This window comes from Nicotiana tabacum, chromosome 1, assembly GCF_000715075.1.
Source record: "Nicotiana tabacum cultivar K326 chromosome 1, ASM71507v2, whole genome shotgun sequence".
NCBI lineage: Eukaryota > Viridiplantae > Streptophyta > Magnoliopsida > Solanales > Solanaceae > Nicotiana > Nicotiana tabacum.
Genome location: NC_134080.1, coordinates 217,856,149 through 217,928,237, shown reverse-complemented (window position 1 = coordinate 217,928,237; position 72,089 = coordinate 217,856,149). Strand labels below are relative to the sequence as shown.

The 72,089-nt window shown below is 38.9% G+C and overlaps 1 protein-coding gene and 1 long non-coding RNA gene across 2 annotated transcripts; both read right to left on the bottom strand.

The window, feature by feature from the left end:
* Window positions 1-10,661: 10,661 nt before the first annotated feature.
* LOC107828961 (uncharacterized) lies at window positions 10,662-12,172 on the bottom strand. Its single transcript, XR_001657819.2, has 2 exons — window positions 12,037-12,172; window positions 10,662-11,315 (listed from the first exon to the last, which is right to left on the bottom strand). It is a non-coding gene; the product is annotated as an uncharacterized LOC107828961 (long non-coding RNA).
* Window positions 12,173-27,509: 15,337 nt separating this feature from the next.
* Window positions 27,510-42,093, bottom strand: LOC107828940 (uncharacterized). The gene is made up of 16 exons (XM_016656337.2): window positions 41,532-42,093; window positions 39,866-40,626; window positions 39,611-39,757; window positions 39,149-39,306; window positions 38,549-38,759; window positions 37,411-37,648; window positions 37,168-37,318; window positions 36,542-36,844; window positions 35,652-35,735; window positions 30,673-31,981; window positions 30,234-30,356; window positions 30,024-30,148; window positions 29,738-29,948; window positions 28,921-29,158; window positions 28,688-28,838; window positions 27,510-28,014 (listed from the first exon to the last, which is right to left on the bottom strand). Exons 1-16 carry the CDS (start codon window positions 42,035-42,037, stop codon window positions 27,718-27,720), a joined length of 5,013 nt encoding a protein of 1,670 aa, XP_016511823.2. The 5' UTR covers window positions 42,038-42,093; the 3' UTR covers window positions 27,510-27,717.
* Window positions 42,094-72,089: the final 29,996 nt, after the last annotated feature.

Below are 72,089 nucleotides of genomic sequence, written 5' to 3'. Positions count from 1 at the left end.
TAGGGGACGGTTGGGCTATTTTTGCAAAGTGGCCTGAGGGGCCAAAAGTGACTAAAGATGCAAACTCAAGAAAGGTGACCTCAAAGACATGGGAATACCTCACTAAAGCTTATATGGATTCAAACTCCTAATAATCATGGCCCAAAATTAATTTGCAAATATGACCTGTTTTGCAAAATGGCCGATATGGCCAGAAGTGGCTAAAGATGCAAACTTGAAAAGGACGGACCTTAAAACAATATGACTCCTAGTTGTGGACTCATGATCCTAAGACATGGGTTATTGAACCACTTTGGCGAAAATGACCCCAATTTGCAAGAATGGCCGATGTGGCCGAAAGTGGCTAGAAATGCAAGATATGGCTAAGACCCCGCAAAACCAAGAACCTAAGACACTAGGAAGACCCGACCCTATGTGGACTAACTATGTATCACGCCCTAAAAGACGAGAATCAGGTTCGCGTAGTTCAGGAAAATTGGACATGGGAGAAAGCCTGAAAAATGACACTAATTTGGAAAAAATATTTTTTTTTGTCTTTTTGAAAAATGATGGAAAATGTAAAATCTTTTTGGATTTTCTTTTTCTCTTTTTTTTTGAATTTTTGGAAAATGATGGGAAAGCGTAAAATCTTTTTGGATTTTTCATTTTCATATTTCATTTTTTTTGAATTTTTGGAAAATCGGGAAAGTGTAAAATCTTTTTGGATTTTTCATTTTCATTTTTTTGGGTCTTTTCTTGAAAAGGTTGTGAATGAAAAACATAACTGGTCCCTACTTGCTTTATTTTTATACTTCACCCTCTTTTCTTTCTCATTTACCCTCAAACCGTCATTGGTCCGCCAAATAACCTTTTTACCTTTAAAGAATGCAGCATGTATCACATAGGGATGATTTAATGTCTTCTTGGGCCGCAGGCCTATTTTCGACGAAATTTGGATAGGCTTCCTACAAAGAGACATGGTGCCTGGGACCGAGCCCTACTAGGTCCAAATGACATGATGCAAATAAGAATGACTTAAAGGCTGACCAACGGTTAGGGTTCACTAGACAAGGCAATTCGGGGCGGCACGTGGTCGATGGCGGCTGCTCTAGCTGTCCGCCCACTCCACGTTCTCATGCCACCCCCCTAAAGACACGGGTGACTCACAAAAAGGCCGTGTACGCTGAAACGTACTCCGGAAGACTTGTTGCAGAAAAAAGACCCGGGGTTATGCAAATGATAACAATTTATAAAGCAGTAACACATAAAGAAAAATTGTAAACATATAAGCAACTAGCAAATAATAAAACGATATAAACAAAAATAAAAATCAAATAAAGCAAACAAAACACATAAAAACCTCAATCGAACATCCTAAAAAGCCAATAAGATCAAGTACTAGCTCGAACCTGTAACTCCCCAGCAGAGTCGCCAAAGATGTCACACCCCTTTTTTTTACAAACTTTCACTAAACCCTCTTAAATAAATAAAAAGGGATTTAGTAAAAAAGCTTGAAAAAGGCTTTCAATTTGAAAAGTGACAAAATTGTGTGTTCAAAAGAATTAACTCAGAGTCGCCACCTGACATTTGATTTCGGTGTGTCAGGTAACCGTTATTTTTTCTAAAAATAATAATTTTCCTTTCAAAATACTTTGAACTCTAAAACTAAGTCTACACCAGAGATTTGCACAAGGGGGTTCATTTGACTCGGGGAGAAAGTGTTAGGCACTCCCCAAGTCCCGTAACTAGTACGGTTGCGCACTTGATCTAATCGGCTTTTAGAATATTCGAATTGAGCTAAAAAACATAGAAAAAGGAAATTAAACACACAAGAGGCTCGAGGTCGTCCCTACCTAAATAAAAGAAAAATGAAAAATGAAAATAAAATAAAAATACTACAAGTTTTTACTTTTAGCCTCCATTTACAAATACTTCGAGGCATACCCCTGAAATAAAATATATACAAATCCTTCGGGGCATTCCCCGGATAAATTTAACTAAGGGGACGACCTCTCGCTTCAAAAGCTAACAAACAATTCTAAGACTTGCCTACCCGAGTGATGACGGCCTAGAATGCTCCTAGCGGTTAAGTAAGAAAGAGTACAAATATAAAAATAAACTAAAGTAAATAGGATCCTTTTCATGTTCATTCTCCTTTTAACCTTTAATTTTAATGTATTTAGACCGAGCCCATCCTAAAGCATGTAATTTAATTAAATATTAGCGGGCTCGATCTTTTTCCGAAACCACCCACGGCACAACAATTATGCAAAATAATTCATGTATTCAACATAGGAAACACATAAAAGAAAGAAAGAGATCACAATTAACAAAGCAGAAGAAAATAAAAGGGCAAAAATATTAAAGTGGATCAAAATATGATGAAAGCCATTTAGAGTTTAGCTAAACCCCCCCCCCCCCCCCCCCATTCTAACGTGTCCTTCATTTTCAGATTTTAACTACCCAGAAATCTCACTTGTATGCACCTTATGCGAGAATCACTACCACAGATATCTTTCCTTGTTCCATTTTATCCACAAAATTAATCCTATCGCACTTTGCTCACATAATTCATTCAAAGACATGTATCCTCATGTTAGACTTACAGAGGCATGCAATCACAGTTTAACAAAATGGATCAATGTATTAAAACATGTAGTCAACCCGCGACATGGTCATAAGACAAATGAATTGAACCATACTCTAGCAAACCTTTTAAACACTAATTGGGTTTTCCACTCTTACAGAACCAAAATTCTAATAGTGACAACTTAGCACATTTGAAACACATCTGTAGTAGACTCGAAACAATCAATTTTCATGTTTAGATTCCACTTAGCACGAAGAGTAAAGAAAATCAAAGAAAAATAAAATTGCATCCAATGTAACCATTTCCATGTCTGAATGACACCCTGTATGGGAGTAGATAACAGAGCATAATCAAATTCGGACAGAAAATTCAAGCAGACAATTCCTAGGATTCATTCTGAATTAACATAGACGAAATGGAACAACCAGTTTAACTTATTTCCTGTGATCATTCAAATTGCTTAAACATGAACATCAACTTAGCATTGAAACATAATCACCATTTGATTACCCTAAGAGATCTAGCAAATTGTTTGTAATTGTTTGTAACAAGTTGAAGACATGTTTTAGAACCTTAATTAACTTAACTGGGCAATCATCAAACAAGGAAAGTCATGGAGGAATTCAGTAACTTAAGGCCAACAAATATACACCTACAATAACCACAAGCAAATCAGCCACTTATTCATGTTTCGCTTAACAGACATACGATTAACCAATTCAAGTCGAACACACAAAAAACTAGGCATTCAGATCTGAAATAACTCCCTAGAACACTGAAACGATTTCATGAATAGATAAGAAACATACTCGAGTCAATTCTTAACATCTAAGTTTCAAATTGCCCCAAACCAGTTAAATTTTGGCTCTCGTCATATTAAGATCGACAACACAGAAATATAGTAGGAGGGAAAGATAAACCTGATATGTGAAAAGTTTGATTAATTCTAGAAGTTGAATACAAGCAAGTGTGGCAGCAAAATCAAACGAAACAACAACTAGAACTCGAACATAAACTGGACTGAATTAGCTCGGCGTGAACGGAACCGCAAATGAACCTCGATTTGCAAACAATGAACAACTCGAACGACCTTGACTCCACAGCAAACCTCAATCAAACTCCATAGTTGAAGACCAAGTCAAGAATCCAGTATTCGTTTTTTTCTGTTTTGGAAATCAAAAGAACAAACTAAAAAAAACTCTAACGTTCTCTATATAAACTGAAATTAGAAGACTAAGATTGCCAAATCAGAACTAAAAACCTATCTTGAAGCCTCTCCAATTTTCTCTCTATTTTCTTTCGATTTTCTTTTTCTCTCAAAATCTGAAAATGAACCCCTTATATCTCGAACTTGGAAACCTCCAGCCTTTCTCTTCGAGGAATTGAAAAATCTCTCAACCAAGTAAGCGCGTGGTTGAATGGAAGGCTTGGATCGATTTAGATCAATCCCACGCTTCCCATTCGTCCAACACATACTAGAAGAGATTCTCAGTCGCGCGTGCAAAAACGAGTGAGAAGAAAGAAATTAGTTCGAGAATATTCTTCACGTGGTTTGGATGAAGTGGAGAAGAGAGAGAGAGGATGGGGGGGACCATGGGGACCAACGAGTGAAGTTTTGGGTGGTCTTACCATGGCTGAAGCACGGCTAGGATGGGGTGAAGAGGGGGCGCCATTTGGGTGGTGTTACATTAGGGTAGGGTTTGGAAATATTAGGTTTATATATGGGTATGGGATTGAACATGAGCCTTTGGATGAAAATTGATTGATGGCCAGGATTTAATTGCGAAAATGGGGCGGGTTGGTGGGTATTTGGGGCGGGTCAGTGAGGAATGTGGGCTAGGCGGATTTGGGCCTCTTCTTGCCCGAAATTGGGCCAAAATTGTGGGACTATAACCCTTTAAATCCATCAATTTAATAAGTTTAAACCTTTTCTTTATAAAATAATTTAAAATTAATTCTAACTAATTAAAGTAAACTATATCATACTATGACACTATATATATGTATATATCATTTTTATATAAATTATTATATTCAAAAATAAAAGTAAAAATCATGGCAAAAATATATTTTTTTAAAAAAACAAAATATATTGCTATAAAAATATTAATAGCCTAAACTAAATAGAATAAGATAGAACATGATACTATTTTTGCATTTTTTTTCAATTTTTCTGCCTTAAAAATAGAATTAAAATTAGTAATAAAGTAAAATCCTATAGAAATAAACTCAAATAAATATCCTAAAAATATTAGAACTATTAGAGGTGATTCTAATGCGTGGGTCAAAAATTACATGTCTACAATTAGTCTAGAACTTGCTTTGAATGTTTGTCTAGGCGAAATCCTAAGTGTAATTTGACTTGAGATATGATTATAGGCTCTCCTTGATCCGAATGTTATCTTGAACAATTCCATAGCCTACCAATGATAATATCCCTAGTCAACCCTTTTGAGCCATAGACCTTTTTCTTTCAAGAACCACGATACAAGCCTTTGCCCGTTCTAAAAATACCCTCTCTTGGCACCCGATCTTTTCTTAACACATGGCAAAAGCATAAGTTTGGGGGGAGAAACGAGGAATGCAATAAAGTGGTAAAAGGTACAAAATGAAGAATAGGAAAGGCAATGAAAAAGAAAGAAAATCAAAAAGACAAAAAGAATGATCAATGTAGAAAAGAATGAAGGGATTCAATAAAAGTAAAGAGATGAAAGGTGTGAAAAGTTGAGAAAGGAGAAAAAGCTTTGAAATGAATAAGAAAGAGTGACAGTGTGTCTCTCTAACCCCTTAGAAAGAAGTTAAAGGACTTTACAAGTCAAGAGAATATGTGCCAAAATGAATCAAAAGAAGTGCTAAAGGGAAGATGGAACCTACTTAGACCAAACATTTCCTACCCTGAACCAAAAGCCTTCACTATATCTCCACAAAAGCCCTATATGATCTTGAGTTGAATGAAGCTTACATTAGTAGTGGCTTACATAAGGGGCAAGCATATGGTACTTAAAGCCAAACTTGTGACTTTTCTTTGATGTGTTTAGGGAGGCTACAATCCTAAAAGTGAGGTTTGCTTAGGGAGAGTTGAGGATGTGTGAGTTTGGGTTCCACAATGACCAAGGTAGTAGAAAGAGTTTCTTTGAAGTGTTGAGTCAACTCTTGATGCTCTTGTGTCGTAATAAATCCATGGTGCTTAAAAGGTCGAATGTTGTTAATGATTCATTTGAATTGAGGGCAATTATTAGTCCCAATTGATGCTCGATGAGGTCACTTTACGTCAGCTGAATTTTCTTGGATTTACTCTAAAAGGGTGGGACTTATTTTGTTTGCTTGAGGACAAGCAAAAGCTTAAGTTTGGGGGAGTTGATAACTAGGGATTATGATGCATTTTACACTCCTTCTTACTTGAGTTTTAATTAAAAATGTGTACAAAATAGTCCCAAAGGCTCACATGTTGTACTTGTTTGCAGGGTTTGGTCAACAAGGTGACAATTCGTCAAAACCAGCTCAAAAAGGGGTGAAACATGCACAAGTACCAAGAACAAATCCAAGCACAGTGCAACAGGTCCAATGCGGCCGCACTCCATTCTGTGCTGTCTGCAGTGAGGAAGTTCAGAGAGGTGCTCATTTCAGACACTCAAGCAATGCGGCCGCAAAGCATTTTGTGCAGACCACATTGGCTTCATCGCGGCCTCACTCGATATTGTGCGGTCCGCAAAGCTAAAGTTCAGAGAGTTGCCAATTTAGGGAATCATTGCCAATGCGGTCCGCGGTCCTTTTTGTGCGGACCGCAATAGAAGCCACCGCGGCTGTGGTGCCTTTTGTGCGGCCCGCGGTGGCCAAGTTCAGTGAGCAGAAGTTTTAAGCCAAGAGCCTCAGTGCGGCCCCACAGAGGTATTTTTGTCCAGAAAATTTAGCTTCGTATAAATAGTTTATTTTCTCATTTTTAGGTTACCAGTTGTAGTTTAACGTAGAGTTGTGCTCGTGAACAGTGTTCCTTATCCATTTTGAGTAATTTTACAATAGTTTTACCATTGAATCTTCAAGTTTAGCTTGTAATTAAATATTATGTATTTTTCTTCATCTATTTCTTTGTTTTCTTCTATTATCATGAGTAGCTAGACCCATTAGCTAGGGTTGTGGATCAATCCTAGTGTGGGTATTTGATGTGTCTTGTGTTTTAGGGCTTGAATATCTATGGGTGTTTGATATTTGGACTAATTTATGGTTTTAATGTTGAATTAGTGGTTGCAAACACTAATTTGTGCCTATTTGACTTGGGCTCTTCTTGAGAAAGAGAGCCTAAGTCAAGGAAAATTAGTCCAACAAGGAATTGGGGTGTATTCAAGAGATTGATAGCTCCAATTAAAGGGTTAAACCTAGAGATAGTAATACCCGACTTGAACCTCAATTGCTTGCACAAATTATCATATCCAACTAGTCTTGAGAAAGTCAATTAGGACAAAATCACTCAAACTACCGAGAGGTATAGAGTGAGTAGTATCATGCAAGGGTTATATCGTAAGCCCCAACATGACAACCTAGTCTTATACTCGAGAACCTGTCAAGTGTCCACTAGGAGAAAGTCACTTCCCTAGCGCCTTTTAACTATTTAGACAACCTTCAAGTATCTTGCTCTTAGCTTAACTTAGCTTAATTTAGCATCTTATTAGTATAAATTTAGAAGTAATCTCAAAACCAACTATGATTAGAAGTGCAATTAAGAGCAATTATGCATCTCCAATTTAGATAGAAACTCAATTCCCATTTCTAGCTCCCTGTGGAAATCAATCCCGACCTTCTCGGGTAGGAGTTGCTTCGACCACTCTCGCTACTTTGTAGTAGTGCAGGGTTGGCCTCAATCATAGATCCTGAGTTTCAGTTTCACCGCTACCTAAAAAGGAAAAAAATTCCACATATTACATAAATGGGAATGAGGTGCACACATGACGACACTAAGTATAGACTTTTTTGGCCATGAACGTTCCTTATTTTTTGGCATTTTAGGGCCATAAAACAGGATTTCAACACGATTTTCAAATTTTCGTATGCTATAGTCTATATCATTTGTATGAATTCGGGCGACCGTCTCTGAATCGCCTAAAATTTATAAGACCATCAAAAATCAGCTAATTAAATATAGGCATCACTTCTCCATGACCATTCCTTATGTTTTGGTGTTTTATGGCCATAAAACAGGAATTCAGCATGATTTCAAAATTTTCGTGTGTTATAGTCCACGCCATCTGCATGAATTCGGGATACTGATTCGGAATCACCTAAAATATTGCGGGACCATAAAAATGACCTTATGAATAATAGTCATCGCTTCACCATGACCGTTCCTCAATTTTTAGCATTTAGGGCTATAAATAGGAATTCAGCATGATTCCCAAATTTTCATGTGCTATCACGCCATCTGTATAAATTCGAGCGACCAGCTCCGAATCACCTAAATTTATACGGGACCATAAAAATATTGAACAATAGACATCACTTTGCCATGACCGTTTCTTATTTTTCGGCGTCTTAGAGCAATAAAACAGGAATTCAATATGATATCCAAATTTTCATGTGCTATAGTCCACGTCATCATCATGAATTCGGGCGACCGGTTCCAAATTGCCTAAATTTTGCGAGACCATATGAAATGACCTCATGAACAATAAGCATCACTTCACCATGATTATTCCTCATTTTTGGCGTTTTAGGGCCATAAAATAGGAATTCAACACGATTTCCAAATATGTGTTTGTTATAGTTCACGCCATCTGCATGAATTCAGGTGACCGGCTTCGAATCGCCTAAAATTTTGCGGGATCATAAAAAATGACCTAATGAGCAATAAGCATCACTTCGTCATGATCGTTCCTTGTTTCTTGCGTTTTAGGGTCATAAAATAGAAATTCAGCACGATTTCCAAATTTACGTATGCTATAGTCCATGTTGTCCGCATGAATTTGGGTGAAAGACTCCGAATTACCTAAAATTTTGTGGGACCATAAAAAATAAATTAATGAACAATAGGCATCACTTCTCCATAACCATTCTTCATTTTTAGCATTTTAGGGTCATAAAACAGGAATTCAACACGATTTCCAAATTTTCGTATGTTATATTCCACGTCATCTGCATGAACTCGGGTAACCGGCTTCGAATCGCCTAAAATTTTGCGGGACCATAAAAATGACCTAATGAACAATAGGCATCGATTCGCCATGACCGTTTCTAATTTTTGGCGTTTTAAGGCCATAAAACAGGAATTCAACACGATTTTCAAATTTTCGTGTGCTATATGGAGATCAAGGATTCGGGCGACCAGCTTTGAATCATCTAATTTCTTGAGAGAAGGGTATGGAGATCAAGGATTAGGGTAGAAGGTTAGGGGGTAATCGAGTGTTTCCCTTTGTCTTCCTCATTTCGATAGCACTAGTGTTAGTTTGTAATCCCTTTACTCTTAGACTGCTATTATTACCGTTTTAATTGCTATCTTGGCTTCGGTCCTCTTTTTATCTTATTGTTGTTTATACTTGCTGCCATTACTTCTTTTTATCTTATTGTTGTTTATACTTGCTGCCATTACTTCTTTTTATCTTTATATAGCCGAGGGTCTTTCGAAAATATTTTCTCTGTCTTCTAGGATAGTGGTGGAAATTCACTGGCTTCTGGTCGTTATTGTTGATAATATTGTTGATGCTATATAAATTTATGAATACTGACTAAAAATAATAATAATAAATTCAACCGACTATTTATATAAAGTTTTTATTTTATTTTTAGGAAATCTGAACTAGTCGTAAATTTCAGATATAGATGGTTAATTATACCAAAAAGGTATCTTTGTGGCGTTGAAAAAGGCAGAATAAAATAAAGAAAGTTCACGTGTTTACATATTTCAATAAACCTCATAATCTATAACGATATCTTGCATTATCCAATGAACTGGCTTTTACCAGTCTTTATGTCCATTGTCGGCGGTGGCAGATTCAAGATTTTAAAGTTATTGGTGTTCGTCGATAAAAACTTCAAAAGAAAAGGAAAAATGAATTTACTTATGGGTGCTCGCTCAATATTTATCTAAATATTTGTAAGGTTACCTATATAAATTTATTAATATGATCAAAGTTAGTGGGTGCTTACAACTCCCTACGTGCATCCGCCACAGATTGTCCGCAACCTCACTTTGATGTGATGTTACAGAAGAATTAATCTCACCTAACATGTTAAACGCAAAATAGTCTGACGGATGGATAATATATGTATAATTCATGTATAACTAATATCTGTTACTATGTATATAACTGTGTATAATCTTACAATCTATATATACCGACTAGAAAAAGTAACCATAAACTCTGGCCGGCTATTTGCATAACAATCCCATTCAGATATACCACTAGATGTATTATTAGATTATATATTCTTCTTCTTTTGTTCAAGTTCTATTAGTTTAAACGTCTAGTCATGAGGAATTTCCAAAAACAAAAGTGTTGTTTGTCATAAGTTCCTATCTTCTTCTGTAATGTAATGATATATTTACTGCATTCAACTTTAAGTCACTTCATGGATTCAGGTTATTGGTAAAGGACATATGAGCTTCACATCACATAGTATTGAATTCAGATGAGTCGGGATTTAAAGTTTATGGGTTTTGAATTTATTATGAAACTCATAGCTCGTTTATGGGTTCTGAATTTATCATCAAACTCATAGCTCGTTTTAGTTACCTAGCTATATTAAGAATGAGTTCAAGTTTTGTTTATACCAACAGATAGAATTAATATACAACAATTAGAACTCTTCCAAGCAAGTGATGCGACAACCAAAAACAAAAGTAATAACCAATTGTAATCGATTAAATTACACTGATAGTGTAACGTTTCTTTACAGCGCCACTGCATATAAATGTAAATCCATTATGAATACGCCAACAACTGATGAAATAGAAATCATTGGATGAACTATATATGACTATCATTTTAGAATAGGTAGAGCAATTAAAACATATTCCGCAACAAGCATCTCTTGATATTAGTACAAATTACTCCCGCTAGAAAAGATAAACAAAGAAAAATAAAGGCAGAATCAGAATTTAAAGTTTATGAGTTCAGAATTTATCATCAAATTCATAGCTTGTCTTGGTTATTGGATTCGCAATTAAATACATATTTAATGTATTTGCTAATATAAATACAGAATCTAGCAAAACTACAACCCGTACGTTACACTCTAGTGAAGAAAATTAAAGTCCATTAAAACAATAGACATAGAAAATATAGGGATTAGAAACGAAAACCAGTAAGTCCCAGAGTCATCCATCCATAAATAATCCAGGTACACGAAGCATTTCGCACGTGTTCCTGTAACCTATCCTAACGCAAGCATCAATGGATGATTTCACGTCATATATCCATCAATCCGGGACTCAATCTGAACATGAGTTCACAAAACTCAACCTGATTAAGAGCTCCATCTCCATCCAAATCTCCTTCAGCCAACATACAAACAAGCTCATCATCTCTCAATTCATGCAATCCCATTAATGTAGTGTTTCTCTTCAAACTTTCAAATGTTATTAGCCCTATGCTTACATCCATCAGCAAGCTAAAACCATTGCATAATTCCATCATAAACCTTTCTGCACCCAATGTTTCAATCATTGAGGGAAAGTAATCCTCAAAACCAAAAGGATCCTCAAGATGAGCAACAGCCGCCATGCATGAAAGAGCTGATTTCGCCTCAATAATTTTACCTGTTGAGACATAATATAATGAAATAATTAAAAGTCTTTTTCTATCAAACAACTTATACCTTTTAGATAAGTCGGTCGTGCCATTCAACATGGTACTAGAGTAGGCAAAAAAAAAAAAAGTCCATGTTCGTAACTCAACCCATAAGCTAGCTTAGGAGCTGAGCATTGTGCAAGACCAAAGGATTCCATCCTCATGAATATAGAATATCCAATACCCCCTCCAGCACTCCCAACTGGAGCGTGGACAACATAATATGGAGGCTCAACATTCAAGTAAATCAAGTATTGGGATGAGACTAGCGGAGCCAGAATTTGAAGTTTTATGGGTTCGGCATTGCAATCCTTTTAAGTTACTGGGTTCTAAATTATATATTTATATATATTCAATGAATTTTTTAAGTGAAATATAGTGTATGAACAAAAGTTACTGGGTTCGGCCGAACCCACATCCGGTGCTGTAGCTCCGTCACTGTTGCTCAAGACCATTTAAAGAGACCAAAAGGATGCTATTCCACCAATGTGAGATATTCCACACAGAGGTTCTAAGTTCTCTAAAAAGGAAAAAAAGAAGAAGAAGAAAATTTACACATATTGCATAAATGAGAATCAGGTCCACGCGTAACCACAGTGAGACATAATATAATTAAGCAGTTAAAAGTATATATTATCTAACAACTTAATTAAATAAATCGGTCACAGAAATTAACAATTCAACATTTACCTAAAGAGAGAGAGCAGATGCAAAAGTATTCTTTTTGAGAAGCCTCGGAAAAGAAAAGAAGAAAAGTGAAAGATAGTACTGTTAATAATTGATTGTTGGGAATAACCTGAGGCAACGAGTACGAGAAGAATTAATTATATATATACAAAAATAGAATTTTTTTGGAGCTCGTGAAATTATTGGCTTTACAGTTACAGGTTAATATATCAATATGGCTGTATTTGATGTGTCCACAATTGCTATTTCGTTGGTTATACTATAGTTCTCCTTCCTGGAAGTTGCATGATAATCAGAAAACCGTATAAGTGGTCTCATAAGATATGCCTATTCCAGATGATAAAGATGTTTGTGGACTCTTTGGTAAAGGTTATATGGCTTGTCACTGACGTATACAGCTAATTTTTAGGGCAACTGCGGATTTAGAATCTGAAATTTATGGATTATTACGGCAACATCAAGTTAATATACAATAATAATGAGGTTTACAATTATATATTTATAAATATTTAATAATTTTTTTTATGAAGGGGAAACTTGGCGTAACTGGTAAAGTTGTTGTCATGTGACCAGGAGGTCATAGGCTCGCGTCGTGGAAACAACCTCTTGTAGAAATGCAAGATAAGGCTGTGTACAATAGACTCTTGTAGTCTAGTCCTTCCCGAACCCTGCGCATAGCGGAAACTTAATGCATCATGCTGCCATTTTTAATGAATATTATTGAGTTTACAAATTCGCCCCTAACTACTGTCCATGCAATAGTCCCAACGCTAAATTTAGATCAACTATTTATTGTATTTTTTCTGAATGGAGAATGTCTTTGGTAGGGAAATGTACGAAGTTGGATAAGTGAAAGAGAAGGATTGGGTGAAAATGAAACCTTATAGTACAGTTGCATTAATTGCACCCACAGCTTAGCCTTAGGAGGTAAAAAGTTATTTACTTCAATTTAGGCGTAATGGTTTCCTAGTTTAAAGCTAATATATGAACTTTGAATTTTTCCATTTAAACACTCGAACTTGATAGAATGAGTACAAATAAATACATTCAGTAATACGTGTATATTAATTGCGCTGACATGTACAACACGTCATATACTAGACTATATATTACTTACATGTGTTATTTGTGGGTCATATTCTTAAATACTAAATAAGCAGAAAAAAAGTTAAAAATAAATAAAAAAGAAAAAAGAAAGAGAAAAAAAGACGTGACACTTCCCTCTGTCCACCCACCTCTCCCTTCTTCTCCGTTCACCACTTCCATTCCTTTCCTTATTTTTTTTCTTCTTGTTTTTCCTTTTCTTCAGTGGATAATTTTGAATTCTAAAGATTAACAATAATGTATGAGTATTAGTCGGCGTAAGTAATATAAAATTAAAATTTCCACTCGTAAGTAATTGAGTGCCAATTCACATGCATAATATCTCTTTTTCTTTCTCCCTTCCACCTCTCCAAATAAATAAAATAAAATAAAACTTTTCGCTTATAAATGAGTGAAATCATTTTCCTCATTTTATGAAAAAATATCGTTTTTTTCATCAAAAAAATATTTAACTAAAAAATAATTTTTGTCGTATCAAATACACCTAATTAAACATGAGGGACCATAAATTTGTGACCACTTGGGGACAAGTAACATGAAATCTGTTTTTTCCCAGAGGCAAGTAGGATAAGTATGAAAATAGTGAATATTCCTTGAATAAAACTATACAAGGGTCTTAATTTTCATCATTTTAATTTCCTTGGCCATACTTGGAAGGTTCACTGCGGCTTCCTCCCTAGTTTTAAACGTGTGTTTTGGCACCATCTCAATTAGTTATTTTTGTTGTTGTTAAATAACCGTAGTATGATGACCAATTTATATTTGCTCTGTCTTTTAACTTATTTGCTATCTCCACCAATATATGTATAAGGTTTTTCCTACTAAGGTTTACACAGATGAGAAGGAATCACTTAGTCGTATTTTTTGTGTATGCTGGAATTTGATCATATGTCTCGAAGATTTGCCTCCACTTCATTCGGACACTAAATCACACCTTTGGGTGAAAATTTAGTTAGGTTTTTGGTAATAAATTAATTAACTAATATGTGATTTACATGCTTTTTTAGGTTATTTGAGTCATGGAAAAATATAATTATGGAAAACTATAATTACTTATTACGGTTTATAGAGCCATAATAACTAATTTGTCTTTTCCTGGGTGAAAATTCTAATAAATTGTATCTAATTATTAATTTATTATGACAGCAGATATCACGTAATTTCTGCGGAAAAAGCATAAGTACTTCCCCGAAATATAATCGAATTTTCAACTACATGCTTTTATTTTGCTGAGGTCCTTCATTCAACCCAGACCGCTACATCCCAAGTGATGAAATGTGCACGCCTAGCCAAATCTGACACGTGTATTTTCCATTTAATATATTTTTTTTTCCTTTTTTTTCTTCTTCTTCTTTCCATCACCATCCACCACTTTTTCACCATTAAAACAATTCACAGCTTCTTCCGCAGGTAGTGCTTGAATAAATTGTCATCCCAATGAATTTATTTATTCCTACTCGTTTTTGTAATACTTTTTTACTGGTTACATTTTACATAGTTCTTCCATCCTTCCATTTGAATCATTAAGTTGTTTGTGCTAATTAAATCATTGTATTTTCCATATAATTAAATAAGACTTTAAATTCTCACTTACACCATGAAATTTTAACTTTAATAGATAGGAGAGAGGAGATGAAATTTAAAAAATAAAGAATTGCCGGAGTTGAAGAGGAAAAGGATGGTAGTCGATGGATTTTCAATAATCAAGTGTTGTGCCTCTACTATATTATTGTAACGACCTATAGGTCATCTAGAGTTTTAAATCCTAATTTTGTATTTTGAAACTCCAAATATCTCATTTTAACCTTCCTCAATTTGTGTGCGCAGTCCGTATCTTTTTTTCGGTAAGCTTTTATGTAATTAATAAAATGTGAAATTATGCCTTAATAATCCATTTGAGATGACTTCGATTTATGTTTTGAGCAAACGTATTCGGATTTTTTGTTTCGACGGTCCCGGTTGGTCCGTATCGTGATTTGAGACCTGGGCGTATACCCGGAATCAAATTCGAGATCCCTAGCTCGAGTTACCGCATTTTGTCGAAAATTTGAAGTCTAAAGGTTTAATGAATACAAATATTTGACCAAAGTTTGACTTTATTGCTATCGGGTCCGGATTTTAGTTTCTAAGCTTTGTATATGTTCATTTCTATATATATGACTTGTTTGCAAAATTTGGTGAAAACGGAGTTGGTTTGACGTGATTCGGACTTCCGATTGTTGAAATAGAAGTTCTTGAGTTTCATTGAAAGTTTCAATTGATTTGGTGTCTGATTCGTTGTTCTATATACTATTTTGGCGATTTGATCGCGCGAGCAAGTTTATATGATATTTTTGGACTTGTGTGCATGTTTGGTTTGGAGCCTCGGGGGATCGAGTGAGTTTCGGATAGGCTACAAAGTGGATTTGGACTTAAATTCATAGCTGATGCATTGTGTTTCTGGTGTCTGTTGCAGATCTAGCATTTGCGAGATCTAGCTCGCATTTGAGAAGAAACCTTCGCTTTTGTGAGCCTAGGCATGGTTGGGGGGTCCTCGCATTTGCGAGATAAAGTTCGCAACTGTGAACTTGCCATTTCCGCTTTTGTGAAGGCAGAGTCGCATTTGTGACTCAACACATTTTTGATGATCTTCGCAATTGCGAAGAAAGGTCCGCATTTGCGAGGGCATCAGGGTTCGCATTTGTGACGAATTTATCGCAATTGTGATCACTTGGATTCTGAGAGGAGTTCACAATTGCGACCACTTTCTCGCAATTGTGAACAAGATATCGCAATTGCGACATCTGCAGGTGGGTAAAAGCTAGTTAGCCAGGATTTCTCTCATTCTTTCAAACTTTCAAACCTAGAAATCCTAGAGGCGATTTTTCCAAGAGCACTTCTTCCCAATTTATTGGTAAGTGATTCTAACCTACTTTTTTCAATTACCCAATACATTTCATAAGATTTCAACCTAAAATCTAGGATTTTCATGGTGGAAATTGGGGATTTGGGTAGAATTAGGGATTTTTGTAAAATTAGAATTTAGACTTAAAATTGAGGTCAGATTTTGAAATAAATTACATAGCCAGGCTCGGGGATGAATGGGTAATCGGGTTTTGGTCCGAATTTTGAGTTTGGACCAAGCGGGCCCGGGAGTTGACTTTTGTTAACTTTTTTAATAATGACCTAAATTGAACCTTTTTTATTCTTGGGTAGTTCCTAAGGCTTATTAGTTTGGTTGATAATTTGCTAGATTTAGTTGTTTCGGAGCCTTATTCAAAAGGCAAAGCTGTGTTGAGCTTTGAGTCAATTTTTGGAGCGAGATAAGTGTCGTGGTTAACCTTGACTTGAGGAATTAGGACTTGTTTGCCTATTTGCTACATGTCTAAGTATTGGGTACAACGTATTTGTGACATGACGAGTACTTATGCATTATTTTTGGGTTAAAGCATGCGGGTGGGACTTATTACTTGTAATTTACTTCCTTCTTTGATAGTGATATCCATGCTTAGACTAGTTTATTATTAAATTGATCATTCTTTCCGCATTTATGCGTTATTTGTGATATTTGAGTATTGTATCGGAAGTTGAGGTTGGTATTGTGAAACCATTATTGACGTAAGGCTTGTTCTTGCTTATTCTATCTCCGTATTGTTATATATTTATTGTTACATGGTAAGGGAGAGTATTAAATCACGAAGGGTGATGTCGTACCGAGTGTTGTTGCAATTATTGATTAATACATGATGAGGAAGAAAGTTAAAGCACGAAGGGTGAAGCCGTGTCGTATTTATTGTTTCATGATGAAATTGAGAGTAAAAGCACGAAGAGTGATGTCATGCCATATTTATCATTTTATGGAGATATTGAAAGTAAAAGCACGAAGGGTGATGCCATGCCATTATTACTGTTTCATGGTGAGGTTGAGAGTAAAAGCACTAAAGGTGTTGTCGTGTAGCTTTTATTCATTACCGTTATCTGTTTCATTTGCTGAAGGTTTATTGACTGTTTCATGTGGTCATTCCCTGTTGTAGTTACCGTATCTTGTACCCCTTTCGCAGGTCCCTTCCCAATAGTACATGTTTAGCCTTTATTTGTTGTTATGTTGTACGTATATTTTCGTCTATACAAGTTTAATTACGTAGATGTCCTATCATAGCCTCGTCACTACCTCATCGAGGTTAGGCTCGACACTTACAGAGTACATTGGGTCGGTTATACTCATACTACACTTCTGCACTCCTTGTACAGATTTCGGTACTGGTCCCAACTATCCGTAAGGTACATCTGCTTGGATTAGCTTATTTGGAGACTCGAGGTAGATTTGCTGGCGTCCGCAAACCTTGAAGTCCGCTTTCCTCTTTTTATGCTTACTGTTTATTTCATTTGAGACAGTTGTACTTATTTTAGACCCTACTTGTAGAACCTCTAGAAGCTCGTGTACTTGTGACTCCAGATCCGGGTTGTACTAGATATTAGATTATTATGTTATTTCGTACTTTATTTTGGACTTCATTGCTGTTTAATTGGTTAAGTTGTTTGAAGTGTTTGAAATTGGTAAAGAATTACTCTAACATTGGCTTGCCTAGCAAGTGAAATTTTAGGCGCCATCACGATCCCAAGGGTGGAAATTTTGGATCGTGACAAGTTGGTCACTAGGTTTCTTAGGTCTCATGAGTCACGAGCAGGCTTATTAGAATCTTGAGGATCTGTAAGGAGACGTCTGGACTTATCTTCCATAGGCTATGGAGTTTTGGAACAATTTCACTTTTATTCTTCCATGTCGTGCGGTTTTATTCTATCATTGCTGATTGAAGTCTTTTATTCTCGTTCTCTTGCAGATGGCGAGAACACGTACTGCATCCTCAGCAGGACATCAGTCGGAGCCCCCAGTGGCAGCTCCTATGAGAGGCAGAGGTCGAGGCAGAGCTCAGCCTAGAGCTCGAACAACAGCAACAATAGTGGAGCCTCATGTGGATTTTGATGAGGAGGTTCCGGCTCAGACTGTACCTGTTGGACCAGATCAACTCTCGTAGGGGTTCATCTCCACCCTAATATTTTAGGACGCTCTAGTCCATTTGGTGGGCCTTATGGAGAGTGTGGCCCAGACCGGTACATTTTTTGTGGCACCAGTCGTCTCTCAGGCTGGGGGAGGAGCACAGACTCCCGCTACTCACACTCCGGAGCAGATGACTCCCAAGTATCAGACACCAACAACCCCGACAGCTGGGGTAGTTCAGCCGGTTATTGCGGCTCAGGCCGGTGATAGGCTCGCCATGTCTTCTGAGGGCTTATTGAGATTGGAAAAGCTTACAAAGCTCTTCCCAGTTCACTTCAGTAGTGCACCTTCTGAGGACCCACAAGATTATCTTGACCGCTGCCATAAGGTGTTGCCGAACATGGGTATAGTTGAGACCAATGGGATCGATTTTGATGTGTTTCAGATGACGGGTTCTGCTAAGAGGTGGTAGAAGGATTATGTATCGACCAGGACAATTGGGTCGCCTGCTCTCACGTGGGACCAGTTCTCTTAGCTATTTCTAGTGAAGTTCCTTCCAATCACACTGAGAGAGGATTACCGCAGGTAGTTTGAGTGTCTCCAGCAGGGAAGTATGATTGTTACTCAGTACGAGACCGTTTTGTGGATCTAGCCCGTCATGATATCATTCTGCTTCCTACTGAGAGAGAGGGTGGGGAGGTTTATTGATGGACTCACTCACCCTATCAGGCTATAGATGGACAAGGAGACCGGAAGTGAGATTTCCTTGCAGACGGTTGCTAATGTCGCCAGGTGGATCGAGATGGTTCTTGCACAAGAGAGAGGGTTGGGGTCTAATAAAAGGCCTCGTAATTTCGGTGGGTTCAGTGGTGCCTCGTCAGGAGGCATAAGTAATTTTGGTAGAGGCCATCCTCCCAAGCCATTTCATTCAGCGCTCCAGGCATCCCACAGTGCTTCGAGTGCCCACGACCCTCATATGTCTAATTCCAACCAGCTAGCCTATAGTGCACCACCAGTTCCTTAGTGCACCTCCGCTTCAGTGTTTTTAGGGTGGTTACTCAGGTCGACAGGGTCAGTTTCAGGGTCAGCATTCATAGTAGTCGAGGTCCTGTTATACTTATGGTGATTCGAGGCACATTGCTAGATTTTTGCCCTCGGGCACTGGGTAGCTCACAGCAGTAGGGTTCTCGTGCCATGGTCCCAAGCACCAATTGCTTCACCGCTCGCTCATCCAACTAGAGGTAGGGGTTAGGTAGCTAGAGGTGGAAGTCAGGCCACTAGAGTGGAGGAGGCCGCTAGAGGTGGAGGCCAGCCAGCTAGGGCCCGTCCCTGAGACATAGTTCAGAGTAGAAGGGCTCCGCCCCGACTTTATGCTTTCCCAGCTAGGCCTGAGGCTGAGTCATCTGACGTTGTTATCACATGTATTATTCCAGTTTGCCAAAGAGATGCTTCAGTTCTATTTTATCCGGGCTCTATTTATTCCTACATGTCATCCTATTTTGCTTCATATCTTGTTGTGCCTCGTGAATCTTTGAGTGCTCCTATGTATGTGTCCACACCTGTGGGAGATTCTATTATTGTAGATCGTGTCTATCATTCGTGTGTGGTTACCATTGGGAGTCTCAAGACTAGCGTAGATCTCCTACTTCTCTATATGGTAGATTTTGATGTCATCTTGGGTATGGATTGGTTATCACCTTATCATGCTATATTGGAATGTTACTTTAAGACGGTGACCTTAGCCTTGCCGGAGTTGCCTCAATTAGAGTGGGGGGGACTCTTGGCCATTTTATCAGTAGGGTTATCTCTTATGTGAAGGCTTGACATATGGTCGAGAAGGTATGTCTAGCTTATTTGGCATATGTCCATGATTCTAGTGTGGAGGTTCCTTCCGTGGATTTAGTACCAGTTGTTCGTGAGTTTCCAGAGGTATTTCCTACAGATCTGTCGGGGATGCCACCCGATAGACACATTGACTTCTATATTGATTTGACTCTGGGCACTCAGCCCAGTTCTATTCCCCCATACTGTATGGCCCTGCCAGAGTTGAAAGAATTGAAGGAGTAGTTACAAGATTTACTAGGGCTTCATTAGGCCTAGTGTCTCGCCATGGGGTGGGGCTGTGTTGTTCATGAATAAGAAAGATAGATCGATGAGGATGTTCATAGATTACCGGTAGTTGAACAAAGTCACCATCAAGAACAAGTATCCATTGCCGAGGATTGATGACTTATTTGATCAGCTTGAGGGTGCCAATGTGTTTTCAAAGATTGATTTAAGGTCTAGCTACCATCAGTTGAGGATTAGGGCATATGATGTCCCTAATATAGCTTTTCGGACTCGATACTTGCATTATGAGTTTCTAACGATGTCATTAGGGTTGAAAAATACCCCAGCAACATTTATGGATTTAATGAACCAGGTGTTCAAGCCCTATTTGGACTGCTTTGTAATTGTGTTTTTTGATGATATCTTGATCTACCCCCACAGTTGAGAGGAACATAAGCAGCATCTTAAGATTGTACTTCAAACTCTGAGAGAGATATATGCCAAGTTTTCATAGTGCGAGTTTTGGTTGGAATTATTGGTCTTCTTGGGGCACATCGTATCGGCAGAGGGCATACAGGTGGATCCTAAGATGATTAAGGCGGTTTAGAACTGGCCTAGACCCACTTCAGCTACAGAGATTCGGAGTTTCTTGGGCTTGGCAGGTTATTACCGTCGGTTTGTGGAGGGGTTTTCATCTATAACAGCCTCATTGACCAGGTTGACCCAGAAGGGTCCCCGTTTATATGGTCAGATGAGTGTGAAGCGATATTTCAGAAGCTCAAGACTGCTTTGACTACGGCGCCAATGTTTGTGTTGCCCACAGGTTAGGGATCGTACGCAGTTTATTGAGATGCGTCTCATATTAGGCTCAGTGTAGTATTAATGTAGGATGGTAGGGTGATTGCATATGCGTCGCGGCAGTTGAAGGTTCATGAGAAGAATTATCCTGTCATGACTAAGAGTTGGCCGCCATTGTTCATGCACTGAAGATTTGAAGGCATTATCTTTACAGCGTGTCATGCGAGGTATTCACGAATCATCAGAGTCTACAGTATTTGATCAAACAAAAGGATCTCAATTTGAGGTAGATGAGGTGGTTGGAGCTATTGAAAGACTATGATATCACCATCTTGTATCATCCCGGGAAGGCCAATGTGGTGGCAAAGCCTTGAGTAGAAAGGCAGTGAGTATAGGCAGCCTTGCGTATATTCCAGTTGGTAAGAGACCACTTGCATCAGATGTTCATGCCTTGGCCAATGTGAGGTTAGATGTCTCAGAGCCTAGTCGGATTCTAGCTTGCACAGTCGCTCGGTCTTCCTTGTATGAGTGCATCAAAGAGCGGCAGTATGATGACCCTCATTTGCTTATCCTCGGTGCGGAACGATGGTGCCAAGTAGGTTACTGTTGGAGATGATAGAGTTTTGAGGATGCAAGGTCGTATTTGTATGCCCAATGTAGATGGGCTTTGTGAGTGACTCTTGAGGAGGCCCACAGTTCCCGGTATTCTATTCATCAGGGTACTTCCAAGTTGTATCAGCACTTGCGGCAGCATTATTGGTGGAGGAGGATGAAGAAGGATATAGTTGCATATGTAGCTCGGTGTCTAAATTGTCAGCAAGTAAATTTACGAGCACTAGAGGCATGGTGGTTTGCTTCAGAAGTTAGAGATTCCTAAGTGGAAGTGAGCCTATCACCATAGATTTTGTTGTTGAACTCCCACGGACTCAGAGGAAGTTCGATGCGGTATGAGTTATTGTGGACAGGCTGACCAAGTCAGCGCATTTCATTCCTGTGTCAGTTACCTATTCTTCGGAGCAGTTGTCTGAGATCTACATCCGCGAGATTTCCCGTCTTCACGGTGTGCCTGTGTCTATCATTTCTGATCGAGGTATTCATTTCACCTCGCATTTTTGGAGGGCAATATAGCGTGAGTTGGGCATGCATATTGAGTTAAGCATAATATTTCATCCTCAGATGGGCGGACAGTTCGAGCGCACTATTAAGATATAGGAGGATATGCTTCGCACTTGTGTTATAAATTTCAAGGGTTCTTGGGATCAGTTCTTGCCACTTGCGGAGTTTGCCTACAACAACAGCTACCAGTCGAGCATTCAGATGGCTCCATATGAAGCATTTTACGGGAGGCGGTGCCGTTCGCCAGTTGGATGGTTCGAGCAGGGAGAGGCTCTGTTGTTGGGTAAAGATTTGGTACCAATGCCTTGGATAAGGTCAAGACTATTCAGGATCGACTTCGCACAACTCAATCTAGGAAGAAGAGTTATGTTGACCGTAGAGTTCATGATGTTGTATTCATGGTCGGAGAGAGGGTATTGCTTCGGATTTCACCCATGAAGGGTATGATGAGGTTCGGAAAGAAAGGTAAGTTGAGCCCTAGGTATATATGACCCTTTGAGATTCTTCACATAGTGGGTGAGGTGGCCTACAAGCTTGCATTGCCATCTAGTCAGTTCATCTAGTGTTTCATGTGTCCAAGCTCCGGAAGTATCACGGAGATCCATCCAATGTGTTAAATTTTAATTTAGTCCAGTTAAACAAGGATTTGACTTATGAGGAGGAGCCGCTGGCTATCTAGCTCGGCAAGTCCGACAATTGAGGTCTAAGAGTTATCCTTCAGTTCGAGTGCAATGGAGAGGTTAGTCGATCGAGGCATCCACTTGGGAGTCTGAGTCAGACATGCGGAGTAGATATCCCAACCTTTTCACCGGTCCAGAACTTTTCTATGTCCGTTCGAGGATGAATGATTATTTTAGAGGTGGAGAATATGATTAGAGTTTTAAACCCTAATTTTGTATTTTGAAACCTCAAATATCTCATTTAAGCCTTTCTTGATTTGCGTGCGTAGTCTGTATCTTTTTTTACGGGAGGCTTTTATGTTAAAAATTGATAAAATGTGAAATTATACCTTAAAAACTCATTTGAGTTGACTTCGGTCAACATTTTGAGCAAACGGACCCGGATCCGTGTTCTAACGGTCTTGGTGGGTCCGTATTGTGATTTGAGACGTGGGCGTGCCCGGAATCGAATTCGGTGGTCCCTAGTTCGAGTTACCGCATTTTCTCAAAAATTTGAAGTCTAAAGTTTTAATGAATATAAAGATTTAACCAAAGTTTGACTTTAATTCTATCGGGTCTTAATTTTTGTTCTAGAGCTTGGTATATGCTCATTTCTATATTTATGACTTGTCTGCAAAATTTAGTGAAAACGAAGTTAGTTTGACGTGATTTGGACGTCCAGTTGTTGAAATAGAAGTTCATGAGTATCATTGAAAGTTTCATTTAATTTGGTGTCTGATTAATTGTTCTATGTATTATTTTGGCAATTTGATCGCGCGAGCAAGTTCGTATGGTCTTTTTGGACTTGTGTGCATGTTTGGTTTGGAGCTCCGGGGGCTCGGGTGAGTTTTGGATAGACTACGGAGTGAATATAGACTTAGAATTCATAGCTAATGCATTGTGTTTCTGGTGTCTGTTGCAGATCTCACATTTGCAAGATCTGGCTCGCATTTGCAAAGAACCTTTACTTTTTCGATCCTGGGCATGGCTGGTGGGTCCTCGCATTTGCGAGGTAAAGTTCGCAATTGCGAACTTGCCACTTCCACTTTTGTGAAGGTAGAGTCGCATTTGTGACTCAGCACATTTTTTATAATCTTCGTAATTGCGAAGAAAGGTCCGCATTTGTGAGGGCATCAGTGTTCGCATTTGCGATCACTAGGATTCTTAGAGGAGTTTGCAAATGCGACCTCTTTCTTGAAATTGCGATGTTCGCAATTGCAAACAAGATATCGCAATTGCGACATCTGTAACTAGGTAAAAGCTGAGTTAGACGGGATTTCTCTCATTCTTTCAAACTTTCAAACCTAGAAACCCTAGAAGCAATTTTTCCAAGAGCTCTTCTTCCCCAATTCATTGGTAACTAATTCTAACCTACTTTCTTTCAATTACCCAATACATTTTCAACTTAAAATCTAGGATTTTCATGGTAGAAATTGGGGATTTGGGTAGAATTAGGGTTTTTTATAAAATTAAAATTTCGACCTCAAATTGAGGTCGGATTTCAAAACAAATTACATAACCGGGTTCGGGGGTGAACGAGTAATCGGGTTTTGGTCTGAATTTCGAGTTTGGGCCAAGGGAGCCCAATAATGACCTAAATTGAACCTTTTTCATTCTTGGGTAGTTCCTAAGGCTTATTATGAATCGTTCGGTTGATAATTTGTTAGATTTAGTTGGTTCAGAGGCTTGTTCGAAAGACAAAGCTGTGGTTGAGCTTTGAGTCAATTTTTGAAGCGAGGTAAGTGTCGTGGTTAACCTTGACTTCAGGGATTAGGACTTGTTTTCCTATTTGCTACATTTTTAAGTGTTGGGTACAACGTATATGTGAGGTGACGAGTACTTATGTATTGTTGTTGGGTTAAAGCATGCGGGTGGGACTTGTTACTTGTAATTTACTTTCTTCTTTGATCATGATATCCATGCTTAGACTAGTTTATTATTAAATTGATCGTTCATTCCGCATTTATGAGTTATTTGTGATAATTGAGTATTGTATCTGAAGTTGAGGTTGGTATTGTGAAACCATTATTGACGTAAGGCTTGTTCTTACTTATTCTATCTCCCTATTGTTATATGTTCATTGTTACATGGTAAGGTAAAGTGTTAAATCACGAAGGGTGACGTCGTACCGAGTGTTGTTGCAATTATTGATTAATACATGATGAGGAAGAGAGTTAAAACATGAAGGGTGATTTCGTGCAATATCTATTGTTTCATGATGAAATTGAGAGTAAAAGCACGAAGGGTGATGTCGTACCGTATTTATCATTTTATGGAGAGATTGAGAATAAAAGCACGAACGGTGATGTCGTTCCATTATTACTGTTTCATGGTGAGGTTGAGAGTAAAAGAACGAAGGGTGATGTCGTACAGTTTTTTTTCGATATGTATATCCGTTTCATTTGCTGAAGGTTTATTGATTGTTTCATGTAGTCATTCCTTGTTGTAGTTACCATATCTTGTACCCTTTTCGCATGTCCCTTCCCAATACTACATGTTTAGCCTTCATTTGTTGTTATGTTATATGTATATTTCTGTATGTACAGGTTTAATTACGTGGGTGTCCTGTCATAGCCTCGTCACTACCTCGTCGAGGTTAGGCTCGACACTTAGGGAGTACATTGGGTCGATTGTACTCATATTATACTATGCACTCCATGTGCAGATTTCGATACTGGTCCTAGCTATCCGTGAGGCGCATCAGCTTAGATTAGCGTATTTTGAGAATCGAGGTAGATCTGATGGCGTCCGCAGACCTTGAAGTCCGCTTTCCTCTTTCCCTGTTTACTGTTTATTTCATTCGAGACAGTTGTACTTATTTTAGACCCTACTTGTAGAACCTCTAGAAGCTCGTGTACTTGTGACTCCAGATTCGGGTTGTACTAGATATTGGATTATTATGTTATTTCGTACTTTATTTTGGATTTCATTATTGTTTAATTGGTTAAATTGTTCAAAGTGTTTAAATTTGATAAAGAATTACTCTAACGATGACTTGCCTATTAAGTGAAATGTGAGGATCCATCACGATCCCGAAGGTGGGATTTCCGGATCGTGACAATTATGATAGATTTTTTCTATTTTAGATAAGAAGTGAAATAGGGAGGGAGAAAGCAATAATCACCAGAGTGAGAAGAGGGAGGTGGTGGTGGTAATAATAGTGGTGGCAGTATTGGAGAAAGGTTGTGGCTATGACAAAGTGGCGGAGTAGAAGAGAAAACAAAAAAAATGAGAAGAGAAAAAGAAAAAAGAAAAGAAGAGAAGAAAAAGAAAAAGAAAAAGAAAATTAGAGGCTTCTCACTCTTTGAGAAAGTGAAACACGCTCTCTTTGCTACCTCATTACTTCGGGAGGTAATAGTTCCCTTTCAAACAAGTTGGAAAGATAATAGGACCCTGTAAAGATAACATGTATAATTAAAAATTCGGTTATAATTCAGGGGTATACTTTTGCATTTTTCTAATTTCTGCTACATAGATATTTGTATATTTTTGTGATTGTGATAAAGATTCATCTAACAAGTTTTCCTTGGTCTTTGTAGCGTGAATCGACATGGAGTTTAAAAAATTAAAATTTTTTGAAATTTGTTGCCTTAAAAGAGTAATAACATTTGTGTAACTATAAGACTTTTGAAACTTTTAGTTTGAACATGCTATAATATTCTTGTGACTATAAAAGTTTCTTTTTATGTATAAAATGAGAATTTAAAGTTAAATTATATTCAAGTATATAAATGTGTTACTTTTGTTGTATAGACTAAAAAAATAATGTCACATAAACTTGAACGAGAGAGTATTTAGTGTGCCATTTTGACTTGTAATTTAGGTGAAACAGATTAAATGCGAAACATGTACACCAATACTCCAAAACGTAGGTATATAATTTGCAATATCTATGAGAGTGTTATTATTTTACTTTTGAATGATGAGGTAATCTGATCGTTAATACCACTATGATTATTTACAGGAAAAAAGAAAGTTATACCAGGACGGTGATCTTATATATTATACCAATGATGCAAAATGCATCTTTTGCGACAAAGGGTTGTGATGGAATGAATAGAATCTCTCCACCCTTAATCATACTTCTCGCGTTCGAAATTTAGGAATTGAAATTTTTTTGATAGAGAGTACTTCCCTTTTAATGTGCCTTACACGCGAAAATCCGAGTAAGTCGATGCACCAATGCGAAAACTGAATACTAGGTGGAAAAAGAGAAAAGAAGAATGCATCTACTTTGTAAATTGCAGTTTAGGAAATAGTTGAACATTAGGCAGAGTTAATAGAATGCTAAGACTTCATAATGGCGTTTAGCCTAGAGAAGTTTATTGAAGTAAAAATTATTTATTTTCTTGTTTAGTTATTGAAATAATTCTAATTTCAAGAAACAACCCTTTTTTTTTTTTGGAGAGACCTGTACTATAGGCAGTCCAGTGCACCCACGTTCACACAGGATTCGAGAAGGAGTTGCACCCACGTTCACACAGGATTCGAGAAGAAGTTGCATCCTAAGGGGGTATAACATAGACAGCCTACCCTAATGCAAGTATCAGCGGTTGATTTCAACAACTGTTTACTTCTTTATATTATAACTTTCTTAATGAAAATTCTGGCTCCGTAACAATATTTAAAGATACTTTAGCAGGACTTATGAGCACAAGTAGAGAAGGGGACTGGAGGATCTCCTCCTTATGTCCAGTAATGACTAAACAATGATAAAAAAACAAAGAGACATAATTCTAAATATTCCAATTCATAGGGGCTTTGGTCGTACTGAATAATTTTGATCCGAACCCTATATTTATTTTTAAAACCTATTGAATATGCATAAATTATCAATTTCGAACTCAGTAATTTAAAAAGATTAAAATTCTGAACCCATAAACTTCAAATCTTGGCTCCGTCTCTGCCAATTCATATTTTTTGAACTGGGATTTTATGATACCATTTGGTTAGTAGTATTATTACATTGAGAAATCTAGTCTATCTTGCCTCAAGAATTGTTAGTGACACTGTATTTTCAGTGATACATCTTTCATCAGTTGATTCAGTTGAATATCTTTCAATAAAGAAACCAGGCTGCTTTGGTTGAGGCAATTTCACACCTTCATTGCTTAACCAGAAAACTACTGATTCCATTGTTGGCCTATCTTCTGGGAATTTTTGTACACATAGTAAACTTACTTGAATGCATCTTATCACTTGAGATTCAATATAGGATTCTTTTAAACATTCATCCAGTAGTTCTAAGGCCTTGCCTTCATTCCATAGTAACCATGCCTGAAATATTACCACAACATAATTTATACATCAGTATTAGAAGAAGAAAAAAAGGCTACAACAACAACTATAGAACTATTCGACGCCTCAGTCCCAAACGCGTTATGGTCGGCTATGTATTGAATCCTGAATAACCATGTTTCTTCATTTAAGCTTATATGTTGATTGTGTGAACAAAACTCCAGATTGGTTGCTGAAAAGATTGGGAGACTACATATAAGGTTTAGGGATCTCATAATGGTATAAGCGTGGGCGGATTTAGAGGACGTCAGGAGGTTCGCCCCAGTCCCTTCGCCAGAAAATTACACTATACATATAAGGCAAAATCTGTTTTGTGCCCCTTGACACAGTCCAAAAGCATGACTTAGTAGTCGAAGGGGTCAATACCTTTGTGAGGTCGCCAGTTTAATTCTCATTGGTCACAACTTCTTTTTTTTTTAACCGCCTACGTGGAAATTTTGTCTCCGCCAGGGGGTATGAGGTCTTTTGGGAAAAACCGTATGGGCTTGACCCAAAACGAACTATATCAGACTTACGCTGGTTGCTCGCCTACTGCAACCCTCTTCCTTTATCTGGCTTGGGACTGACAATATGACCAAGCTCACAAAGTCGGAGTTTTCAGTAAAAAAAAAAAAGGGTAAAGGATCAAAGTTTTGGTGATATATGTACTTACATGTCCCAAAAGATTATGATGATGACTCAAATGATGAAATTTCCTGTTCTTTCTGCCACTGACGGTTTCAAGTAAAAGCACACCAAGACTGAAGACATCAGATTTCACTGAAAATTTCCCATCAACTGCATACTCTGGGGCCATATATCCGCTGCACGACGCATCAAATTTAAGTTGATGAACTGTTGATAATCTCAAAAACTCAATCATATAGCTAAAATATTGAAACTTACTATGTTCCTATTACTCGCTTCGTTTTTCCTTCCATTTGATCTCCAACAAATATTTTAGCTAGGCCGAAGTCAGAAATTCTTGGATTCAAGTCAGTATCCAATAAAATGTTGCTGGTTTTTAGGTCTCTGTGAATAACTCTTAATCTTGAGTCCTGATGAAGATAGAGAAGGCCTCGAGATATTCCCATAGCAATTTTAAAGCGATTTCTCCAATCGAGTGATCCTTTTCTGCGTGAATCTGCAATATGTAGTTCATTAAGTAAAATGTCAGTGAATCCTAATTCATTCCTAGCACTTCAGAAATAAATATTTACTACTAAGCTCCTCCAAAAATGTCGTGGCGCCCGTGTTGAATCCTCCAAAAACAGTACGTACATCTTTTGAGGACCTGACACGGGTGCAGCAGCAATATTTGGAGGACACGAGCAACACGGAATATAGGTAACTAGTCAAGAGAAACATACAAACAACAACAACAACAACAACAACAATGACGACAACAAACCTAATGTAATCCCATAAGTGGGATCAAATCCTCCAAAAATGTCATGCGCCCATATTGATTCCTCCAAAAACAGTATGTACAACTTTTGAGGATCTGACACGGGTGCAGTAGTAATTTTTGGAGGATACAAGCAACATGTTATATAGGTAGCTAGTCAAGAGAAACATACAAACAACAACAACAACATCAACAAAAAAACCAGTGTAATCCCATAAGTAAAGTCTGTCGGTCTGGGAAGAGTAGTGCGTACGCAGACCCTATAAGCTAGAGAGGATGCTTCCAGCAGACCCTCGACAGTCAAGAGAAACATACCAAAAATAAAATAGTCCAAGCTATTGTTAGGCATAAATTCATAGATTAGCATCCTTTCTTCTCCTTCAAGACAACAACCCAAAAGCTTGACAAGATTTCTATGTTGTAGTTTGGATATTAGAATCACTTCATTTTTTAACTCTTGAAGACCTTGTCCTGAGTATTCCGAAAGCCTTTTCACTGCTATTTCTGGTCCATTTGGTAGTTTACCCTGCAATTTTGTCGAATCAACGAGTCAAAGATGTCATTTCTAGCTAAATTTTGAAAATGGAATTCGTAATTGTACCTTATAAACAGGTCCAAAACCACCTTCTCCGACCACATTAGCAGAAGAAAAGTTCTTAGTAGCAGTTGCAACAGTAACTAAATCAAACAATGGTAACTCCATATCGTCCGTTCCAACTTCTCTACCTGTAGAATAATCAATTGGTAATATCTACGAAACAGAACGTTAGCAGTACGATGTTTTGATAAAGGTGAACGATAGTTAATTTACCTGTTCTCTTTTTTCTTCTGTGGAATGCATACCAAGCTAGAAGGCCGAGGACACAAGTCGCGACTGCTGCTGATATGATTGCAATCAGCCTTGACCGCTTTCTCTTTCGTTTCTTGTCTTGATCTGTTGATAGTTAGACCATAAATAAGATATCAGCCCTCAGTTTCTAGTTAGAATCGAAAATAGTAAGTGCCTTCTCCGTTTCAGTTTATGTAAACTTTTTTGCTTTTCGAGGTTCAAACTATGTAAGCTTTGACCAACATTTTGAAATGCATTTTTCAACGTATTGACATGAGAAGCATTGCAACTTATAGTACTTTTCGTATAGTTTTTGAATATCTGAATTGTAACTTTAAAATATTGAGTCAAATTGACTTTTAAAGAGCGAAAGGTTCATATAAACTGGAACAAATAGAGTAGTAGAGTAAGTAGTTATTACCTACTTCTGAAGCAGCGACTCTCACAAACAGATCTTGTTGATTCGCGCTAAGCTCTCTCATATCGATGAGATCACCAAACCATAGTAAGCATCCACTTCCACCATTTCGAACATCAAGATTCGAATAGGCTGTACAGTTGCAATAAGCCAAGCACAACGTCTTGCATTCCTCGAGTCCAATGCTTCCATTATACCATGATTTCCGCGTATCAGGCACTTTAATACCCGTAAATGTCCTAAATCCATCTTGTTGACAAGCCAAAGGACTTCTCCTTACACATCCACTTGACCAATCTGCTACATCCCATTGTTGCGGATACTTTGGCTCGAAACCTCTCAAACATTCACACGGGGGCGAGTTATTAATCACACATCTTGCATAAGGACCACATAACGCGAAACGATCACAGTTATCAAACTGTGCTGTCAAGTAAAGAAACCAACTTTCTGTACGATCGATCCAAGTATAGTGATTTATCAAACCACCAGGAGTCAATACAAGCCTAGTAGGCATTGATCCATTTTTAAGATCATATTTGTAATAAACTTCCTCCTGATTCAGGACAAACCCGAACGAAAAATATGTATTTGGTTGTAATTTAGGACTTCCACTAAATGCAAGACCATTCCAGGGACCTGAACTAAATGAAATAGAAGAACCTTTCCATACAAATAACTGTGGATATCCCTGAATATCAAACCTGTCAACATATTCACCAGTAGCAGGATCATCCATACTTTTCCACGACGAAATGCACCAATCCAGGCCTGTTACAAAATTTCGCCCGAGCTTCATTCCAGGTAACAAAGTATCCCCTGGATAATCAAAACTTTGCCAGACAAAATTTTCAGGATCACTATTATTTTCATCCCTGACTATAAAATTCCCTGAATCTAATAATCTTGCTATTGGATTCTTCAATATTTTTGATGAATTCGACGACCAAACTGTCGCGTTAGTACTATTGATAAGTACTAGGATTCCTTCAGGATTGAGCATCAACACTCCTGTTGTATCATTTAATGGACTATTTCTGTTGGCAACCCAAACAACAGTTCCAGCTGATATCTTCTTGTACCATATACCGACGTAGCAATTCGTCGAATTTCCAGGCCTGAAAAATCCAAGTTCATAAACCCCACCAGGTGAAATAATTGTGTCACCATCTTTAAGTTGTTGATCAATAGTTATGGTGTCTAATGCTGTGGAGATTAGTGCAATGGAAAGAAAATTGAAACAGATGAATAAACAAGATAGAAAATTCATGGATTCAATTTTGAGCCTTTTTTCAGGTGTGGCTTTTGATTTTCAAGAACCTTAGTATAATAATTGATAGAAAAAAAAAAGTATAGTTTTAGTGTTAAGTTGAAAAGTTCATTTCCTGGAAGCCCACATGTTCATACTAGGAAAATGATATGTCAAAAAATTGTTTTTCTTATTTTTCTTGATTAATTGAATGATCTTACTTGTAATGTTCAAATGTCAAGTCTTCTTCTGACTTTATTTTATTTAGCATTGTGAATTTGTAACCACTTCAGGTTTCGACCTAGTTGAAAAGAGTAAAGGCCATAGGCGGACAGGAATTGAAAGTCGAGGTGAACTTTTGAATTCAACCAAAATCTACTTTGTATATACGATGTCCACTACTAATATATCACTATTTTCTAAATACGTATACGTATATATATAAAAGTTTCGCCAAACTTTACGGGTACCAGTGACCCTTTCAGTATAACATAGGTTCGCCTCTGGTAAAGGTGGCTGGGAAGCCATGTACTAAGGTTTTAGTTATGTGCTTCCTCCGTTCCAAAATACTTGTCACTTTTCGCTTCTCAAGATTCAAACTATATGAGTTTTGACCAATATTTTAACATGTATTTTTTTTACTATATTGATATGAGACAGTGACCCAGTATAGTCCCACAAGTGGGGTCTGGTATATTCATATGAGAAGAATTATAAATTATATTACCTTTTATATAGTTTTCAAATATTTTAATTTTAATTTTAAAATATTAAATTAATCGAATCCACTTTAACTTCAAAGATTATTCAAATTAACTCTCAAAAAGCGAAACATGACAAGTATTTTGGGATAGAGGAAATATTTGATACTGCATCGGCTCCATTTTATGTGACATTAATTCTATTTTAATCTTTTTTAACAGAATAATTTTATATCTGTATTTTACCCTCAATGACACTCTACATAGTCACACAATATATATATCTTTTCTTTCTTAAACATCATGTCTCGTCAAAAAATGCTAAATAAAATGAAATGAGTAGAGTAATTAATATTAATAAGAGAAAAAAAATCTTAATGAAATCATTTTTAGTATGTTGAGAAGTTTTCTCTAGCTAAGAAAACAACTTCCATTAAAAAGAACAACGACTTTTTCCTTGCACATTTTCAAATCTTACCCAATATCACTTGCTTTAACCAACAGTTAATATTCTTGTCAACTTTTAATACTAAGAAAAATCACATCTGAGTCTATCATTCACCTTCTACAATTACCTCAAACATTCTTATACCCAACTAAACATTAGAAAATAATATAAAATTAATCATTTTTAATTTAAATTACCTCAATTCTAAAGACCTTTTATTAGGATGTGAAAAAAGATCAAATTTTCAAAGTTGTACACCTTTGACTACTCAATCCCTACAGTTCAAAACCATCTCCCTTTATTCTTCCTAATATTTTTCTTCATATTCCTAGTTTTTTCCTCCCTCTATATACATTGACTTTTGATGGAGAATACCTTCTTTTTATCTTTATCTCCCTTTTAATTAATCTATCCAAAAAAAAAGTACATGGTGCACTAAGCTCCCGCTACGTGTGGGGTCCGGGAAAGGGTCGGACTACAAGGGTATATTGTATGCAGCCTTATTCTGCATTTCTGCAAGAGGTTGTTTCCACGGCTCGAATCCGTAACCTTCGGGTCACGTGACAGCAACATTACTAGTTATCAACATTTATTAATCTACCAACATTTATTTATTTTTGGGATTTTTTCATTCTTATGCACTATTTGAAACTTTATTACCCTTAATGTTCATGTTTAGTAAATACCCGGCATAAACAAGTTTTATTTACAAAATATATACAATCCACCTTTAAAGGCTCCCAATCCATTATTTGTGCCTTCAATCGAGGAATTTACCGAATAATTTTATTCAATTTGCACTTTGACTGTTGCAATTATGTCCTGATACTCTAATTAAGGTGCATCAACCAAGTCACTGTAAATACAAATTTTGCTACCTATTAATTACTATCTCACAATTACACTATTTCACCGTTTTTGCTGATATTTCACCTTATGGATCACGAAGAGGACGATGACTAATTTCCCAGTATGAGTTTTATTGATTTAAAGTGCGGTTCAAGTTGCGGTCCTCCAATCACCAATGACCAAACTAGCACAGTTCTCAGACCTATTGTGAATTGTAAAAATTGAAATGCTTTTAATGGGAGGAGAAATTTCACATACAACAGTTACTCAAAATGAGGAGGAGAAAATAAGTGAATTGGTAGAAAACAGAAAAACAAAGCAACAAATCAGAGATAATACAAATTGGGAAATCACAGTAAATATGGGGGAATTAACTTTCATACAATATGTATTTTGTATATTTTGTATCTGATTTATACATAGTAAAAATAAATTTCATACAACTAATTATATATTATACAATTTATCTACAATTTTCATACATTATTTCTACTCAGTTATATATAACTACAATATCATGCAACTTAAATATAATTTTAATACAATGTTGTTCAACTTTCATACAATAGTTAAATAAATAAAAGAAAAATATATAAACAACAGAATACAATTTTTCTACAATTTTACTACAATTTCGTAAATATAATGTATATCATGTTGTCTTTTTCTTCTTCGAGTTTCAATCTGAAATTCAGCCAAAACCAAGTCTAATCTTCACCAAAATCCCGCAAAATTGAGATATAAACTCCAAATCATATTCTCAATTATTTGCAACAACATCTAATTCAAACAAATAATGATTTTTGAAAACCCAAATTCGAATTCAAAGCTTTAAAACTTTTTAATGGTTGTCGGAATTGATGCTCTCTTTTCCTTTGCTTTACATTACTGAAATTAGGGATTTAGAGATAGAGAGAGACGTAGAGAGAATTCTCAATTCTTTGCAACAACATCCAAATCAAACAAATAATGTTTTTTGAAAACCCAAGTTCGAATTCAAAGCTTCAAAGTTTTTTAATGGTTGTCAATGGTGGAATCGTGGGTGGGTGCAAGATATGTGGGGAAGGGGGGGGATGTGGAGAGAGAAACGTGGGGGAGTGGAAGATAATTATTATTATTAATTCCCTTAAAATGTACATAAATGGTAATTTGGTATATAAAATGTAATTATAGTAAAATTTGAGTAGGGAGGGTAATATAGTTTCATATAGTGTATAAGAATGTAAAAATTGTTTTATTTTTTTCAGGAAAATGGGCCTAAGAAATATTATAACTAGTGTTTTAAAAGGCGTTTTTGGGGCAAGCCCTGGGGCGAGGCGCACCAAAAATGCTCTGAGACGATGGTGTGGGGCGAAAGTCTCAAGAGGCGTACGCCCAGCATGAGGCTTAATTATTGACAGTATTGATTAGTCGGACTAATTAATTAATTCTGAATAGTAAATGGTTAAAACATTCGTGCAAATGAGATGACTTCTTATAGAGAAGTCGCTGTAACAAATAGAAAATGACTTTAGCCTAAAAGTAAAATATAAAAATAATTAAAATAAAAAGAAAAAGAAAATGGTGCTCAGTCAAAAGGTTGGAGGTCTATTTGGGTTTGGTATCTCAATTTTTGGGACAAGATCGAAAGTCTTGATTAAACAAAAGCGACATCTATTAATATTTTCAACAATGTGGAAATAAAAAAAATATTGTCAAAAGAAAAACAAAAAAAATCATTGAATTAAAGAAATACCAATACAAAAACATGGATAATCTCCTCGTCTCCCTCTCTAATATGATACGTCAAAGCTATCGTCAGCATGACAACTACAAGATTCTTGCAACGAAAAAAAAAAAGAATTTAAAGAGAAAGTAAAACATATAAATTAAAAATGAGAAAATACTTTATAATATCTAGCGGATAATTTTAACATGTTATAATAAATTACTTCTCATCTATATCAGATTACTAACTAATGCTTATTATGAGATTTTAAATTATTTAATAAGTCATCTGGTTGTGTAAATATTTTTATATGGCCGGTGCATAGAATTTAAACTCATATTGAAATCCCAAGGAATAAAACACAAATATTATAGGAACTGCCAAAGAATTTACGTCCACATTTTCTTCTGGCTTATTAACACCATTACATTAAAGAAGGAAAAAGAGGCTATTCAATATACAAGGCTAAAAAATTAATAGTAAGAAAAATGGTATCTCTATATCCAGGGGCAGTGACATCCTTTAATAAGAGGTATCATAAGACCCGCTTCGTAAAAAAATAAATTCTTTATATAATGTGTATAAACAATATTTTCTTAAAAAAATATGCATATACACTATCATACAAAGTAAATCTTGATTCAGAAGGAAGTAAAAGCTGAATTGTGACAACAAACCGATACTGCTTGCACAAAATTGTGTGTACACTACTGTCTATATCGTATATATATTTGGAACGACAACCTTGGCATAACTGATAAAGTTGTTGTCATGTGACTAGGAGGTCATGGGTTCAAGCCATGGAAGCAGCCTCTTATAGAAATGCAGGGTAAAGCTGCGTATAATAGACCTTTGTGATCCGGTCCTTCCCCGGTTCCCGCACATAGCGGAAGCTTAGTGCACCAGGTTGTCCTTTATCGAGCATCCAATGAAGTGATGGTAACATCATTGACAGAACCAGGTGTATGACTACTCCAAGAATATGCAGAATCAGCTATGTTCCTTTCCATGAAAAAACCAGGAGGCTTAGGTTGCTGCAAAATGCTTTCATTTGTCAGCATCAGTACCACAGAAGACATGCTTGGCCTGTCCTCTGGACTTTGTTGAACACATAACAACCCGACATGTATCGATCGTTGCACTTCGGATGTATAACATGATTCAACCGCGTTGAAATCTACTAGTTCCGATGATCTTCCTTCTCTATGAAGCATCCATGTCTGAAAATTTTATGGGAATGTTTACACTGTGTAGCCGCCCATCCAAAAAAAAAAAAAAATAGCCACCGGATGTAACATATGTATCATTAGTGTATAACTTATGTATATTGATTAGCGGATGTAAATATTTTTGGCTGAGCGGCCATTTTATATCCTTTTTGCTATCAAGTTCTCGTCCAACAATAATAACAAACCCAGTGAAATCCCACAAGTGAGATCTGAGGATAATGTGTATGCATCTACCTTATGAAGAAGTAGAAGTTGTTTCCGACTATGAAACTTATGATGTTTTATAAGAGGGGGAGACGGGACGTAGTACTTACATGTCCGAGGAGGTTGAGATTGTGGTCAGGATGAATAAATCTTCTGTTCTTCTTTCCACTCACAATTTCTAATATTAATACGCCAAAGCTAAACACATCTGATTTTACTGAGAAAATCCCATCGACTGCATACTCTGGAGACATGTAACCACTGCATAAAATCGTTCACAGAGTTACATAATGTGAAGAACAAATAAAAGGTGTCCAAAAACAATATGTATAACCAGAAATCTAATTTCTTACTACGTTCCAACCACTCGACGTGTATTAGCTCCTGTCTCATTCCCTCCAAAACTTCTGGCCATCCCAAAATCTGATATCTTTGGATTCATTTCAATGTCAAGCAAAACATTGCTAGCTTTCAGGTCTCTGTGTATGATTCTAAGCCTAGAATCTTGATGAAGATACATAAGTCCTCGAGCAATCCCGTTGATAATGTTGAAGCGCTTAGGCCAATCAAGTAATGTGCTCCTACTTTGATCTGCCAAAAGGTATCAACTTGCTTCTTATAATTTGCTACTATAGGTAAGAAAAATGACTAGTGTAACATCAATTTAGAAGTTCCAAACTAACTAAATCAAATCTTGAATAACAGAATTTCTAGATTCTTCTTTCTCAATTTGGTTTGGAGAACATTAGCATATGTTTACACTATCAACTAAGTTGCGCGGACTCTTCTTTTGTGGTGCTGCACTTGTGTCGATACAACACTGACACTAGTATGGGTGTGGGATATGTAGTGGATCTGGTCAATCAACGTTGGGTACTTTGACCACGAGGGCAGCATGCTTTGGGATGCGGAAGAGCTATCATCGTCCAGCTCCCTAACATAAAGTGGTACCTGGTTTGGACCGTAGGGAACCATAGCATGGGGGGACGTCTAATCCTTTTGCCGCTGCAAGGCAAGCTAATCGTACGCAGCAGGCTCGAATATCCCTGGTTCTGGAAGTTACATGAGTCTGAATGCTATGTTGATTGAGATAATATGATTTGGCATATTGATTTCTCAAGGCAAAAGCTACTATAGATTTCTCGATGGCTGCCTACAACTTGAGGATAAAAGATTGAGTTACTGTACTCTATAAGCTACATGTAAGTTTTGTAAATATCTCATAATTTAGGCATATTTTATAGTTCTACTTTTAGATATAGCTGAATCCTTGCACCCGTATTCACACCTAGATCTGTACCCTCAAATCTTAAAATTTAGATCATAAAAGATCCGATCTCTAGATCAGCACCTTTATCGGATACCTGCACCCGACTCCAAGCAACTTAGACTGGCAGTGTCTATATAAGTTATATTCATTTAAGAGGTCTACTGTATTGAAACTAGTTAATGCATTGAAATAATTGGCTGCATTGTATGAACAAAACTAACCAAATATAAATAAATCCAGGCTTTTGTTAGGCATGTATTCATACACCAATATCTTCTCTTCTTCTTGAATGCAGCATCCCAAAAGCTTCACGAGATTTCGATGCTGAAGTTTCGCAATGCAGATGACTTCATTCTTGAACTCATCGTTTCCTTGTTTCGAAGTTTCTGAGAGACGCTTGACAGCTACTTCCTGTCCTCCTTCTAACACACCCTGCAAATGTGCACTTACTATTAGATACTCCAAACAACAATTGACATTCGTCCGACTTCATGTTCTTTTCTCTATTTGTCACCTATGTTTTTACAAACATTTTGTTCTGCAATCAACATCAGCAGAATAAGGCTCATGGCTTGTTCTATTGAGTGAAACATAATGCTATTTTCACTGATTTTCAAGATTTCAATGTATAATCAGTGGAGCATCAACAACAACAACAGCAAACCCGGTGTAATCCCACAAGTGGGGTTTGGGAGGGTAGAGTGTACGCAGACCTTACCGCTACTTTGTGAGGGTAGAGAGGTTGTTTCCGATAGACCCTCGACTTAAGAAATCAGTGGAGCATCATTACTTAGAAAAAGTTGCTTTGTGGCAATCTTTACCTTGTAAACTTTCCCAAAACCGCCCTGTCCGATCTTGTTCTGATTCGAAAAGTTATCAGTAGCCTTTATTAGCGTCGACAAGTCAAACAGTGGTAGCTCAAAATCTTCATGATGTCTTTCATTGCTATCGTTTTTCTTGGATGTGTGTCCTAATCTTCCTGCAATATATGCATACAAGTAGACAGCTTAGACCCGACGGGGAGCCAAAATATTAACTTTATGGGTTCTGAATTTTAGAACGACGTCTTCAAGTACTAATAACTGGCTTCTAAATTTAATATTTGTACATATTTAACATACATTGTTTGAACAAAAGCTACTGGGTTCAGTCGAACTCATAGCTGGGCTTCTAGCTCCGCTCGTGGCTTAGACCACCAAGTTAAAGAACTTAGAGAATCAATTACCATTATGATACTATCTGCTTCTGGTTTTCCAAAGATAAAATTAGTATGTTTCGCTTACCTTTTTCTATGAGCGCTATTTCCTCTCTCCTTTTCTGTCTACGAAGAATCAGGCATATTCCTACGACTAGCACAACGATTGCAACGAATAAAGGCAAAGCGACTGCAAGTATAACAGTTATCTTTCTATTTGATCCATCACTAGAACCTGCAAAAGTTCCCATCCGAAAAGATCAGATAGTTAGTACTTAGTTCGCGTCACAATAGCTTTAAACACAAACGTTGATCGATCAATTCAATGACATCAACTCCTTACTTATTATCTCAGAAGCAGCCATTCTAATATAGATATCCTGTCCAGATTCAGATAGTTGTCTGATGTCAACCAACTCCCCGATCCATAGCAAGCAGCCGCTTCCTCCGTTGCTGATATCCAGATTCGTATATCCCATACACGAGCAATTTCTCAAGCAAACTAACTTGCATTCGTCAAGTGTCATAGTCTCGTTAAACCAGGAATATCGCGTATCTGGCAGCTTAATGCCAGAATACTTAATAAATCCATCTCCTGTACAATTCAGTGGACTTTTTCGGACACAGCCACTGGACCAATCAGTCCTGTTCCAATCATCCGGATGCTTTGGCTCGAATTTATCCAAACAACGACACACAGGATCGCTAAAGATTGTGCAAGTTCCATATGCACCACATAATTTGTAAGTTTCGCAATGATCTGCATCAGCTGAATGGTAATTAATCCAACCCTCTTTCTTTTCCACCCAAATCATACGCATTGCGTTACCATTAGGCTTTAGTTCGAAAGTTGAAATGACAGATTTATTTACTAGTTCATATTTGTAGTAAATTTCCTTACTGTTCATGACTAGCCCGAAAGAGGTGATCGAGTTGTTCACCATGTTCGGTGCTCCACTCCATCGAAGACCATTCCATGGCCCTGCTCTGTAAACTACATTAGGCCCTTTTCTCATTAGGTCCTGTGGATAACCTGTAGGGTCACAATGGTATGTATAATCCCCAGGAGCAGGATCATCATCGCTTTTCCATGAACTAAGATACCTGTTGAAGACATAATTAAATTAAGCAAACAAAAGTATGGTCTCTCTAACAATTTAGAATTCTAGATGGAATAATCACATAATTCAACTTGGTATCAGAGTAGCAAGAAGAGGTCCTAAGTTCAAGTCTAATGTAACAGCGCGCGAGCCACTAGTAGTTAATGCGAAAGGGAGTTCTCCAAGAAACTTGCCTTTAGGCAAGTCTCACATCAGAATAAAGGGTAGCGCGGTGCACTAAGCTCGCAGGGTCCGGGGAAGGACCGGACCACAAGGGTCTATTGTACACAGCCTTATCCTGCATTTCTGCCAGAGGCTGTTTCCATGACTCGAACTCGTGACCTCCTGGTCACATGGGAGCAACTTTACCAGTTACGTCAAGTCTTTCATTAGAATGGGAGGGGAAAATTAGGGGTCATATAAGGGCAAGTTCAAGATTTAACTATTGAGGTTTGATCCCAAGGGGACAAAACCGTGAGGCTCAATAAGCCTTAAGGTGGCCCAGATAGAGGTCGGGGCAAAGTGGACAATACCTTGATTGGTGAGCCAGGAATGTGGGGTTCAAAATATAAAAAGTAAACATACGAAAAAGTAGAGTATTCAGCATCTACTATACATGTATAAAAAATAATTTTGACCTAGTATATATAGTGCAATTTTTCGGTTCGAATGAACCCCTTCCGCCCTTGGCTCCACCATTTTGACCTAGTATATATAGTGTAATATTTCGGCAAAGGGGTCAAACCCCTTCCGCCCCCAGCTCCACCCATGCTTGACATACATCTCACCACCATCCATTATCTGAGACGTGCTAGGGGCATGTTGAATACATAATTATATTAAGTAAATAAAAGTATGCTCTCTAAATGTTTAATTTTTTAGATGAAACGATATGACAATTCAACCTACCTTTCCAAGCCAGTCACCAAGTTTATTCCAAGCTTCATACTTGCTAACAAAGTATCAGTAGGATAATCAAAACTTTGCCATAAGAAATTATCAGGGTCATGATCATTTGCATCTCTAACCACCAAATTCCCTGTATCTAGTAACTGTGCAACTGGATTTTGCACATTTCTTGTAAAATTAGTTGACCAAATAGTGTCATTAGTAACATTAATCAGAACAAGAAAACCTGGATTAATAACTTTCAAGATTCCAGAATTATCCTTAATAGGAATTTCTCTATTAGCAACCCAAACTGGAGTAAAAGCTGAGATTTTCTTGTACCAAATACCAACATAACGATTTGTTGAAGTATTTCTTGGACTAAAAAATCCTAACTCAAATGTTCCATCTGATGAAACTATAGTCTGACCATCTTTGATAAATTGAGCAGTAGTTATTGTGTCAACTTGAGAGTAAATATTTTGAAAAAAGGAAAAAATAAAGAGAAAGAAGAAAAATGTATTCATGGTTTTTTTCTGTTTATGTTTTTTGTTTCATGGCAGCTTTGAATTGGTGAAATGAAAAGATGAGAAATTTGTTGGCGACCAAAGTCAATTTGCAATATTTTCTAGTCTTGTTCTGGGTCCCATTGACAAATATATTAATTGGATATTGGCTAGGACTATTTAGGCAGTTCACACATATTGGTCCATTTTTCCAAATTGTTTTTTATAATATGGAAAGTATTAGACAAATTCTTAAAAAAATCGTAAACTACATGGTATTGGTCTTTCCCAATTTTAATAAAACCTCTTTAAATTATAAAATTCAATGCATATAGCGACTTTGGTTTAGGTTATACGGTTAAACCTCTCTATAAATAACATCATCGTTTGTTCCGAATATTTTTGAATGTTACAACGCAGTGTTGTTATAGAGAATATATATTAGAACATAACATGAAAATTGATTCTGGAGAAAGCCTGATTTTTATAGTGAAGTATTGTTATATAGGGATGTTGTTATAGAGAAGTTTGACGGTACGATATTCTCATTAATTTACTAATTCACGTGTTACCAAACTTTAATATCTTTTTTTTTTAAATTAAAAAAATAAAGTTTCACCAAATACTCAAATTACTAGATTTATATCCCTAGATATGCATTTTGATATTTGAAGTATGGTTAACAAATCTCTCAATAGTCAATATAGAAATATTGATTACTCAGTCAACCATGTGTTTACTTAGTCAATGCCTTTCTATATACGTAGGGTTAGCAGTTATTGCACAAAGGAGTATTTTGTTCCTACCAAATTAATTCATATATTCCACTAATAGTAGGGACAGAACTACAATTCCACTTATAAATTCGGCAAATTTCAGTAGTTTTGATTAAAATTTTATATTTGTATTAAAATTTTATTTAATATATAAATAATTTATTAGAATCCAACGAATTGTATTTTCAAAAATCAAGAAATCATAAACTTAAAATACTAGCTTCACCTCTGATTGATAGCAATCTGCACGACCAACATGAATATCATTGCTTTCAAGGCGGAGGTAGCATAGTAACTACTGGTTCGGACAAATTCAGTAGCTTTTACTTAAATCCTGAATTTGTATTAAAAATTTATTAAATATATAAAAATATTTAATTGCGAACCTAGTAGCAAATACAAATTATGATTCAATGACATGAATCAATAACCTTTAAATCTTGGCTCCACTTTAATTACGTTTTGAACCGTTTCACACGAATGTCAAATATAAAAACAAGAACGAGCATTCTTTTTCTATAGAAATCATGACGAACGTGATTACGAGAAAATGAAAAAGGTGCTACAAGTAGCTATCAATGAAAATTAAGAAAATGATATTATATAGACGCTCTCAAAATAATAATTGAAAAAATATATATATTTTATATATATATATATATAAATTATGCAAATTTTATACACTTTTTATTTATATTTTTTCGTTTATCGAATATAAATAATTTCGGGTTAAAATGATACTTGCCCTTGAAAATTGTCCATCAGATTTCCTTTGCTTTAGGCAATACAGTTGGTTTGATATGCTTTTCATAATTCATATGCATTCTCATGGAAAAAGTCAAAACACAAAGTAAGAGGGGAAAAAAGACAATGGAAGTTTTTAATGGGGTTATATAATTTTTTTATGGACGTAAATATTGAAAAAGTGGATCTTAAGGAATGGGATGGATTTACATGCTACACGTTATTTTATTTTATTTTATAGATTTTATGTCTTTTGAATTGCAATTCTTTTGTTAGCAACTCAACAAAGTATTCTGTTTTTGGAGTGTGTTTACCTCGAAAAATGGGGATAACAATTAAATATGATTTGTGGTTTTAAAGATATGTGATTTATTCTAATACTAGTGAATATACACGTAATGTTAGGTTTAAGTAAGAAGAATTGATTAACCAAACCAGTGTTGCTAGAGCAATAAGGACCTCGAGCTCGATTTCCTTGGAGGCCTCGAGGTGAGCTAAGAACAATAAAACATGAACAATAAAGTAAAAGCAATAAAGCTGAAGAACACTTGCTGAGCACGTTAAACAAGAAAAGCATAGAAGAATATTCTATTGCAGTGAATAATGTGTGATACAAATGATTGGGGTCCCTTTTATATAGGAGGAGAAAACCCCAATATAGTACATTCCTAATTGAGGCAAAGAATTCTATTGGTACAGGTGTATAACAACCTAGTACGGACCTGTACCATTTCTTACAAATCTTATCCTTTAATTTATGCCCTGATCTACGTGTCTTTGAGAAATTTTCGCTCTTTCTTGAGTGCCCTCGATGTAGGTCGTGTCAGGCCTTTGATCTGCTTCCTCGAGGTGTGTGTCCTTCAGCCGGGTCCGACCCCTACTCCGAGTCGCCCGGACTCAGACTCATAGCCTAATTCAATACTTCAAAATCGGGCTCCTTGATTTGACCGTATACAGATAGTCTCCGCGTTTCTTAGAATGAAATGATATGCATTTTCTCTAAGTGAAGAACTTTACCCTTTCTTCTATCCTTTCTCATCTTCATCTCTTTCTTCAATCACTCGCTTCTTCCGCCTCTTTAAGCGCTGGAAAACACCAAGCTCATGCTGGAACACCACATCCATGTGCATCTGCATTCTTTAGCTTACAACCATGGCCAAAAACTTTCAAAGACAGTCCCCAAAAAGGAGAAAGCATCATCTTCCTCTGCCTCTCGGCCGGCCACAACGGTGGTGCCGCCAACACTTGAGGAAATCACCCCTGGTGATTGCATCATCAAGAAGGACTTTGGTATTGAGAATCCTCCCAATGTCGAAGGTCGATGCGAGCACGTATCCCAATACATTAGCCTTATAACGAAGTAGCTCGTCAAGGAAGTAAAGAAGGATTGTTGGTGGGGAGACGAGGAAGGTGAAGAAGATGCTCCCGAAGGGGAGGAGACTCCCGAAGATAGGGTCGCTGAAGACGAAGACAACACTCCCGGGGGTGTGACCCCTGGTGATTGCATCTTTTTGCTCTATCCTCGATTTGTGTTGAATTTTATTTTATCCCCGTTTGTGTAAAATTTCGATGATTCAAACACTTAGCTCGAGTATCAATTTAGACTTGTAATAAACCCTTAGGTCTCTATCGCTCAAAATCATATCCCTCAAGGTTTTAGATGATCTTCGATCCAAGCTTAAAATTACTTAGATGTGAGCTCGGAACGATGGGGCCTTTGGGTCCGAGCCAAATGAGAACAAAGTCTCGAACTCCCATAAGCTTTTGGCCCTATATCTCTTTTAGGCTGGTGTCGTGCCCCCTTTTTCTCGCGAAATCGGGTTTAGGACATTTGGGAGGACAACTCGTTCCCCTTTGGGAATTGGGTTTGAATTGGAGAGTCGCCACCTAATAGTTAAAGTGCATTAGGACACTAGGAAGGAATTGATCTAGAAAACCAAAGATTGAGTAAGGGCTAGAAATTATCCCGAGGGGAAGGTGTTAGGCACCCCTCAGGATCCACTAGTGTAGTTCCCGGCCATGCTACAATTGTGACTTTAAATAACAAGTAGGCAAATAGAAGTTTTAAATTTAAGGGGTTTTCACGTAATGGTTGCAAATAGATTAAAATTTAAAGAAACAAAAGGAAGCTGATTTTTTTAGGAAAACAGTTTGAAAATTCTGAAAAAATAAACATGTAAAGGGAGAGGGGGTCATAGGTTTACAAATAATATGGATCACCCCACACAACATCCGGTAATCACTCCTCAAAGAGGGGCTACACGAGATGTTATCGTGTGGTCATCATATTCATATCTACCCTTTCCCACCTCGTTAAGGTATCAAAGCCCGGAATGGTTTCGTTACTTATTGCATGCTATTACCCGCTCCATTCCTATCAGTCCCGGAGGTACTTGGGACTACCAATCCTAAAAGGGAGGGGTATGAGGTTTTGCAGTTTTAAAGGACAAAATTCTAAGGCGGCAATCCAAACATAAATAGCAAGTATTGGGAAAGCATGTAAACAGATACGACTCAAATAAACCTCCTTAAACCAAAGAGAGCATATAGTTTTAGCATGTCTTATACGTACTGATTATGGTCTGATTAAACTTAAAAGGTTAAAGCAGGCTGATTTATCACATATTTTCATATAAGAAGTCCGAATTAGACCTGCCCACTGGTTGTAATTATCAAAGACTAGCGTAGTTATAGTTGGTACCCTAAAGCTTGCCTAGGTGTTGGGCGAAACCTATAGGCATGATATCTATTAGTTTCAGAAATAAAGAAGTAAACTGATTACAGGAAGGTTGCCAGTTTTTTACCAAGTTCTGCAGATTAAACTTAAAACAAGCGAGGCGATTCAAATTTGATTGATAGTTCCTATAGGCATATTTTCTAGGCGTTGTTAATTTAAAACATTGTCATTGGCGTACATGAATCCTATAGGCAGGTCATCTATATGCAGTCGATTGTTTAAGCCTATAAACTCATTTTCCTAGTGACAGATGTAGGTGCAAAATGCAGGAAGTCCTATAGGCATATTATCTATATGATAATGCAAAAGTGCAGAAACCTATAGACATGGTCTCTATATAATGCATAAGTGCAAAAAAACTTATAGACATGGTATCTATATGAAATGCAGAAGTGCAAAAGCTGAAAGCAGGATACATGAATGCAGAAGTATAGTAATCCCCTATGAATATGGTATCTACCCCTTTGCATGCACGATTGACCCTCCATTTTTTACCAACAGCCCCAATAGTTATTACAAATTATTACAGCCCAGAATGAATAAGAAAAGCAAAATTACATCAAAAATTAAAGTACAACCAAGGGGAGCCTAATTCAGACTCCAGGTCTGAAATATGAGATGAACCAACTCCAAAGATCAGGATCCCAAGCCTTTCTCTTATTTGGATGTGTCAGAGTTCCCTAAGAGCCTCAAATGGACTCCGGGCAGTGCTCACACCCAAACACATACAGGATTAAGAACATAATGCAGTGTGGAAGGGCCAGCCCTCAAGTATCCAAGTTTAAAGGGAACTCAAGGTCCCAAGGCAAGGCTTACAAGAGGGGGAAGGGCTTAGAATCTAAGAGTAAGTGTAAGTGCAGAGTTTGAAAAGGGGAAAGGGAAAGTGGTAGAGAAACAGGAACAGGCTAGAGGGCATACCTAGCAATGGGAAGTGTTGGCACAGCCCATAAGCCTGTTAGAACACATTGTTTTGGGAGTCATGATCCTCTAAGGGATCAAGTCCAGACATGAACAATAACTTGTATATTGTCATGTCATGAACTACAACTCAAATCACATAGAGGGAAATAGGGGTACAGGTATTCATAGTAGAAACAAGTAAAAGAAATTAACATGCTAATTAAATATTCAACTTTATATAGACAGTAAAGTAGACATGGATGTAAAGGCTATAAGTGAACACATTGAGATGATGTTGAAGCTAAAACTAGAACATACCAGTCTCAAAGAAACAAGTGAAAGAAAGCAGTAGTCTTGCAAAGCCAAAGTGCAAACAGGCAGTCAAAATGCTATGATCTTAGAAAAGAATCGTGAGGTTGTAAGGGTGAAGTATGAAGTGTAAAAGTGTTGAATTGAAGGTCTGTTAAAGTGCAGAAGGGTCATGCCCTTTTATAGTGTAGAAAGCAAGCAAAAATAGGTAAGGAAATAGTTTGAAAATCAATTACACAAGGTTTCCCCCTAATTAAGGGATTCTGATTTCAAACGGGCAAAACTAATTAAGGAAATGGATTCATCAAACACTTTTTCAAATCAGCATAAAAGGGGTAAATACATAAAGGTCTATTTAAGGATAGGGGCTTGACAGCACACAGTTTGTGCAAATAAGGAAAGGAAATCAGTTAACAGCCAAAAAAATCAAAAATTAAAGATTTTGTATGAATGAACCAAGTCAAAAAGATGGGAAAGATTTCAACTTAAGGAAAATCAGCGCCAATCAATTAGACTTATTAAAAGGAATTCTGAATCAATCACAAGTTGGAAAACCATTCTGAAGAAAGATTCCTCATATATAAAAGCATACAGACACGTTAAATATGAAGAACTTTGTCATGCTATTCAGAAGAGTCTAGTGTAGGAGAATCAGAATTGTGTGCAAACAAAAGAAGTTCACACTTAGTTTATAGACCCAGAAATAAGTCTGAAAGAGCCAAGGGTCCTCAAACAGAACCCTAGTTTGATCATATGACCAAACTCGGAGGAAACCCCCAAATTCTAGGGTTTCCGACTCGAGTCAAATACAGAGATGAGGAGGAAACAGGCTCAGAGATTTCCTTTCAGAATCTCTTGAGAAGACAAGCAGATACAAATAATATTCGAAGCAGACAGAGCGTAGGAGCATAATGAGAGAATAGTCACGACAGTAGAAGAAACGTGTTTAAGAAAACCTTTTAGAAGGGACTTAAATAGAGTTCAGTAGAAGGCAAACAAAACTTAAGAACTCAGTAGGAAATACATACAGTAGAAGAACACAAAAATACCGGAAAAGCATAGCAAAAGATCATATAGGAAGATACAGTAAGATAAATATGCGAGCATGGTACAAAACACAGTAGAAAAATAAAGCACAGAAGAACATGCATGATAAAGGAAAACATAAGAACACAGTAGAAGAACATGCGTGGTAGAAAAGAAAACATCAGAACATAGAATAGACAAATACACACAAAGAAAAGAAGAAGAAAAGTCAGAGAAACATTTTAAGCTTTTCAGAAAAACCCTAAATTGGAAAGAAGTGATTTTTGAAAGAAAAATTAGGAAAAACGTTTAAAAACTCAAGTAGAGCACAAATATAGAACAAATTTAAGAAAACAATCAGAGAAAACCTCGAATAGCTAGGGTTTCAGAGGAACCCTAAAGCGAGAAAGGCTTGGAAAAGGCCCGATATGAGTCGGATAAGTCAGAAATAGGCTCATAATGCTTGGATATGCCGGAGCAAGGCTGGAGAGGCCATAGAACCTCGAATCGGAGAGGATCTGAACGGACACCATTGAGGCCAGACCTCGAAACTTCGAACACCAAGTGTTTAAGAGCATAGGGAGATGAGTTTAAGTCATCCATGGCCTGAGAAGCCGTGGATTCCGGTGAGCTGAAGGTAGAAGACAGTAAGAGATGATTAGGATTTCAAGACCCTTTGAGAGAGTTTGAGAGATGAGAGGATTCAGAGGCGGCGGTTGGTGAGAAATGGGATAGGGTTGGGGTGTTTGGGAATTAAAAAGGAAAGGGGAAATTCTGATCGTTGATCGAAATGATCAACGGCCTGGATCAAAAGGGGAAATCGGGCGGGTTGGATAAGCGGGTTAGGGGCGGGTCATTTAGTAATTGGTATGGCCCGTTTGAATTTGAAATTGGGGTTAATTGGGGCTTATTTTATGCTATAAGAAATGAAATAGGGCTAGTATTTAAATAACCACTTTTCCCTTTTATTTTTATAAAAATAGTAAAATGATTTCTGAAAACAAACTAAAAGTAATAAATTAATTAATAATGCATAAATATTAAATTAATAATACTATAATCAATTTTGTAATTATAAACGTAATTAAATCTTAAGATAGGCTAAAATTGCAATCATATGCAATTTAGCTTTAAAATACTAAATAAATTTGTAAAAATGCGTAAAAATTACCTTAGCTATATTTTGGTATAAATGTGAGAACAAAATAAGTTATTTACCAAAATGATGATATTGGGAATAACTATTAGTTTTTGTACTGCTAAAATGGGCAATAAATTGATTTAAAAATCTTATAAAAATTAGTAAAAAATACTAAAACACTTGGGTATACTTATATATGCATATATATGCTATTTTGAAAGTATTTTGCATATATAAAATGCATAGAAAAAAATTGGGTATCAACAGCCGGCCCTTAGGAACTTGTATATCGGCCCTTAGGCTCTTTTAAAATTGGGCCGTTTTGGCCTCTCAAAATGGCTATATAATTTTTCCCTCGTTTCGGCTAAAAGACTTAGTGAAATTTTAGTTATGCCTTGGCCTGTGTTTTTGTACCCGTTCGGTTTTTCGAAGGCCCGACGTATTAGAGCCATACTAGTCACCTCGTTTGCGTAGGCATGATCGGATACCTTTTAAGGTTTTTCCGAAGACTGGTGTTATCTGAGCCTTTGGGTTATTCGAGGGTTGAATTTATCGAAGCCCTTAGATTTTTCGGGGGCCAATTTATCAAAGCCCCTTATATTTTGCTTTTGCCGAGGATATCCTGACTTAACTGGTTTTTCAATGTTTAAAGGCCTTTAATTTTATAGCGAAAGTCGGACGTCTCCGAATCGCATTATTTTGGTTGTAGCCTTCGGGTTTGTCACTTGGACTTTTTTCCGAAAAACTTTCCGAACTTGTTTGAAGAGTTAGTCCCTGAGTATATTGGCCTCGACCTTTGTTTCAAGGGAGTACCTCTTTGAGGTCTTATGAGTCCGAATTTTTGATGATTTGGATGTATTGACTGTCAGTGACAGTCCCCGGGTACTTCGGGGTGCTTTGGTCCTTGAGTCGCTTCCTGTAGGATTATAAGTTAGAGCTCGTATGATATAAAACTTCTTTGAGATACAAAGTGTTTTTAAAATAACCAGAATGCTTCTTTAAATAGTTGATACATGCGTACATGTTTTGCCGTCGGGGCTCGATTATTCTATATGGACACGGTTCACTTGACCGTTTGGTCCATTACAAAGTTCTCCTATTGAGGCCCTCTTAGGCGTGAAGTATCTTTCTCAAAAGTATAACCTCCGAGAGTGATGCCCCCCGGTATTCGAGGTTGATTAAAAAGAAGCCTTGAGTACTTATTGGATGTTCCTTAGGTAGCATATAGGTGTTGCCTCGTTAAAAACCTTACCGGTAAAACCCATTTGGGATAAAACCCGATCTAAGGGAAAAAGATTGCAACGCATGCTTTCAAACCCAAGGTCTTCGAGCTGAGAGATGCCTCGATATCTCAAATTGAACATCTTCAAGGAGTTAGTTTTAACTAGAAATGGAAAAGGGGAGAAGGTCATACCTCAGCAGTAATATCGTTTGAGCATCGATACATTCCAATTGTTTGGTAGTTGCTTGCCTTCCATTGTGCTAAGTTTGTAGGATCCTTTCCCTACGATTACGAGGACACGGTACGGTCCTTCCAAAGAGGGGCAGCTGTAAGCACGTGATTTTTGCTCCACGAGCAATCACTCCAAAAGAAATCAAAAATAATAAATGGCATCGCGGTACAATTTTCACGGGACATGTGCTGCTAGTCATTTGTGGTTCGGCCCGTGTTGCAATTAATCTTACAAAAAAAACACAAAAAAAAAATAAGAACGCCGTGTGTAATCAGGCCGCAGTCCGGTTTTAAGAGAAAATTCACAAAAAATATGCAGCTTTTACTCTAGGCTGTGATTTAACCATTTTTAAAATTCTAATATGTGTGTTTATTGTTGTAGGTGTTACCCAATATGTGTGTAAGTTTATTTTAATTATTTGCATTGTTTTTAGGAATTTTTGGTTAATTTGTTGAAATTAAAAAGGGAAAGGAAAATCGGTTTGGACCCCAAATGAGGCCCAAAGCCAATGCAAGACTAAGCCCAACCCAGACTGCCCCAGCAGGACCCCAAACGACATCGTATCAATACCCCTGTTAGAACCGTTGATCTGATTCAAACGGACGGTCTTGATCAGACTGCTCGTTTACCCAAACGACGCCGTTTCAGACAAGATGATCTAAGCCGTCCAACCCCATTGATCCAACGGATCCAGGCCCTCCTCTAAACCCGTCAACATGACCCGATCCAATCCCCTACCCGGTCTTAACCCACTATCAGCCCCCGAACGACGTCGTCTCTCTTCAATGAGTAGATCCTGGCCCTTGATCTCACTTGATCCAACGGCCAGGATCTAAACCCTCAATACATATATAAACTCTCCATTACACCCCACGCCCCCAAACCAAACCCCTCCTTCAGCCACTGTTCACCATCTTCCCCAGGACCACTTTCCTCTCAAACCCTAGCAGCCTAGGTTTTCCCCCCGTGAGCCCGGTAACCACAGTTCCGATGACCACCAAAATAACATCCCCGATGCACCCAACCACCCTGAACATGAATTCGTTAACCGTTCACCTCGAATCAACCCGTAGCTTCTCGAATCTTCAAACGAAGATTCGAGCAAAAACCAGATCTACACCGATTGGCCCTAAACTCACACCACAGCCCCTCCTGACCTCCCTCACCCCCTGAATGGCTTTGGCTCCGTTCGAATCTGACTGGAATTGAACGGTTCCCAAATCGAACCTCAAGAGCCCTAGGATTCAGATCTATGGGTTATTGTCCGAATCAGTGGTAGGATCAGGGCCTAGCAGACTTTTACCGAAGTGTTCTCAGTTGAGAACGCTTCGGTTAAAGTCCATTAGACCCCAAAATCACCTGGCCCGAGTTCGAGCATTGAGTCAGTCTTAGTTTCAGGTCCCGGAGGTATTTTCCCTTTTTTATTTTGTCATCTTAAACTCTATCTGTCGTACATGTTCTGGTTTGTTTTGGTTTCTGACTCGTCTATCCCTGTGTGTACATTTTCAGTTTAAAGTTGATTTGTTTGTTGATTTTGTTGGTTGTTTGTTGTATATTATAGTTCGTGTAGTCGTTTAAATAAGCGTCGTCAACTAAATTCACTTGAAAGATTAGAAAATCAGGAGTTGCATTTCAGTATTGATTACTATGCCTGTTTCTTGTTGGTGTTACTTGTGTCGGCATGACCAACTTGTACCCTTTAATTGGCACCCCTGTTTGATTAAATTGGAATCATTGGCTTGAATTTAGGCTGAAAATTGATTGTTAACTGTGGAAAGCTAACAGATTCACCTGAAGGCAGCATTGAGTTTAAGTTAAGTAGTCAGTAGTTAGCTGAAATCAAAGAGGTTTATATACTAATTATTAAGAGTTATGGTAATACAGTAACATGCCAGGTTAAGGGTAGTTTTGGCATAAGACAAAGTCTGATTAGGGGTTTAACTTAAGAATATGTCAAGTGTTAATTAAAATACTATTAACAATGGGGAACAAAACATAAGAGCATGGGTTCAAATGAATACTTTATTGCACCCATAATCCTTGATTAGAGCAATAGGACAAAGCATGGGGGCTGATTAAGTTTACCGAGAAAGATGCCTTTAGGCATGGGGAGTTAAGGGGTATGGGCAGATTGCAACTGGCAGGATCTAGGCAGCTTGACTGCACTGGGTTGTTGGCTTATAAATAAGTTGTTGCAGAACTAAAAAAGGGCTGGACTTTTAGTCTTCAGAAAAAAAAAAGGAAAAAACAAAACAGAAAGAGATTTCAGAATACTGTGAATGAGTATCATTTGAAAACTGTGTAAGAGTTCAAGTTGTTCAAGCTGTCTTTGCTGATTGTTGTTGGCTGTTTGCTCAGTTTTTGTGGTTATTGATTTTCTGCTGTTACTGCACTGAACATTCTGGGTTTTCTTGGCTGCATCTTATTACTCTTTTCTGGGATTACTTGTTTGGTGCTCGACCATCTGCTGGTTCTCTTTGTTCTGGAAATTGTTGCTGGTTGTCTGTGGACTGTGGAAAACACTTGTGGGTTTGGTTTGTTGCTGTGTGGTTGCTGTGTATCTGCTGTTGCTGTGTTTATTGCATACTGCCCAGCTGATCATTCCTTTCTTCTTTGTCCTCTATACCAGGTACACAACCAATGCACTGTCAAATGTAATTGGAAAAATTGAGCATGAATACAAATGAAAAGTCCTGAAGAATGTCTTTTATACATAGATTGTTACATTAAATATTCATGTAATGTGTAATAGTTTACATTCTTGTTTTGGATGCTGGAGATAGTCTTCATGCCTAATAAATGTCAATGTATGGTAGTTGAATGTTAGACTGTGTATATAGGTTGGTGATAAGAGTATGCCCAAGGCAGTAGGTTGTATCTCAGATTTAGTTCAATGGTGTAGTATAAGTCTGTAATGTATGCCAAGCATGAAAATCGTACACTACTAGTTAAGTTCTTTCCTTTCCAATAAATTGCCATATATAACTGTTAAACCATGTTTTAAGACAAAGAACACAGGGTTTGCAATCTCAACCCCACGAAGGTTGAGCCCAGGTCAAAACAGACCAAGCAGGCCTGCACCGGACAAACAATGGCCCAGGTCTGGCCCATCACGCGTGGGCTGGATTTGGGCCTTTAATTTTTGCTCGGCTGACTGTGTACATGGCCGTGCTTCTGATTTTGCGCAAGCACTCGGAATTCTGTTATAGATAACTTGCAAGCATGTAATTAATTAGGACTATCTACTGTTTTCGATTAGTAGAGACAAACGCGACAAGAAACGTAGTTGCTATAGGATACCCTTTTAAAATAAGAACGAGATGAGCCTCGACAAATAAATAAAAACGCGCAAGCTGCGGGGCCCTCGTTAACTGTATATTATCGAAGCATTCAGTTTCCAGGATGGGTCGTTTAGCAAATCTCACGGCCCTCCCAGAATAATAACGCGATAGTCTCTTTAAGCGCGTACTTAATAATGTTATCTCCTTAAACTCGGGTGCACATTTATGTGACCCAAATCCCAATCTCAACGGAATCGAAATGTGTCTCTAACCACGGGTACATTGATTGTGGCGTGGTCTGAGATGCATTTCCACGACGTTGCAAATTCTTTTCATAAGGAATGAGACGAGCCTCGACAAACAAAGATGTACAAAGTGCGGGGCCCTCTAAATGTATATGTATAAAAATACTTAGAATTCGGGACATGCCGTTTAGCGAATTTCATGGCTTTCCCCAAAATAACAATACGCTAGTTGCTTTAAGCGCGCCTTTAATAGTTTATTTTCCTTAACTCGGGTGCACATTTATGTGACCCGAATCCAAATCTCAACCAAGTCGAGATATGTCAACAATCACGTGTACATTGATGTAACGTGATTCGAGGTATGTTTTCACAACGTTGCAATTCCTTGTAAAAATAATAATAATTATGAAAGCGGTTAAAAGATAAAATTTGCACACAAGTTCATATTTGTATAAAATCAGATAATTAAGCCGAATATAACAGTTGAGCGACCGTGCTAGAACCACGGAACTCGGGAATGCCTAACACCTTCTCCCGGGTTAACAGAATTCCTTATCCGGATTTCTGGTACGCAGACCGTAATATAGAGTCATTCTTTTCCTCGATTCGAGATTAAAATTGGTGACTTGGGACACCCTAAATCTCCCAAGTGGCGACTCTGAAATAATTAAACTAATCCCGTTTCGATTGTCCTTTAATTGGAAAAAACTCCCTTGCGCCCTCTCGGGTGCGGAAAAAGGAGGTGTGACATCTCTGGCGACTCTGCTGGGGACACTACCCAGAACCACTAGTTCAGGGTTAGAAATTCGAGCTTAGATAAATTGTTATATTTGGTTATATCTGATTTTTTACATGTTTGAGCCTAATGTGCTAAATGCTGCTTTTACCGCTTTGATATTATTTGGACTGTATATAAACTGTGCCGAAACCCTTCTCTTCTTACCTCCGGGGAGAAGCTCGCTGGTCGAGACTCCCTATTCTGTTAGTGTCAATACCCGAAATAAGAAAGAGGACGGATAAGTTACGAAGCCGGACGGCCTTTTGGTTCCTGGTAAGTTGCCCCCTCCTCGACTCGAGTTGTCCGCTCGGGTACACTGTCTAGAACACTGACCCAGGTTTTTGAACATAGAATAACGTGACTTCATGCCGGATCCCTAGTAGGAACGCTTATTTGCATCACGTTGCATTTGACTTAGGGGACTCAACACAGGGGTTGGGTCCGTCTAGGACTAGCAACCTGATATGAAAGGACCATCCTAATGCATCCTATTTGTTTTCCGTGCATTTATTTGTCTCGAGCCCGCATGCTGACCGGTGTTTGAATAATGTGAAATTGGAAACAAAAAAAAAAGGAATAGCGGTTAAGGAGCTAATTGTTTATTTTTGGAAAAAGCCAATGCCAAAATACTGTCAAAACTCTGCCGAAATTTTGAGAAAATGAAAAGAAAACGTCTTATTAGTTTTGTTTTATTAAAAGCAAAGGAAAAATAGAAAAAAAAAGAGAAGAAAAAAAAGGGGTCGTTGTTCTGTTTTGTTTTTCAAAAATATATAGTTTGTCTTGTCACAAAAATGAAGATGAAAAAGAGTCTTATTTTTTTTAAAAAAAATGTTTTTTATTATTTTTATGAAAATCCGAGTAATATATATATATATATATATATATATATATATATATATATATATATATATATATATATATATATATATATATATAATATATGTCTTTATTTGTTGCAAAAATATTTGTCTTGCCAAAAAGTCTTGAAAAGTTTTTAGACCCCTAATTTTCAAAAAAGTTTGTTTTATTGTCTAAAAAATATATGTCTAAATAAAGTTTTTATTTTATTTTATTCACTTGGCATAATCACCCTAATAAATGTGCAGGATGAGCACGATACAAAACGAACCTTTTTCAGTAATGACCAAGATCCCGTTTGAGTTGCGATTATGGTGGAACGACTTAGGCAAAGAAGGGCAAGACAAAGTAAGGAAATGTCTGAAAGGTCTCCCGGACCTACTAAACGTTCAGCCTCGGGGTGATATCATCAGATCATTGGTCACTTGTTCGGATTCCGCATACAACGTGTTCCATTTTTCGGACTTCGAGCTCACCCCGACGTTGGAAGAAATAGCAGGGTACATCGGAAGTGATGAAGCCCCTTTTAGGTTCAAATACTTGATTGCACCTAGAGCTGTCACGGTACACCGATTTCTGGATTTCCTAAAAATACCTCGAACGTTCCACCATCCAGATCTTGCCAAAGGATTCTGCAGTCTCCACCTCATATATGCTAGATACGGCCATGTGGGCGGGTTCAATAAGCCGGATTTCAAACTATGCAGTAGAGGCAACCGACAAAAGTGGGACGAACATAGGCTAGTGGCTTTTATGACAGCCTTTCTGGGTCTTATAGTGTTCCCTAGGAAAGATGGAAACATTGATCTAAAGATAACCGGGGTCGTCAATACTTTGCTTACCCAAGATAAAAGTACTCTGGCGCCTATGATTATGGCTGACATTTTCCGGGCTCTCACTGCTTGTCGAGCCAGGGGCGACTTTTTCGAAGGATGTAACCTACTGTTGCAAATGTGGATGACCGATCATTTATGCCATCGCTCCTCGCTTTTGGGTTATGGTTCGCCAGAGAAAACTTGTATTGGAGAATTCTACACGAGAATCAAAGGGCTCAATTTACCTGAGGGAGTCACATCATGGACCTCATTTCTCTGAACTCTCACTGCCAGCCAAATCCAATGGACGCTCGGATGGTCACCTATTGAGGAAATCATATACATGCCGGCAACCCGGCCTCACTTTCTGTTGATGGGACTGAAAAGTATCCAACCCTATGCACCGTATCGGGTTTTGAGGCAACTTGGGAGGTACCAAGTGGTACCGAAAGATGAAGATTTGAGTACCCAAGTGATTGAAATCAGTCCGAACGGTCATTTCCCTGAAGAAGAAGTTCGCCAAATCTGGAGTGAATGCCAACATCTGACAGCAAACACTTGTGTGATTGATACGGCAAAAGGGGAAGTCGCCCCAGGATATCACGCTTGGTTTAGAGGTAGCCTGTCCTACGAAAGACCGGCTAAGAGACCGCATCTCAAAGATTTCGTAGAATCATCCCAAGGGCAATGGAACTGGTTAGCAAAAGAGAAGGATTATCGGGCAGAGATTGGTGATTTGAAGCTACAAATGGACAGTCTGAAATTCGATAACAGCGTACAAATCGCGGCGGATCGAAGCGAAAAGAATAGATTGATCCAAGATAATGAAGAACTTAAGGCCCAAATCCAAAAATTGAGATTGTCTCTTGATGAGCAGCCCAGAAGTCGATCAGACCAGCGGTTGATAAAGGGTTTGAAAAGAGAGATCACGGAATGGCGAGACGGGTTAGAAGAATCCAAAAAGGTCATGGCAGAGTTCAAGGCACAGTGGGGAACAAGAGTAGATAAGCATCGCCGATGCTTGAACCAATTGAAACGTGACCACGAGAAGACTGTTGCCAAAATAAAGAGAGAGATGGCTACACTTGAGTTTAAAGCAGTTAAGCAGGCCAGGGATTTCCAATTGGAGAGTAGATACTGTTACGACTTGTTGGCCCAAATGAAGACAGAAGTGCGGCAGCTGAGGAATCAGCATATACAGGACTCACAGGTATTCAAGACGTGCAGTGATCAGATAAGACACCTACTCATAGAGAAGAAACAAACCAGAGATAAGATCAGGGCCATTGCCCATGCCATCATCAGACGGTGTCGGCGGTGTGAGAACATGACCTGCGTTACCGTTCTCTCAGCAGTGATGGGTTATGTCAAACAGACCATGCACGAGTTGGAGCAGCTCGAAAGGGATCTCGCACCTAGACCCGCGAAAAGGCCGAATGATGCCTCGCGGGTCCCTAAGTTGGAAAATTAACCTTTGGTCGAGTCTTGTTTATTTAGGCTTTGATGTTTTCCCATATGTTGTTTTCTATTTTTTCCTTCAATCAAATAGGGTCAAAGAACCGTGGAGTCTGTATTGTTGCTATTCCTTGTTTGAAGTAATTTGTAATAGCAAAATTTTGAGAATGAATTTAATGATTTCACAAGAATTTTGTATTTCTTTACTTTAAGGCAGAACTACGCCTGGTCTGATTCACGCGGGGACGTGATACGTAGGCAATCCCCATAAGATTCGACCATTTTTAATAAAGAGAGAAAAGAAAATACATAATAAAATAAAACACAGGGTTTCCCAAAATACTTTAAAAGAGGGACGAATGAGCAAACCGGGATGACGCATGTTGTTTGAAGCAAAGCATGTAGAAACGGTTAACTGCCTAGGTGCATTGCATCCTCTACGTGTTATGATCAAATCTGTTAAACTCTAACGCTAACAAAGTTTGTTGTTGTCTGATCCCAGACAAGTTAGTTGTTAAAGAACTCTGGCAACACACTCCTATCAAACCAGATCCAAAGGACCGATAGCAACAAACATGACTACTTCAGAGAATAGTAATGAGGAAGAGAGGCCGATGAGCCAGTTGTTAAAAGAAGCGATGGAAAAGATTGAAAGGATGGGACTAGAGATGAATGCAATGCAGCTAGCCATAGCCAAAACACAAAAGAGCCCTGAAACACTAGGACATATGCCGGAATACCCTTACTCCGGCCCTTCCACAAGCCTCCCAAATCCCCGTTATCATCAAGAAAGAAGCCCTCATGATTCCCAGGCTCCACCACCCCATCAGCCTCTCCCAACACCCAATATTCCCATTTTTGTGGGACCCACATCAGCCCCCTTGCAAAGAACGACCAGTGAGCCATTGTTTCAGGCTCATGATACGCAATACTATCCCCCCGAGCCTACGTTTCATGCTCCCGAGCCACAGACTTACAATCCACACTTGGAAGTGCCGGCAGATATTGAGAAGCCTGTCAAGGCCCCTGAACAGGATGAAGTATTGAGAAAGTTCAAAAGCCTGGAGCAGTCCTTCAGGAACCTGCACGGTTTGGGCAACCAGGTCAGCGTAGCATACAAAGATCTGTGCCCTTTCCCAGACGTCCAACTCCCGGCTGGGTTCAAGATGTCTAAGTTTGATTTATATAAAGGGCACGGTGATCCCATGGCACATTTGCGGGGATTCTGTAGCAAAATGAGAGGGGCAGGCGGCAAGGATGAGCTGCTGATAGCTTATTTCGGCCAAAGTCTGAGCGGATCTGCACTAGAATGGTATACCAGGCAGGATTCCAGCAGGTGGTACACGTGGGATGATCTGGCGCAGGCTTTTGCAGGTCATTTCCAGTACAATCTCGAGATAGTTCCTGACCGTCTCACATTATTGAGAACTGGGAAGAAACCCGGGGAAAGTTTTCGCGAGTTCGGGTTCCGCTGGAGAGAACAAGCAGCTAGAGTCGATCCTCCCATGAGAGAGGGAGAGATGGTGGACTATTTTTTGCAGACATTGGATCCAACCTACTTTGGTCACTTGGTGACAACGGTTGGAAAATCTTTCAACGAGGTGGTCAAGATAGGGGTCATAATAGAAGAGGGTTTGAGGTCTGACAAGATCTTGAACTATTCGGCACTCAAGGCCACAACCCAGGCTATTCAAAGCGGCACGGGAGGTGCGTTGAGAAGAAAGAAAGAAGAGGTTGCCACGATCGAGGCAGGCAGTTGGTCTAGGGCTGGCAGGCCGCACTACAACCAACCCAGACCTCACAGGTCAGAATACCCATACAACCCACCACAAAATTTCTATCCACCTCGAGAACCACATTGTTCCGTACACCAAGCCCAAGCATACACTCAGCCTCCGGTTCGCCCACAATGGCGCGCGCCGGCTCCCCAGAACATATATGCACCACCACAAAACACCTACCCTCCACCAAGGGCGTATAGAAACCCTTCAGGGGCAGGCTTTCGGTGAAATCCAGATGCTAGGAATGACAGGTTGCGGAAGCAGAGAACTTTCACGGAGCTGGGAGAAACCTACACCGCTTTGTTCCACAAACTGAGGCAATTGGGTTTGGTTAGTCCTGTCCAGACTCGAGAACCAAATCCCCCACCTCAGAATTTGGATCGATCAATCAGTTGTGAATACTGTTCAGGGATGCTCGGGCATGATACCGAGAAGTGCTGGAAATTAAGGCATGACATACAGGATCTTATTGACACCAATAAGATCGAGGTCCAGACACCAGAAGCTCCTAACATCAACCAAAACCCACTGCCAGCGCACCACGAAACTCACATGATTGAGTTGGTGTGCGAGGGAGGAGAATTGAGAAAACCCTCACAAACAGTGATGATGATCCAAGCCGCCCCGAAAGAAGTCTCGACCAGTGGAGGAACGAGTGTACAGTCGCAGGGAGAAGGCGTCAAGCCGGTAGTGATATTGGGAAAGAGCCCGTCCGCCATAACAAGCAAACCCGAGCCAAGCAAGTTGGTAATATCAGGGATCCCGCCCACACCGGCAGTCGTGTTAAAAGGGGTATGTAGAGAACTGGTGACCATAAAGCCTGTGGTCCAGCTGCCGATGATTGACAGCAGGGCTGTGCCTTGGAAATATGAAAAGGCGATGGTGATGTACAAAGGAAAATAGGTGGAAGAAGTCAGTTGTGAAGCGCAAGGGCTGACTCGATCAGGTCGATGTTTTGCTCCGGTGGAGCTAAGAAGAACCAACCCAGTTGCAACCAAGAAACCTGTGTCCGAAGAAGAGGCTGAAGAGTTCCTGAGGAAGATGAAAGTACAAGACTATTCTGTGGTCGAACAAACACCGGCCCAGATCTCACTGTTGTCGTTACTGATCCATTCTGAGGGGCATCGTCGGGCCCTGTTGAAGATATTGAACGAAGCTCATGTACCCAGTGAGATTTCTGTAAACCACCTGGAAACCATTGCCAGCAAGATTTTCGAGGTGAACAGGGTAACATTCTCAGATGATGACCTGCCGGTGGAAGGTACAGAGCATAATAAAGCTCTATACCTAGCTGTCAAATGTGAAGACTAGGTGGTAACTCGAGTATTGGTGGATAACGGCTCAAGCGCCAATATTTGCCCACTATCTACCCTGAACCAGTTAAAGATCGACCACGGAAGGATCCACAAGAACAGTATCTGTGTCCGAGGGTTTGACGGAAACGGAACGGCCACTGTGGGGGATGTTGTACTTGAATTGACCATCGGTCCAGTCCTGTTTACCATGGAATTCCAGGTATTAGACGCCACAGTATCTTACAACCTGCTGTTAGGTCGACCATGGATTCATGCAGCCAAGGCGGTGCCCTCCACCCTACATCAGATGGTGAAGTTCGAGTGGGAAAGACAAGAGGTCGTGTTACACGGCGAGGATACAACGTGCACCATGGGCGGAACCATTGTACCTTTCATAGAGACCGCTGATGACAGAGGTCCTTGGGTCTACCAGATTTTCGATACGGGGTCGGCCAGCAAAATTTCTGAAGGAGAAATCATCCCGCACCCTAAGGTAGCTGGCGCAACAGTCATGATGATCTCAGAAATGCTGGGTAATGGATTTGTGCCGGGAAAAGGCCCGGGAGTCGAGCTTCAAGGGATTATCCAACCTGTCTCCCTTCCTAAAAATCTGGAAACTTTCGGATTAGGGTTCAAACCAACTGCAGCAGATAGGAAGCAAGCGCGAAAAATGAAGAAGAGGGTCTGGTTTCTGCCTAAACCAGTGCCACGTCTCTCACGGTCTTTTGTTAAAGCAAGTGCCAAGGGGTCACTGGTCCCAAAGATTCTAGGACCTTTGATCAGTATAAATGAAGACCTGAATCAGAGTTTTGAGAGGCTATTCGCGGATGTCAGTATGGTGGAAGCTGGAGAAGGTTCCAGCGGAACAGAGATACAGTTTGTGGGGCCTGAGGCCAAGACCAACAATTGGACAGTTACTCCTCTTCCTGTCCGAAGGGAGTCTTGGTAGTAGGCTTTGATTTATGTTTTGTGTGTTTTGTTTTGTCCGGATTATTCAAGGGTGTAATCCAAATTTTACTTTCGTTTTTGTAAAAGTGTGAACCCTTTTATCCCGCAAGTTTAATAAAGTTCTTTTCTTTTGTCCCATTTTAATTTTGTTTTGTTCTTTTTCTTTCTGAACAGTTCTCTTTTTACTGGTTCTAATGACATGGCATGCACAACGGATTTTCGACCTAGTCTAATAAATCAATCTGAATCCGACTCAATGATGCAAGAGGTCGTTTGTGACGATGGATCTAAATGTGACGAAGGTGAAGCCTTCGAAGAGATAAACCGAGAACTGTGCCAATTTGAAGAGAAACCCAAGCCTAACCTAAATGACACTGAGGCTGTGAATCTAGGAGACGCTGATAACGTCCAAGAGACCAAAATTAGCATCCACATTGAGCCGAATGTCAGGGAAGAATTGATCAAAACCCTCATGGAATTCAAAGATGTTTTTGCATGGTCATATGACGATATGCCTGGATTAAGCACCAATTTAGTGGTTCACAAATTGCCCACTGACCCGGCATACCCTCCGGTCAAGCAAAAACTAAGGAAATTTAAAACAGAAATGAGTGTAAAGATCAAAGAAGAAGTGATTAAGCAGTTGCAGGCAAAGGTCATTCGGGTCACTCGATATCCCGAGTGGATGGCCAATGTGGTACCAGTCCCAAAGAAGGATGGAAAAATCAGGGTGTGCGTCGACTACCGCAACCTCAACAAAGCAAGTCCCAAGGACAATTTTCCATTGCCCAACATCCATATCTTAATCGATAATTGCGCTGGGCGCGAGATCGGATCCTTTGTAGATTGCTATGCGGGTTATCATCAGATCCTAATGGACGAGGAGGATGCGGAAAAGACAGCGTTTATTACGCCATGGGGAACCTACTGCTATCGAGTAATGCCATTCGGGTTAAAGAACGCCAGGGCAACGTACATGCGAGCAATGACTGCTGTGTTTCATGACATGATACACAAAGAAATCGAGGTATACGTCGATGATGTGATCATCAAATCTTGGCGTCAGGAGGACCATGTAGCAGACCTAATGAGATTTTTCCAAAGACTCCGGAGGTATGATATCAAGCTTAACCCGGCCAAATGCGCATTCGGGGTTCCATCAGGAAAGCTGCTAGGATTCATCGTCAGTTGACGGGGGATTGAGTTAGACCCATCCAAAATTGAATCCATCCGAGATTTGCCACCGCCAAGGAACAAAACAGAGGTAATGAGTTTGCTGGGTAGACTCAATTACATCAGCAGGTTCATCGCTCAACTCACTGCAACTTGTGAGCCCATATTCCGGCTGCTGAGAAAGGATGTTGCGGTAGGTTGGACGGCAGAGTGTCAGGAGGCCTTAGACCAAATCAAAGGGTATCTATTTAATCCACCCGTATTGGTCCCACCTAAGCCTGGGAAGCCCTTGATTCTTTACCTGACGTTCTTGGAAAATTCATTTGGTTGTGTACTGGGGCAACATGATGACACAGGAAGGAAGGAGCAGGCCATCTACTATCTTAGCAAGAAATTCACAGTGCATAAGGTCAAGTACACTCAACTCGAGAAAACATGTTGCGCCCTAACTTGGGTAGCTCAGAAGTTGAAACACTACCTATCTTCGTATACTACTTATCTCATATCCCGTTTGGACCCATTGAAGTATATCTTTCAGAAACCTATGCCCACGGGAAGGTTGGCAAAATGGCAAATTCTGCTCACAGAGTTTGATATCGTCTATGTAACGAGGACGGCCATGAAAGCCCAGGCGCTGGCAGACCATTTGGCAGAGAATCCCGTTGATGAAAAATACGAGCCCTTAAGAACGTATTTTCCTGACGAAGAGGTAATGCATACAAATGAGTTGGAATTACCTGAGGAACCGGGTTGGAAGCTTTTCTTCGATGGAGCTGCAAACGCGAAAGGGGTTGGAATAGGAGCAGTGCTCATTTCTGAAACAGGACGGCATTATCCTGTTACGGCTCAACTACGCTTCTATTGCACCAACAATATGGCCGAGTATGAGGCTTGCATTCTGGGTCTGCGCTTGGCTGCCGACATGGATGTCCAAGACGTCTTGGTCTTGGGAGACTCGGACCTCTTGGTACACTAGATTCAGGGTGAATGGGAAATGCGAGATCTAAAACTCATACCATACCGACAATGCTTGCATGATCTGAGCAAGCAATTTCGATCGGTGAAGTTCAAACACATCCCGAGAGTTCACAATGAGGTTGCGGATGCCTTAGCCACCTTAGCATCAATGCTGCACCACCCTGACAAAATGTATGTTGATCCTCTGCACATCCAGGTCCGTGATCAGCACGCCTACTGCAATGCCATAGAAGAAGAAGCAGATGGCGAACCCTGGTTTCATGATATCAAGGAATACCTCAGAATGGGGATATATCCAGAACATGCCTCTGGAGACCAAAAAAGAGCCCTTCGGCGTTTGTCGAATGGTTTCTTCTTCAGCGGAGGAGTATTGTACAAAAGAACCCCGGATTTGGGATTGTTGAGATGCATAGATGTCAGTCAAGCAACGACGGTTATGGCAGAGGTACATGCTGGAGTTTGTGGGCCACACATGAGCGGATATGTATTGGCAAGAAAGATCCTTCGAACAGGGTGTTATTGGCTCACCATGGAACACGACTGTATCACTTTCGTGAGGAAATGCCATCAGTGCCAGATACATGGAGATCTGATTCATTCTCCGCCAACAGAGTTACATACGATGTCAGCACCCTGGCCGTTTGTAGCATGGGGCATGGATGTCATTGGACCTATCGAACCAGCAGCATCCAACGGCCATAGATTCATTCTAGTGACCATTGATTACTTCACCAAATGGGTTGAGGCTAAAACCTTCAAGTCAGTAACTAAAAAGGCAGTGGTGGATTTTGTGCATTCCCATATCATCTGCAGATTTGGGATCCCAAAAGTGATCATCACGGATAATGGTGCGAATCTTAATAGCAGCCTGATGAGAGAGGTATGCCAACAATTCAAGATTACACACCGCAATTCCACCCCATATCGTCCCAAGGCGAATGGAGCGGTCGAAGCAGCCAATAAGAATATCAAGAAGATACTGCGAAAGATGGTGGAAGGGTCCAGACAATGGCACGAGAGATTACCCTTTGCTTTGTTGGGTTACCGCACTACCGTCCGAACTTCCATAGGCACAACTCCTTATTTGTTGGTGTACGGAACTGAGGCCGTAATACCAGCGGAAGTCGAAATTCCGTCCCTCCGGATTGTCGCTGAAGCCGATATTAATGATGATGAATGGGTCAAAGCTCGATTGGAACAGTTGAGCTTGATAGATGAGAAAAGATTGGCAGCAGTGTGCCATGGTCAGCTATACCAAAAGAGAATGGCAAGAACATATAATAAGAAGGTAAGCCCCAGGAAGTTTGAAGTAGGGCAACAGGTATTGAAGAAGATCCTCCCACATCAGGTCGAGGCAAAAGGCAAATTCGCACCAAATTGGCAAGGGCCGTATATCGTGACCAGAGTATTGTCCAACGGTGCTTTGTGTTTGACAGATGTCGAAGGTAGATGCGTCGACATGGCTATCAATTCAGATGCAGTCAAGAGATATTATGCGTAATTTCTTTAATTATGGCAATTGTTGGTTTATTTGTTTGTATTTGGCATTTATTGGATAATGAGATGACGGAGGCAATTCTTTCTTCTATCCAAACACTTTTTAACCCTTGCTTCCCCCTTTGAGCCTTAAGTTATTCTTTCATACCCCTCTTTTTGAATCACTAATGAAAAAGACATGAAAAAAAAGAGAAGAAAAGAAAAAGAAAAATGAAAAGAAGGAAAAAGAAAAAAGGAAGATAAAATCATAAGAAATACAAAACCGTGGGAACTACGTTTGACCTGATTCCTCGAAGAGGATACGTAGGCGCCTCACGGCTCGGTCATAGTATGCATCATAGTGAATATAAGATGTATAATGTACATAGTGTGCATAATAGGCACAGTGTGCGTAACGCACGTAGCGCAACATAAGTGTAAAAAACAAATTCCCCAAGCAAGAAAACTGGGGCAGAGGCTATGTTTTAAGTTCCAACCAAGGTTTGATTCCAAAAGCTGTAGCAGATCACCCATCAAAATTATTTTCATTTTTGATAGCCTTTCTTTAGCCCCACACCAAAACCAACATCGACGTCCAAAAGACCTCCCGATCAATATCCAAGAGATGCCAAGTCAGGCAAATAAGGCCGAGAATAATACACCGATCCCCAGCAAAGAAGAGGATCATAAGACTGGGATTGAATTGATGGTCAAAGGGATCTCCAGAAGAGAGGGTCGTATCGACAACACCCCGATTCTTCAATTAAGAAATAAAATGAGAGAGTCTTATCGGTGAAAACCTTCACATGCACCGAAAGGCGACGTAAGATGAGGGAGTCTTATTGGTGAAAACCTTCACAGGCACCATAAGGCGCCGGGAGATGAGAGAAAAGAGAGAGTCTCATTAGTGAAAACCCCTCGAAGGGCACTATGAGGCGACAAAACAGATCAACAAAAGCTACCACATTCGCAACGAAATGGACACTCATTTATCATCCCCAGCAAGTCAGACCATCGGGCAAATCGATTGATACAAATAGACTGGGTCGGGAATCTATGGTGCACGTCATGATCACGGGAACCAGTCATGTCCTCCAGATAAGTTCTTCTGAGTTTCTTCTCCCACCAAATATTGGTTCAGAAAGATTTTCTCCCTTTCTATCTTTTATTTCTTTTCCTAAAATTTGTCTTGAAAGGATTTTTCAAAGCTTACTACCAGAAACCGGAGGGGAATTCATTCAATGCAGGATAATACAAACAGTCTTAAAGGCCGGTCCCAGGCAATGCAGTGATCGTGCCCGGCAGTTTTGGAGGAAGTAAGATCCTAAAGGGAGTGGTTTCGGGAGTTAAAAGCAGATTCCCACAGCATGTGCTTAAAGAGAAAGCAGAAAAGGGAACAAATTAAAAACCAGCCCCAGCAAGCTAGAGACCCCCAGCAGGCAATTTTGTCCACTAACCAATTATGGGGACATAGAGCAAGAAAAGGGGAAGAGAGGAAAAATCATCCGCCGGAAAGGCACTCTCTACCACCACGATTAAAACTAATTAAATCCTTTTGTCTGCTGCAGGAAAACAAAGGATTGATGATGGCAGCGAGATGCAACGCCAGGGGAATCACCAAAAACCGGGGCAGAAAATTTTCTGCCGATTGTCAAAATTTTCTCGGAAGAACGGGGAAACAATTTGGAATACATTTTAAGTTCTAGGTCGCCCACCAGTATAATGCGGGAATACTTTTAAGTTCTAGGTCGCCCACCAGTATAATGCGGGAATACATTTAAGTTCTAGGTCGCCCACCAGTATAATGCGGGAATACATTTAAGTTCTAGGTCGCCCACCAGTATAATGCGGGAATACTTTTAAGTTCTAGGTCGCCCACCAGTATAATGCGGGAATATATTTTAAGTTCTAGGTCGCCCACCAGTATAATACGGGAATACATTTTAAGTTCTAGGTCGCCCACCAGTATAATGCGGGAATACATTTAAGTTCTAGGTCGCCCACCAGTATAATGCGGGAATACATTTAAGTTCTAGGTCGCCCACCAGTATAATGCGGGAATACATTTTAAGTTCTAGGTCGCCCACCAGTATAATGCGGGAATACATTTAAGTTCTAGGTCGCCCACCAGTATAATGCGGGAATACATTTAAGTTCTAGGTCGCCCACCAGTATAATGCGGGAATACATTTTAAGTTCTAGGTCGCCCACCAGTATAATGCGGGAATACATTTAAGTTCTAGGTCGCCCACCAGTATAATGCGGGAATACATTTTAAGTTCTAGGTCGCCCACCAGTATAATGCGGGAATGCTTTTAAGTTCAGCTCTAGATTTTGGAATCAGTAACCCCACCTGAAGGCGGACAGGTACAACAGAGATCCCCAAGCAGGAAACAACAAAATCCCCAGCGCCAAGAAGCAGAAGGCTGCAAAGGCAAGTGCGCAATTCAAAGGGAGAAGGAACGTGTCTCAAAAGAAGCAGTTTGGGAACGTTGTAGCATGCCCAACATAACAATTTTGATGAAGGAAGCCATACCACTAGAGAAACCATTGAAAGGTTTAAAGAAGAGGGCCATGTTCCCAGCAGATCAAGCAGAGTGATGAAAACTGGCATTCAGAAAAGGCGAAGGACCAACATCATCTCCCGAGTTCACAAAATAAGGGCATCAGAGGAAAGCGTTAGCCGACAAGAAAGCAAGACAACAAGAACAAGTTGAAGATAGATGAGATCTCATACTCTAACTTAGCTTCTTGTTTTTCCTTTCAAGAACAATGTAACAAGGAGATCATGCGAGCAGTAGCATCCTACAGCAGCATGCAACAGCGCATAACAACAGCAAGCACTACAGCCACACGGTAGTCCCAGCTACCAAAGCTTCCTGAACTACATTGACCTGATTCCTGTTCAGCCCAGGATATGTAGGAAACCTCTGAAGCAAAGGTTCGGTCAAATCTTTTTCAAAAAATGCTTCACACGGAGTACTCAGACGAGCAAAAATCGCCCGCTTTGTCTTTGCGCGAAAACCCTTCGTGTCTTCGGGCAAAGAGGGGCAGCTGTAAGCACGTGATTTTTGCTCCACGAGCAATCACTTCAAAAGAAATCAAAAATAATAAATGACATCGCGGTACAATTTTCACGGGACATGTGCTGCTAGTCATTTGTGGTTCGGCCCGTGTTGCAATTAATCTTACAAAAAAACACAAAAAAAAAATAAGAACGCCGTGTGTAATCAGGCCGCAGTCCGGTTTTAAGAGAAAATTCACAAAAAATATGCAGCTTTTACTCTAGGCTGTGATTTAACCATTTTTAAAATTCTAATATGTGTGTTTATTGTTGTAGGTGTTACCCAATATGTGTGTAAGTTTATTTTAATTATTTGCATTGTTTTTAGGAATTTTTGGTTAATTTGTTGAAATTAAAAAGGGAAAGGAAAATCGGTTTGGACCCCAAATGAGGCCCAAAGCCAATGCAAGACCAAGCCCAACCCAGGCTGCCCCAGCAGGACCCCAAACGACATCGTATCAATACCCCTGTTAGAACCGTTGATCTGATTCAAACGGACGGTCTTGATCAGACTACTCGTTTACCCAAACGACGCCGTTTCAGGCAAGATGATCTAAGCCGTCCAACCCCATTGATCCAACGGATCCATGCCCTCCTCTAAACCCGTCAACATGACCCGATCCAATCCCCTACCCGGTCTTAACCCACTATCAGCCCCCGAACGACGTCGTCTCTCTTCAATGAGTAGATCCTGGCCCTTGATCTCACTTGATCCAACGGTCAGGATCTAAACCCTCAATACATATATAAACTCTCCATTACACCCCACGCCCCCAAACCAAACCCCTCCTTCAGCCACTGTTCACCATCTTCCCCAGGACCATTTTCCTCTCAAACCCTAGCAGCCTAGGTTTTCCCCCCGTGAGCCCGGTAACCACAGTTCCGATGACCACCAAAATAACATCCCCGATGCACCCAACCACCCTGAAACATGAATCCGTTAACCATTCACCTCGAATCAACCCGTAGCTTCTCGAATCTTCAAACGAAGATTCGAGCAAAAACCAGATCTACACCGATTGGCCCCAAACTCACACCACAGCCCCTCCTGACCTCCCTCACCCCCTGAATGGCTTTGGTTCCGTTCGAATCTGACTGGAATTGAACGGTTCCCAAATCGAACCTCAAGAGCCCTAGGATTCAGATCTATGGGTTTTTGTCCGAATCAGTGGCAGGATCAGGGCCTAGCAGACTTTTACCGAAGTGTTCTCAGTTGAGAACGCTTCGGTTAAAGTCCATTAGACCCCAAAATCACCTGGCCCGAGTTCGAGCATTGAGTCAGTCTTAGTTTCAGGTCCCGGAGGTATTTTCCTTTTTTTATTTTGTCATCTTAAACTCTATCTGTCGTACATGTTCTGGTTTGTTTTGGTTTCTGACTCGTCTATCACTGTGTGTACATTTTGAGTTTAAAGTTGATTTGTTTGTTGATTTTGTTGGTTGTTTGCTGTATATTATAGTTCGTGTAGTCGTTTAAATAAGCGTCGTCAACTAAATTCACTTGAAAGATTAGAAAATCAGGAGTTGCATTTCAGTATTGATTACTATGCCTGTTTCTTGTTGGTGTTACTTGTGTCGGCATGACCAACTTGTACCCTTTAATTGGCACCCCTGTTTGATTAAATTGGAATCATTGGCTTGAATTTAGGCTGAAAATTGATTGTTAACTGTAGAAAGCTAACAGATTCACCCGAAGGCAGCATTGAGTTTAAGTTAAGTAGTCAGTAGTTAGCTGAAATCAAAGAGGTTTGTATACTAATTATTAAGAGTTATGGTAATACACTAACATGCTAGGTTAAGGGTAGTTTTGGCATAAGACAAAGTCTGATTAGGGGTTTAACTTAAGAATATGTCAAGTGTTAATTAAAATACTATTAACAATGGGGAACAAAACATAAGAGCATGGGTTCAAATGAATACTTTATTGCACCCATAATCCTTGATTAGAGCAATAGGACAAAGCATGGGGGGCTGATTAAGTTTACCGAGAAAGATGCCTTTAGGCATGGGGAGTTAAGGGGTATGGGCAGATTGCAACTGGCAGGATCCAGGCAGCTTGACTGCACTGGGTTGTTGGCTTATAAATAAGCTGTTGCAGAACTAAAAAAGGGCTGGACTTTTAGTCTTCAGAAAAAAAAGGAAAAAACAAAACAGAAAGAGATTTCAGAATACTGTGAATGAGTATCATTTGAAAACTATGTAAGAGTTTAAGTTGTTCAAGCTGTCTTTGCTGATTGTTGTTGGCTGTTTGCTCAGCTTTTGTGGTTATTGATTTTCTGCTGTTACTGCATTGAACATTCTGGGTTTTCTTGGCTGCATCTTATTACTCTTTTCTGGGATTACTTGTTTGGTGCTCGACCATCTGCTGGTTCTCTTTGTTCTGGAAATTGTTGCTGGTTGTCTGTGGACTGTGGAAAACACTTGTGGGTTTGGTTTGTTGCTGTGTGGTTGCTGTGTATCTGCTGTTGCTGTGTTTATTGCATACTGCCCAGCTGATCATTCCTTTCTTCTTTATCCTCTATACCAGGTACACAACCAATGCACTGTCAAATGTAATTGGAAAAATTGAGCATGAATACAAATGAAAAGTCCTGAAGAATGTCTTTTATACATAGATTGTTACATTAAATATTCATGTAATGTGTAATAGTTTACATTCTTGTTTTGGATGCTGGAGATAGTCTTCATGCCTAATAAATGTCAATGTATGGTAGTTGAATGTTAGACTGTGTATATAGGTTGGTGATAAGAGTATGCCCAAGGCAGTAGGTTGTATCTCAGATTTAGTTCAATGGTGTAGTATAAGTCTGTAATGTATGCCAAGCATGAAAATCGTACACTA

Bases quoted from the DNA above. Each gene is read 5' to 3' on its own strand.
- LOC107828940 (XM_016656337.2), bottom strand. From the start codon at position 42,037: ATGAATACATTTTTCTTCTTTCTCTTTATTTTTTCCTTTTTTCAAAAT. The intron at 39,758-39,865 runs GTAAGGAGTTGA...GAACTTTTGCAG, and splicing joins GGCTGCTTCTGAGATAATAA to GTTCTAGTGATGGATCAAAT. The intron at 29,159-29,737 runs GTATGTTTCTCT...TACATATTGCAG, and splicing joins CTTGGACTATTTTATTTTTG to ATTCACGCAGAAAAGGATCA.